The sequence below is a fragment of the Delphinapterus leucas genome, chromosome X (genome assembly GCF_059928025.1).
Source record: "Delphinapterus leucas isolate spDelLeu-1000000601 "Yukka" chromosome X, BTC_Dleu_Yukka2, whole genome shotgun sequence".
Classification (NCBI taxonomy): Eukaryota; Metazoa; Chordata; class Mammalia; order Artiodactyla; family Monodontidae; genus Delphinapterus; species Delphinapterus leucas.
The window spans coordinates 52,927,332-52,999,420 of NC_143150.1; positions in this window are offsets into that span (position 1 = coordinate 52,927,332).

The following is a 72,089-nucleotide window of genomic DNA, read 5'->3' on the forward strand; positions in this document are numbered from 1 at the left end:
CCAATAACTACAGTTTATTCTTTTTGACTGCTGGAAAATATTGCATCTTATGAATAATCTCAGTTTATTTTTTCCCTATATGTTGTAATTTGAGTTGTTCCAGCTTCTTTTGCTATTATTGATATTGGTGTTTTTATGTCTCATGGTATACATTTGCAAAAATATATTTTGTATATATAACTATTTTAATGCAAAATTATTTTCCAAAGATGTTTTATCAAGAAAATGTTCTCCCACCAGGAATATATAAGATAGCCAATTGATCCACAATATCTCTAAAACTTGGCATTGTCATGATTTATTTTTACTTTTTATTTTATTTTATTTTTGCCAATTGAATGAGTATAATGTTTTCTCATTGAAGTTTTACTTTGTATTTTCCTGATCATTAATGTGATGGAGGATCTCTTTATGTTGGTTGTAAATGTTTCCTTTCCTTGAAATGCCTCTTTTTTTTGCTGATTTTTCTATGAGAATATTTTTTTTATTGATTTACATGACTTATTTGTATATTTTCAATTCCTATCCTTTCTTGGTTATATGTGTTGTGAATACATTTTTTCCTCCCAATCTGTGGTTTGTGTTTTCTTTGCTTTTCTTTCATTTTTTCTTTTCTTTTTTTGAGTGTGTATATGTCTTGTGTTTTCAATTTCCTAAAAGCATTGCTTTAAGGACAGTTCTTAGTTTTAATATAGTCAACTGTCATCTCTTAAAAAATAATGTTTCGTGTCTTAAGAGGTCCTTCTCCACCCCAAATTCAGGAACATACTCACCTATATTTCCCATTAAACATTATACCATTTTATTTTTTATATTATAATATTATATATTATTATATGTTTTATATTTATTATCTAAAGTTAATTTATACCATTATCTAAAGTTAATTTTTGAATGGTGCAGAGATACAATTTCAGTTTTTCCCTATAAATGACCATCTTTCCACCTGCTTGTATTGAATAGTCCTTTCTTTCCCTATTTATCTACAATGCTATATTGGACTTATATCAAAGTTTTATACATGTGTGGGTGTGGGGAAATAAAACTTTCCAGATTTCTCAGTTCTTCTGTTAAAAAGCCCTAGCCTTCCAAGATATAAAAATATAAAGATAGAAAATATTTGTCTTAATTTCTCCTAGGAAGATTTTCCTCCTCACGTACTATGAGAATGATATTGTAGCCATTTGTCTGGTAATTGCTTTGATCCAAAAGAATAATAAAATGTTTCATCTCTTCCAGAGAGGGTCAAATAGTCACAGTCCTGACAAGGTCCCTAGGTTAAGTCCCAAGGTTCCAGGAAGACTAGAACTCTATTTCCTTTGGTATTTACATGCCAAAGGGATGAAGCCCAGAACTTGGCAACATCTCTGTATTAAAAGCCAGAGACAACTGGTGTTTATTTAGCCCTTGGAAATATATATTTATATTCCAATGGGTGACGGTAAGAACCCAGGATCCTTTCTATTATATCTCAAACAAGCAAAAGGGTATTTTTCCCCCATTTTTTTCCCTGAGGGGGTGGGTAGGAAAGAGGATGGTTATCTATCTCTTGTATATAAATGAAAAAAATTCATTGTTAGTCATCCCTTGTCTGTGGCAGGTAACCTGCCACCCCAGTAGGAAGAGTGCATAAGTTTTTGCATCACCTGTGGGTCTAAGTGTAGGGACTGATGGCTGCAGTGTTATTCTGGTTGTATCAATAAGGAACTCTTTTTATCTGATCTAAGTGCCTTATGTTTTATATATATATAGCATATATAGTATAAATGTATCTATAGCATATATATGGTATACAATTATGCACCATATAATATATACTATAATTATATTATGCAATATTGTATAATTATAAAATATTTTATTAATTGTATTATATATTAATAAATATGTATATATATATAATTATTTTGCAAGTAGGATTGCTCCTAGTGAATTTAAGATTCTTTCTTTGTCATGAAGGGATTTGGAGACAAAGCAGAGAGGTTAAGAAAGTAAAGTGAGAGTTTATTTATGCAAGGATACACTCTCAGAGGGATAGTGGGCAGACAGGTGAGGAGCTTCTGCCCTGGGTTTTTCTGGCAAGCTGGTTATGAGTGGTATACAAAAGAAGGGGCAGAATATTCACCGGAGAAGTAGGAGTTTGGGAGTCATATTCCTTGATTTTCATCCCACCTTCATCTTCCCAAGGGAGGAGGGATTATTGTACTTATTTAGCTTAGATCAGAATTGCCATGGCATCAGCGCATGATGGGTACTTCTTATTTGTAAGGCTAACTTTATCGTAATGAGAGCATAATGAGCAACAGGTTATATTCAGATGTAGGAGATCCCCGTCTTTCCCCACCTTTCTTTGTGTACTTCCATGACTTTTATCACCCAAAATGTGTGATTTCCTGTCAGTGTGGAGGTTCCTGCTTTTCTTTGTCTGCCTATGCACCCCCTATGTTTACAAGATGTGTGATTTCCTGCCACCTGGCCCCTGTCCCCATTTCTCTGCTCATACCTAGCTATCTGCCTGCCTGTAACAGGTAACTTATCAAACACTTCACAGCTTTTTAAAAACATTGGGTCCCTTTCTGAACTCTCTATTCTATTCATAATAATCCCAGGTAGCTGTAAAGCAAGTCTGCTGTGGTTTTCAGAAGTATCGTGGCTAAACTTGGAATTTAATTTTTCCATAAAATTGTATGACTAGCTTATCAACCTGAACGAAAAACTGTTGAAATTGTAATGGAATTGCACTAAATGTATATATTAAGGAAAATTGCTACCATTATGATACTCTCTTCTATCCTGAACAGGTGTCTCTCTCCTATTTAAGTTTTCCTTAATACAGCAATATAATTTTATTATTTTCCCTGTAGAGATCTTCAATATCTTTGATTAGATATATATTTAAGGAATCGTCATTTTTGATGCTATTGTGATTTTTAGTGATTCTAGTTGTAGTTTATGAAAATGCATTTGACTTTTGAATATTGCTTTCTAGCTACCTAATAAAATCCTTCTATTAATTTTAATATTTTGTCTGTAGATTCCATTGGAATCTCTATGTCGCTGAGTATTTCATCTGCAAATAATGGCACTTTACCTCCTTATTTTTTCTTTTCCAGGTGTGCTGGCTAGATCTCCATTATAATGTAGAATAAAATTGGTGATAGTGGCAATCTTTATATTGTGTCTGATTTAAAGTTTCTCAGTTCCCTCATTTTGATATATAATGCTTTATTATCATTTAGTTTTAAGTATTTTTAAAGTTTTATTATGATTTTTCCTTTGACCTATAAATTAGAATTAAAATATTTTTCTAATTATATTAGATATTTAAATTGTCTTATCATTATCAACTTCTACCTTATTTTTGTTAGGGGTCAAAATATAGTTTTTATATTATCTGTTTTTTCAAATTTTTTGTCTCAAATGTGTCTTTACAGACTCATCCTAGGTAACCACAATAAGTCACACTCTTGTATAATCAATTCCACTTAAATATGGATGGTGCCTGTGACCTCTAAGCAACACTATATGGCCAGGGTGATAGGCTATTGTTGCCTGATTCATTTATCTTATAAGGCAAAGATGAAGAGATTTTGAAGATGTAATTAAAGTCCCCAATTACCTGACTTTAAGTTAATCAAAGGGAGATTATCCTGGGTGGGTCTCACCTAATAAGTTGAGCCTTTAAAGAAGATCTAGAGGTTAGAGACTTGAAGCTGCAGAGAAACTCTCTCCTTGTTGGTTTTGAAGATGAAAGCTCTCATAATTTGTACAGCTATAAGGAAATGAATCTGCCAATTTTCAGAAGAGGTTTAGAAGTGACTTCTTCCCTACTTAAGCCACTAGATGAGAATGTAGCTAAACCAACACCTTGACTTGTTATGAAACATTGAAAATTAATATATTTTGTGACCTAGTACATGTTCTATTTTTGAAAATGTCCCATATGTGCTTGAGAAGAATATATATTCTTTAATCGTTGGTTGAAAATTTCTGTATGTAACCAAGAGATAAAATTTATTGTTCTTCACAACCTTCCTCATCCCCTCTCCAGTTCAAAATAGCTTTTTGTGTCTCCAGAATTTTTTTTCCAGTTTCCTTATATTTCCTATATTCTAGGATATTCATCTATGAAACTCCTCCATGGTTGAACTTAGTGGATAATGAAGTTTGAGTGATAGATATCTAGTATCTTGTGGAAAACTACCATCTTGGCAAGACAAAAATAACCTCTTTTCCACTCAACTGCCAGAATAATCATTTAAAACTGTAGATTTTAGCAGGTAAACTCTGTTTTAACATGTCAATGGATTCCCATGGCTCTAAAAATTAAAATCAAAAGCTTCAATAAATGCTACAAGGCCTGGTTTGGTCTGGCCCCTGCTGATCTTTACAACTGTCTCATACTATTTCTCCCCTCACTCTCACATTTCTGCAAATTGCTGGAATTGGTTTTTCAAGTTCTCAATTGTGCCATATTCTGTCCTATAACAGGACTTTTACACATGCTATTTCCTCTGTCTGAAATATTTTTCCCTCCCCTCTTCACCGAGTTAAATTCCGTTCATCTTTGAAATTTCAGCTTGAGACTCCTGATGGAATCCTTCTGTTAAGTTTTGGACCAGGTCAAATGCTCCTCTTCTCAGAGCATGCTGTACTATTCTTTCATAGCACTTGTCAAAGTTGCAGTTTTACATTTGAGTATTTGGTAAATGTCCGCCTACTCCTCTATATTATAAAGTCCATGAGGTCAAGGATGTTGTGTATCTTTGTAGAGGATTGTAGTTCTATTGCCAGGCACTGTGTCTGTCATATAGTACTTTCTTGATCAATGTTGAAATGAGGCAGAATCATATAGTGGCAAATACCAGGATTTTCAATTTCTGGTTCAAATCTAGTTCAACCAGTTACTGTGAGACCAAATTACTCAACATCCCTGTGCCTAAGTTTCTGCATCTGTAAAATGGGGATAATAATGGTATCTACCTTATAGGATTATGTAGAGAATTAGATGAGTTATTACATGTAAAGCACATTAAATGGTACCTGGCTCATAATAAATATTATAGTTCACTATTATTAAGTGAAATGAAATATACTTTCAGGTTCACAGGCTTATAACCTTATAATCTAAAATATAAACAAGTAAATATATATATATATATATTTATCATATAGAGCTGAGTGACCAAAATATAGAAAACTCTGTTGTTCCAGGAGGATTCTAGGTCACTATTAATTTGATCATCCTTTTACCCTGGCAGACTTAGCTGATTGATGACTATGATGATGGTGCCAAAATATCTCACTTTGGAAGCCTCCTTGTAGGTTTATAAGTATGTTCATCATCTGATTCTCATAACAACCTGGTCAAGGGGGTCTTTTTGTCATCTATATTTTTTCAGATGGAGAAAATAAGGATCATAGAGTTTATTCTTTCTTGGAGTAATAAAAAATGAAATTAGTATTTTCAATATTCATGTTAACATGTTACAAAGGAAAGGTTCTACCCTGTGCTATGTGGAGCACTGTGAAAAGGGAGCTTATAAGTAAAAGTATAGAAAATATGCACATCAACAAAAGACATTTCATTGGGCAGCTTCTAAGGCAATTATTAATCTCTTACAAGTCCTTAGATTTATCTATTCTCTTTATTTTGTCTTGTCATTTACAGAGGCTAAAAGCTGGATGAACCTCTAGAATTGAATGCAGTCTTTAAATCTGACGTACGTCTGCCTGAAAAATATTTTGTCTGGGCTTCCCTGGTGGCGCAGTGGTTGAGAGTCTGCCTGCCGATGCAGGGAATGTGGGTTCGTGCCCCTGTCCGGGAAGATCCCACATGCCGCGGAGCGGCTGGGCCCGTGAGCCATGGCTGCTGAGCCTGCACGCCCGGAGCCTGTGCTCTGCAACGGGAGAGGCCACAACAGTGAGAGGCCCGTGTAATGCAAAATATATATATATATATATATATATATATATTTTTTTTTTTGCCCATGATTTGCTATAGTTATCGTTACCTAATATTTTATTAAGTTCAAAACTCTTTTTAAGATGTTTAGTTAAAATAAGATGAGCTTGTGCTTGTATTTTGTTTTTTAAAAATACATTTCTTACTTGATTAATATTATTTAAATATACTTTCCCATTTATTTTCGTTACCTATTTCCATCTATTTTTTCTCATATTCTGTTCTCACTTAAGGTTAGTCCATGATGAAATATCCAACTATTTTTAACTTCTATATTTCCTTATTATTGCATAATTTATATACTCAAAATATGTTTTTCTTGCAAAATATGAAGCAGTTGGCTTCAGTTGGTAATTAGTTGCATTTCTTCTTTTCTAATCTGGTAGCAATTTTTCACTATCATCTGTGATTTCTCCCTAGTGTATGCCAAGAATGAAGAAGGTTAAAACACTGTTATCCTCATTAACTTGCTTAGGTCAGGCTCATGGGTGGGGAGCTGTTTATTTATTTTTTTTAATACCACCCGAGTGGTTCATAATTATAATTTCCCAGAAATTAAAGTGAAATACAAATGGGATAATGGCAGAAACCCGTTCATCACTCTAAATTATAGTAATTTTCTAATCCAATGACCTCTACCACACACTGGCCACCACCCAAAACATTTGTCACTGGTTTGCTTTTGGCTTGTTATTTTATTGTTGTTATGAATAGTTTATTAGTAGAGGACAAATGGTCATTTATTTTCACAATAATATAAATAGAGTCATACTGAATATTATAAGAAGCCAGAGAATGACTCTCCTTTTTATTACCTTCTACCATTCACCCTTTTGGAAAGATTATTATATTGTTCAATTTCCATCTACACTGATTGTGTAGAAGTCATTTCCCACCCCCCCACGGGATTGCATGATGGTTTATTGCAGTTATAGGAAGGACTTTCAAAAAATATTTTTCCTCAATGCTTTCCCCTGTATTGCTTCCCCTCCTACCCTTGCTGATTTTGTCTGTCACCTCTTTTCCCACTATCAAGGAATGAATTACAAGGAAATCATGGTGGATGTTGTTACACAATCAGTAGAACATTGGAGTAGACCTAAACATTACAAAATACTTTTAGAGTCTGAAAGTGAGATGCTGTGGAGAAATGAGCAAAGATGGGCAATTTATTTTAACAGTGATAGCAAAGTAAAAAGTAGGAGTCAACAATAAACAGAAGGTATAGAAAGACTGGCAATAAAACAACAAAGCAATAGTTTCATAGGCATTAAGAACAGAGGAAAAAAGAAATAGGAATTCACATAAATCCTTCTCTACCAAAAGGACCCAGGAGTTAGGAATACATTGAAATAAAAATTGAGACTGCACATGAACTTGAGCTAAAATAATTGCTTCACTAATTGCATGGGATGTAGGTGGGGGTAGTGAGTAACTAATTTTAACTTAATAAACATTTATTAAATACCTCTTACATGCAAAGCACTGACCTAAATTGCTGCGGGGAAACAAATGAAATTAGAGACTTCCTATGCAATTCTAGGTGAGAAAGGTTTCAAGTATCAATCCCCAAAGTGTAATAAATGCTTATGCCTTCCCTATGGGTAACATCGGAGAGTTCAGAAATTCAGTCTATACTTTTACAAAGTTCCAAGTATCTCTCTCTTCTCAGTCTGTTATCTAGGGATATCTAAGTTTTTGTGAATATCTTTTTGTGAGATTGAGGGTAGGAAGAGTTGTTTTTATTGACCCTCCTTTTTATACTGTGCTGATTACAATCTAAGGGCTTTGGCTGCTGATAAATCAAGTGAAACAGGAAAGCTGAGTGACATCACCTGCTTTCTTGGAGATTCTTCAAAGGGAGATGCTCACTTCCAGGTGTTATTATAATCAGTGAAAGGGCTCCCCAACAAACTGGTGAGGGATCTTTGAAATAAAGTTATTTTTTTTCATCCAGTCATGTATGACAGTCTGTCCTAGGATGACAGGATAGGATAAGCTCTGGTGTCAGCTGCCTCATAGACATAAGGTAGTAGCAATATAGGATGCTTTACTCATTCTCAGAATGATCATACACAATCTATTATCAAGGGAGGTGTGGAACATTGCTAAAGGCAACAACAGCTCAGGACACTGTGAATAGATGTGCAGTTATGCACCCACAACTCTAAAGGGCATAGTTCAAATCATAAACTTTGTAAATGTTGCCCCCTATGTAATCTTATATGGTGACCCTGGCAAAGCTACTTGTGAAAGTCTGGACTGAATTATGAAGTAGATTAGAGACTGAGTCTTTTCCACAGGATGTTGCCATGGGTTCAGTGGCATAGACTTTTTATTTCTCTCTCTCTCTCTCTTTTTTAACATCTTTATCGGAGTATAATTGCTTTACAATGTTGTGTTAGTTTCTGCTGAATCAGCTATATGTATACATATATCCCCATATCCCCTCCCTCTTGCATCTCCCTCCCATCCTCCCTATCCCAGCCTTCTAGGTGGTCAAAAAGCACTGAGCTGATCTCCCCTTGCAATGCAATTGCTTACCACTAGCTATCTATTTTACATTTGGCAGTGTATATATGTCAATGCTACTCTCTCACTTCGTCCCAACTTACCTTTCCCTCTCCCTGTGTCCTCAAGTCCATTCTCTACAACTGCATCTTTATTCCTGTCCTGCCCCTAGGCTCTTCAGAACCATTTTTCTTTTTTCTTGGTTCCATATATATGTGTTAGCCTACGGTATTTATTTTTCTCTTTCTGACTTACTTCACTCTTTATGACAGACTCTAAGTCCATCCACCTCACTACAAATAACTCAATTTCATTTCTTTTTATGGCTGAGTAATATTCCATTGTATATATGTACCACATCTTCTTTATCCATTCATCTGTCGATGGACACTTAGGTTGCTTCCATGTCCTGGCTATTGTAAATAGTGCTGTAATGAACATTGTGGTACATGACTCTTTTTGAACTATGGTTTTCTCAGGGTATACGCCCAGTAGTGGGATTGCTGGGTCATATTGCAGTTCTATTTTTAGTTTTTTAAGGAACCTCCATACTGTTCTCCATAGTGGCTGTATCAATTTATATTCCCACTGACAGTGCAAGAGGGTTCCCTTTTCTCCACACCCTCTCCAGCATTTATTGTTTGTGGATTTTTTGATGATGGCCATTCTGACTGGTGTGAGGTGATATCTCATCATAGTTTTGATTTGCATTTCTCTAATGATTAGTGATGTTGAGCATCCTTTCATGTGTTTGTTGGCAATCTGTATATCTTTGGAGAAATGTCTATTTAGTTCTTCTGCCCATTTGTGGATTGGGTTGTTTGTTTGTTTTGTTTTGTTTTTTTCGATATTGAGCTGCATAAGCTGCTTGTATATTTTGGAGATTAATCCTTTGTCAGTTGCTTCATTTGCAAATATTTTCTCCCATTCTGAGGGTTGTCTTTTTGTCTTGTTTATGTTTTCCTTTGCCGTGCAAAAGCTTTTAAGTTTCATTAGGTCCCAATTGTTTATTTTTGTTTTTATTTCCATTTCTCTAGGGTGTGGATCAAAAGGGATCTTGCTATGATTTATGTCATGGAGTGTTCTGCCTATGTTTTCCACTAAGAGTTTTATAGTGACTGGCCTTACATTTAGGTATTTAATCCATTTAGAGTTTATTTTTGTGTATGGTTCTAGGAAGTGTTCTAATTTTATTATTTTACATGTAGCTGTCCAGTTTTCCCAGCACTACTTATTGAAGAGGCTGTCTTTTCTCTATTTTATATTCTTGACTCCTTTATCATAGATTAGGTGACCATAGGTGCATGGGTTTATCTCTGGAATTTCTAACCTCTTCCATTGATCTATATTCCTGTTTTTGTGCCAATACCATACTGTCTTGATTACTGTAGCTTTGTAGTATAGTCTTAAGTCAGGAAACATCACAGTCTTGCATAGAGCTGGGACAAGAATCCTTGAGTCAGAGGCTGCAGTTAGTTCAAAGGCCTTGGAGCAGAAATGAGCTTGCTGTGCTCTAAGAACGATAAAGGAGCTAGTATAGTTAGTGGGAATTGAGGAGGTAGGGGAGTGGTGCACCCTGAGGTAGGCAGAGCCCATATCATGCTGGGCACAGCAGGCCATGTTAAGGGGATTTTCCTTCATTAAATGAGTGGGGAATACTAATTAAAGCCCATAGAACAGAACCTGGCACAGGGGAATTGCTGAATAAGTGTTAGTGATCAAGATGGTGTATGTGATGGGAAACTGCTTGAGATTCTAGATCAGGGCACTGATTGATTTGTATTTTAAAGATATCACTCTGGCTGCTGGGTGTGTAGAGAATGGATTTCAAAACAGGGGTTAAGTGTGTGTGGCAAAAGTGGAAGCAGCCAAACCCATTAGTGGCTATTGCAGTGTTTTACGTGAGAAGCGTGTTGTTTTAAGAGTTTGGACACTCTTCTGGTTTCAGTAGGGAGCCGCCAAAACTTTCTGATCAGGGAAGTGACATGATCAAACAGTATCTTCCCAATTATTAAATGAAATGCCCTTTTAATCATGTTTTAACTAATACTTTTCTAAAGAAAATTCCAAAGTGGCTCCAGACTTTGCTACTTTGTTTGTCTTTATGAATTCCATATGTAGTTTCCTTTGGGTGGACTTAAAGTGCAGTTCATTTATGAAACAAATTTATTCACTCCCCTCCTCCTACCCCCTATGCTTACAAGGTTATAGAGATACCATATAAATTGTACACTAGTGTTTTGCTTGATCAATTATAAACACAGGCTTTTTAGGACAATGTTCTACATGGAAGCAGATAATCATGATAGTCATGATTAAACTCTATACTTGTGGAGAAATCTGGTATGAATAACACAAGATGGCAATAGTCTGCTTATTCCTTGATACAAAGTTACCACACTTTTTGAGAAATTTCAACCCATTTTATTATCTTACCATTATTTAATTTTATAAGCTTGCATTCAAAATATCCACATTAAAAAACTGATGCTTAAATTGAAAGTCAACTCAGATAACCATCATTCCTTAAGCACATTCACCTCAAAAATATGTTAGTGAAATATTTTTTAAGTAACTATCTTCATGGAAATCATTTAAGGAAGGTTTTTATTTAGCCAATTCCTAACTAAATATATATCATTTTATAACATCTTTCCAAGAGTAAATGAATCAATGAATTAAATTAGTACATTTATGGGGTTTTGCTTAAGAGATTTATATATGAGATAGTTCTCTAGATTGTGAAACCTCAGCAACAGTATGTTACCATAGTAATCATCACTTCCTTAGTAATTGTCTGATCATGTGTTATACTTGATAACAACAAGTAGTTAAGATAATATGATGGTTTGAAAACTAAGTACATTAAAGGAAACTTTGAAACTCTAAGAGGCAAAGACATTAATTTTCTCATTTTTAGCTGATTTCACCTCCAGTCTAGGAAATTCTCCAGATTTTATATAATTGCAGGATTTAAGCACTCATTATTATTAAGTTTCTACAATGGCCAATAATAAAAACCTCTATTTTCTGACAAGAAAAAAAGCTGCCATTTTATTTTACAACCCAGAAGACAGTTGCTAGGGTATGATCAAATGTATGACATATTAACAAGTCACCATCTGGTGTGATAGCAGAGCTTTGCTCTTGTGTGACTCAACTAGCTGCAAATTGGACTTAAGTTAATCATTGCCTAGGTTCACTTCAACAAAGGGCCAAAAACATCATCTGCCTTAAAGTGCTAGCTGGCTAAAGAACACTTGTCACAATGACCTTTAAGCAAACCTCTTTAAAAGGCTCTGAAAGTTGTTGAATATCTTGGTGTTCTAGTTGTTGGTTGCATCAGCCTTTGCTATTCCCGTATTAAATAAACTGGATTACTCACAGGTAAATTTTCACTAGAGATGCAATATCAAACAGAAGGCCAGAGACTGCCAGTGGCATATAAGACTATCACCTTCATATTTTTTTGAGGCAGAACAGTGGGCTTGCTGTCAGTTTTTTCTTTAACTTTAGTTGATCTGCTCCTTCAACAAACTTTGCAAATGCTTTCTTCTGGTATTATTGAGTTAATATGTGCTTGCTTTTGTAATGACACTTGAGCTGCTTATTACAAAGGGAAAAAAACAACCACCAGGAAGGAAAACTTGGTGCACATCAGAGTTCACATTAAAATGATAAACTTCAATGGAGGAAGTATAGTCTATACTTTTTTTAGTGTTAGATTGGGTTCCCATTGTTTATCTATCTGCTTAGACTGACAGTTCTGAAAATTAATGGTTTTGCTTCAGTTATGATGGATATCCTTCACAGACATATTGGAGTGTGATAGAAAAATATCTTTTTTGGAGACTTGCCATATAGTTTCCCTCCCCACCTCAAAAAATTGCATGTGCATCAGAGACAGATATTTCTATCAATATGTGGTTGGGATACTGAGGCTCATGAGACAGATTTTAAAACAAAATACTTTGCTCTATTCTTATCTCTTCTCTACAGATAATGCAAGAGAAGACTGCTTCATGTGCAGAGAATCAGACAACCTGCTATAAAATCAGAGAGCAGAAACACATTCAGCTTAAAATTCCACTTATCCCTGTCAAGTGTTTTCTTCTACCATTTATCAATTTATTTCTTCTAAACTACCATAGATACTCTGTGCATTGAAACCATTTTTATATAGTACAGTGATGTATCACGGATGGATTCCACTTATAACATTGACTCATTCAATAACCATTTGTAAGATAATGACTTTTTAAAATCTTGTCTTATTGTTATATTTTTTCTTAATATTTGAAGGAACAAAATTTTATTTACCTGTTTTGAAAGGGAAGCTTAATGCTATGTGATGCCTATATATGTTGATTATTGCATTTTGATTATCTTGAGAGTTTATTATTGTTAGTTTCCTTCTGCATGTGTGTTTCCTACATTTCTGCTCAATCTTCTCTACACATTTTGAGAAAAAAAATGAAGAATATGTTTTCTTATGTAATCCCCATCACCTCAACCCTACTTTTCACATTATATTAGTATAAAACAATAATCACTACTGCCAGCGGTAACAAAGAGCTAAATTAGCATAGGAACTGGCTTGGTGGTTCCCTTCTCTGAGCTACTATTGCAATTATAGTGAGTAGCGTGGAGTTTTTGTTCTTGCATATTAGTTCTATCTCTCCACCTACTTAAATTTGCTTAATTCAGATAATAAAATTTATTTGGGGATGGATAATGGGGAACTAGAAACTAAGAACTAGAAAATGGTACTCACTGCTACACTGGCTGACGTATTTCTCTCCCATAGCCTTCCTGCTACCCCAGCCCTAGTTCTTCCTCTTTTCTACATCTGCACTTTGCCTTACCTGCTAAAAAGAAACATTACTGTCAACTCTCCAATGCAATTTCATTTTTTTCTAGATGAGACATTAGCAGGAATTGAATGCTAGAGCTAAATCATCTAGATTCGTCTATATCCCAAAGCTAAAGCTAATAAGGAAAGTGTGAAATAAAAACATGCATGTCATATTTTTTCACTATGTTATCTCTTATAAATGCAACAGTATTACTGTTTAATAAAGTCATATTTTATGTGAAGTATTAAGGACAGATAGAATGGATTATAATATGTAGAATCACCAGAGATAAATATGCCTTATTAAGAAAAAAAGTCTTATAAAAGGGGTTACTTGTATTTGCACATTGTGGATACCTGAGTGTTGAATTTAATAGTCAGGTATAATACAATGGTCCAGTTATCAAAATATGAGTACCTCGAGTGGTTGTTTAAGTATAGAATTTAAGAAGATAAAAGAACTTGTTGCCTAAGTTACATAGTACATATGGTTTCACTATACGTATATATAACTATAAAATTTATTTCATGGACCCTGATATTAATCTCTAGCTCACCTTACTAAGGAACTTGTAATAATCTTTGACCAGTGTGACCAAGGGAATAGCTTCTGGACAGTTCAATCTGTTCCCATGTGCCATGTTTCATATAATTTTAGTTTCACATGGTCTGATCTTATTGAGATACTGGCTTTGCGATTATTTACTGATTCTTGGTCATTTATGCACGAGCTCAAAGAACAGCCATTAATTAAGTGCCAAATCTGCAATCACTGATGTTTACAGAGGGTTTTCCTTCCCTTTAATGTGCTCAACTGAATGTCATGGGTGTGCTTTTCTACCTTTCCATTCTGAGAACCTATGTTCTCTATGGCATCTGTGTGCTACTTCCGTGGTAAAGGATCACTGTTATTATTGCCAAGTTTAAAACCTATTCACTGTGAATACTCATTTTTCTGCTTAGAGTTTTGACTTTAAATAGATATTTTACTGTGTGGAAAAGCAGACTCCAAGTCATTTCTTCAGCTCAACAATTAAAGACCTCTCCTCCTATCGACCACTGTTTCCCCTTAGCCATGAGCAGTAGTCACTCAGAATTTGCTCAGGGGAGTCACAGTTTACTCACTTCATGCTTACTAATACTTACAGAAGTGTTAGATTTTGATTCCAGTTTTGTCTTTGACTCTACACATTTATTATGGAAGTAACAACTGGTGGTACATGCATTTCATGATGAAAGGACTTCACATTCAGCTGGGCTAAGAGGTACACAGAATACCTGAGAAAGTTTAACACATCCTTCATGGCAGGTTTGAGCAATATATTCCAAACTACAGTCTACCAAGAGGCATATATTTGGAAGTGGCTTTCCCTGTTCTATTACTTTTATCCCTGATCTTTGTGTCTTGAATTGGATTCTTTATTAAAGACATTCAGATCATGTCTTCTGATTGCATTCATTCTGTGTCTGTCTTTACTCTCTCAGTTGTAACTCCTCCTCACCCTTCAGTTTTGTTGAACTCTTCTTTTCACACCAAGGTCCAGCCTCTTCTCCTTTCAGCATCCGACAGGGCTTGTTACTAGTTTTATCTGTTTCATCTACTTTTATTGGTGGATACCTGGATAGAGTCCCTTACCATGGTCTGATGCCAGCTTGAAATATCTCAAAATCATTTATTTTTCTTAAGAAGATTAACTTCTTGCCAGAATACCTCCCGTGTTTTATTGTATTAAAATGTCTCTTTTCCTAGACTTCATTTATTAAGTACTTATTATTACCATTATTATATTCCAGACATTGTGCTAAGTGGTTTACCAGTACAATATCATGAAATTCTCACAGTAGCTTTGTGAAATAGGTAGCTGGCGGTACTTATATCTCCATTCCATAGATGAGAAAACTGAGACAATCATGTTAAATAAATTGCCCACACAACTAGTTAGTTGTAGGTTTTTATCATAGCAATTTCATATGACATTCTTCAGTTTTATTTTCCATGCACTACAAGACTTGAGATTTGCTTCTATTTTTAATATAGGCTCCAGTATTTCCAGTATTATTTAGGCTTCTGCTAGATTCCAATGAGGGCAGGAGCATTAGGGACATAGCGAGGGAAGGAATGTCTTCTGCCTCACACAAACATTTTGCTCTCACTGGCTGCAAAATTTTTTAGGAGTCAATATTCTTTAGTAAATGGAGGTGTACTTCATATTTATATTAAAAATAACTAACAAAATGCAGAATGATTTAACAAGTGATTATGCTAAATATTTTTCAACTGGCAAATATTTGAAATAGACTGGAAAGAATCGCTTTTAGAAATATAACAATATAAGTGCAACTCATTTGGACTTGTTCACCATAGACACTAAATTATACCAATTAACATTATAAACTTTACTCAAGAAACAATTTAAATTATGGTGGGATCGCTAAATATTCTTTACCACTCCTCGCAACACCCAACACAATGTAGTGTTTAAATAATACAGTGCTCTCAGATTGTTTCATGAGTGTTACGTTTGATTACCCAACTAGATTTTTCTCTCTGGATAACAATTCTTGTTTTACATCATTCTTTTATTGCAGCACAGAATGTAATAGATAATAACAAATTGTAACTTTTCTCTCAAATAGTGGAGTTTCGTTTCCTAGGGCTGCCATAACAAAGTACCACAAACTGCGTAGGTAAAATAACAGAAATTTATTCTCCCACAGTTTTGGAGGTTAGCTATCCAAAATCAAGGTGTCGGCAGTGCCAGGCTTCCTCCAAAGCCTCTGGAGGAAGATCCTTCCTTTCCTCTTACAGTTTCTGGCAGCCCTAGGTATTCAGTGGCTTGTGGCAGCATAACTCAAATCTTTGACTCTGTCTTCATATAGCATTCTCCCCTGTGTGTATGCCTGTGTCTCTTCCCCTATCCTTATTAGGACACCATTCATATTGGATTATGGCTGACCCTAATGACCTCATCTTAACTTGATTATACCTGCAAAGACTCTATTTCCCAAAGATTCTATTTCCAAAGAAGGTCACACTCACAGGTGCCAGGAATTAGGACTTCAACATATCTTTTTGAGGGAAACAAAGCAACCTGTAGCATGGTGTTTTGGGAAAAGACAAGGTTTTTGTAATTCATTTGTCACTTAAATTCTGCTCTAGACTGGGTGCAAAACCTACTCTTTAATTCCATTCCAATTTCCCTCTTATCTTAGACCGGAGGTTGGCTAACTACAGCCCATGGGCCAAATCTCACCCACCACCTGTTTTTGTACAGCCATAAGCCAAGAATGAATTTACATTAAAAAAATTGTGGTAGAGATAACATAAAACAAAATCTACCATCTGTACCATTTTTAAATGTACAGTACAGTAGAAATAACTGCATGTACACTGTTGTACAATAGATCTCTAGAACTTTTTTATCTTGAAAAACTGAAACTCTATACCCATTAAACAAAAACTCCCCATTTCCCCCTCCCCTCCAGCCCCAGGTAACCACATTCTACTTTCTGATTCTGTGAGTTTGATTAATTTAGATACCTCATATAACTGGAATCATGCAGTATTTGTCTTTTGGGGACAGACTTCAAACTTATTTCACTTAGCATAGTGTCCTCAGGGTTCATCCATGTTGTAGTGTATGACAGTATTTCCTTCTTTTTTAATGCTGAATAATATTTCAGTGTGTATATATACCATATTTTCTTTCTCCATTTATCCGTCAGTGGATTTTAGATTGCTTCTACCTCTTGGCTATTGTTAATAATACTGCAGTAAACATGGGTGTGCAAATATCTCTTTGAGATCTTGTTTTTATTTCATTTGGATATATATCAGGAAGTGAAATTGCTAGACTGATGGTAATTTTAAATTTTTGAGAAACCTTCATACTGTATCCCATAGTGGCTGCACCATTAAAATTCCTACCAACAGTGCACAAGGTTCCAATTTCTCCACATGCCCTTGAGTATTTGTAGTCTGTTTTAGTGATTGTGGCCATCCTAATGGTGTAAGTTGATATCTCATTGAGGTTTTGATTTGCATTTCTGTCATTCGTGATGTTGAGCATCTTTTCATATGTTTGTTGGCCATTTTTGTATCTTCTTTGGAGAAATGTCTTTTCAAGTCCTTTGCCCATTTTTTAATTGGGTCATTTGTCTTTTTGTTGTTAAGTTGTAGGAGTTTAATATATGCTGGATATTAACCATTTATCTAACATGTGGCTTACAAATATCTTCTTCCATTCTGTAGGTTGGCTCTTCACTCTGTTTATAGTATGCTTTGCTTTGCAGAAGTATTTGAGTTTGATGTAGAACACTTTATCTATTTTTGCTTTTGTTGCCTCTGCTTTTTATGTCATATCCAAGAAATCATTGCCAAATTCAATGTCCTGAAATTTTTTCTTGTTTTATTCTAGAAGTTCTATAGTTTTAGGTCTTTAATCCATTTTAAGTTAATTTTTGTATACTGTGTAAGGTAATGGTACAACTTTATTATTTTGCATGTGAATATTCAGTTTTCCCAGAACCATTTGTTGAAGAGACTGTCCTTTCCCAGTGTGTACTCTTGGCACCTTTGTTGAAGATCACCTGGCCACGTATACAAGGGTCTATCTGGGCTCTCTTTTCTGTTCCACTGGTCTACATATCTTTATGCTAGTACCACACCATCTTGATTATTGTTGCTTCATAGTATATTTTAAAATTGTGAAGTATGAAGCTTCCAACTTCTTTTTAAAGTTTGTTTGGTTTTGGCTATTCAGAATCCCTTGAGATTCCATATGAATTTTTGAATTTTTTTTTCTATATCTGTGTAAGATGCTATTGGGTTTTTGATAGGGAATGCATTGAATCTGTAAATTGCTTTGGATAGTATGGACCATTTAACAATATAGAACTTCTAATCCATGCACATGGGATGCTTTTCAATTATTTGTATCTTTCATTTCTTTTAGCAATATTTTTTAGTTTTCAGTGTACAAATCTTTTGCCTCCTTGGTTAAGTTTCTTCCTAAGTGTTTCTTTCTGATTCTACTATAAATAGGATTGCTTTTTAAATTTCCTTTCAGATTGGTTATTGTTAGTGTATAGAAATGCAACTGAACTTAGAGTGTTGATTTTGTATCTAGCAACTTTGCTGAAATTAATTTTTAACAGTTTTTTTTGTGTGTGAAATCTTTAGGGTTTTGTACATATAAGGTCATTTCATCTGTGTACAGTGATAATTTTACTTCTTTCTTTCCAATTTGGATGCCTTTTATTTCTTTTTCTTGTCTAAGTGCTCTAGTTAAAACTTCAAGTACTATGTTGAATAGTAGTGGTGAGTGGTCATCCTTCTTTTGTTCCTGATCTAAAGGAAAAACTTTTAGTCTTTCACTGTTAAAGATGATGTTAGCTGTAGACTATTCATATAGGGCTTTATCATGTTGAGGTAGTATCCTTCTGTTCCTAGTTTGTTGAATTTTTGTTGAATTGTTTAGTTTTGAAAGTGTTGAATTGTGTCAATTTTTTTTATCAGTTGAAATGAGTATGTGGTTTTTGTTCTTTATTCTGTTAATGTGGTATTTATATTGATTGTTTTTAATATGTTGAACCAACCTCCTTGCATCCCTGTATAAATCCCAGTTGGTCATAGTACAATATTTTTTTCTATACTGTTGAATTCAGCTTCCTAATATTCTATTGAGGATATTTGAACCAATATTCATCAAGGATTTTGGTCTCTAGTTTTATTTTCTGGTTGTGTCTTTGTCTGGTTTTGGTATCAGGGTGTTGCTCTCTCCTTGAATTCTTTGGAAGGTTTTGAGGAGGATTGGTGTTTGTTCTTCTTTAAATGTTTGGTATAATAATCCAGTGAAACCATGTAGTTCTGGGCTGCTCTTTGTTGGGAGGTTTTTGACTACTACTTCAGTTTCCTCACTAGATATAGTTCTGTTCAGAGTTTTACTTTTCATGATTCAATCTTGGTGGGTTGTATGTTTCTAGGAATTTATCCATTTCTTTTAGGTTAGCAAATTCATTGGTCTATACTTATTCATAGTAGTCTTTCATAATTTTTTTAAATTATTTGGTAACCATCCTAATGCCCCCTCCTTCATTTCTAATTTTAGTTCTTTGAGTTTTCTTTTTTCTTAGTCTAGCTGAGAATTTGCAACTTTGCTGATCTTAAAAAAAAAAAACAACTCGATTTCAGTGATTATTTTCTATTGTTTTCCTGCTCTCCATTTTGCATCTCTGCTCTAATATTTTAAACTTCCTTCCTTCTGCTAACTTTTGGGTTAGTTTGTCTTTTTCTAGTTCCTTGAAGTGTAAAGTTAAGTTGTTGACTTGAGATTTTATTTAATGTGTTTATCACTATGTATTGTATTATCAATATTTCCCTCTTAGAAGTGCTTTTGCTGCATCCATAAGATTTGGTGTGTTGTCTTTTCATTTTAATTTGTCTCCAATATTTTCTAAAATCCCATGTGACTTCTTTGACTCATTGGTTGTTTGAGTGAGTTGTTTAATTTCCACAAATTATGTATTTTCCTGTTTCCTCTCTGGTATTGATTTCTAATCTCATTCTACTGCAGTTGAAGAAGATACTTGGTATTATTTTAATCTCCTTAAATTTGTTAATATATGTATATATTTTTGTGTCCCAATATGTGGTTTGTCTTGGAGAATGTTTCATATGCCCTTAAGAATAATGTGTATTCCGTTGATGTTGGGTAGAGTTTTGCATATGTCTGTTAGGTCCAGTTGGTCTGTAGTGTTGCTCAATTCTTCTATTCCCTTATCAATCTTCTGTCTGGTTGGTCCATTCATCACTGAAATTTGGGTATTAAAGTCTACTGACATTATTTTCTCTTTCTCTCTTCAGTTCTATCAATGTTTGCTTTATATATTTGTGAGTTCTGTTAGGTGTATATACATTTATAATTGTTCTATCTTCCTGCTGAATTTGTTTTCTTATCATTATACGTCTTTCTTTATCTCTTGTGATTGCTTTTGTCTTCAAGTCTATTTTGTCTGATATAAGTATGGCCACTCCTGCTCTCTTTAGGTTTCCATTTTTATAGACTACCCTTTTCTATCCTTTCAGTTTTGGTCTATGTGTGTCCTGAATTTAAAGTAAATCTGTTATACACAGCATTTTGTTGGATGCTGCTTTTTTTTTTTTCTTTTTAATTAATTCAACCAGTAACAACATTGGGTGAATTTTCCACTCTTCTCTTCGCTTCTCGAGAGAGAAGTCAGAAGTTTGGAGTTTTCTCCAAATCTTGCAGTTCTGTGCTAGGAGGAGGGGCTCTGGTCAGTGACTTCCACAAATGTGCCTACCATGTTTTGATGCAGTTAGCTTATCTGTCACCTAGGATGCAGAAACCTCTTAACTAGTCTGGATTTCTTACAAAGGTAATTGGTCCATGTATTGCTGTTAAGTCAGTGTCTCCATGGAAGAAGAAGGGTTGGGGGCTTCCTATTATGCCATTTTGCTAACATCATTCCTTTGGATTTTACATTTCTAAATGGTTGAAAGAATTTAAAAGAAGAATAATATTTTGTGGCATGTGAAACTTATATGAAATTCAAATTTCAGTGTTTATAATTAAAGTTTTATTGGAACACATCCACACTCATTCATTTACATGTTATCAGTGACAGCTTTTGTACTACATTGACAGAGGTGAGCAGTTCCACAGAGAACTGCAAGGGAGTTGAGCAACTTCCACAAAGCCTGAAATATTTACTATCTGGCCCTTTGCAGAAAATATTTGCTGACACCTTGTCTAGATTCCTGAAGACCTTTTCCTGATGACCCACATAGGACTAAGAAATGTAAACCCAGGCCAAATTTAGTAAACAGTACTTCATGGTGTGCTCTAGCATGGAAATAATAATACTTGCTAATATTTTTGAGCACTTACAGTGGTCCAGGTACTTTGTAAGGGCTTTATATATTTTTTCACAATCCTCATTATAACCCTAAGAAATTTGTATATTATTAGCTCCAATTCAGAGATGAGTAATGGGAGTTTCATCGAAGTAAATTAACTTGTTCAATAATATATATATAGGATGTCAGAGGGACTTCTCAGATCTTTTGACTCCAAAGTCATTGCACTTTCTACTACTATATGGCATTTAAGGACCCCAAACCCTGTCATTACAAGTAAGACTAGAAGCAAGGTTGTAGATAACTATTCTGATAAGTGATAATTATAGTTGCTCTTTTTTCCTCTGACTAGATCCCAAAGAAAGTGAGTTAGCTACTGTTATGGGTTAAGTTTTATACCCCCCAAAATATGTTGAAGTCTTACTCCCTGGCACCTGTGAATGTAATCTTACTTGTTAATGGAGTCTTTACAGATGTAATCAGGTTAAGATGAAGTCATACTCAATTAAGGTAGGTCCTAATGTAATGTGACTGGTACACAGGGAAGTGAATGCCATATGACGACATGGAATCATTCTGAGAACAAAAAAGAATGTCATGTGGCAACAGAGGCAGAGACTGGAGTGATGCAACTACAAGCCAAAGAATGCCAAGATTGATGGCCACCACCAGAAACTAGAGAGAGACAAGGAAGAATTCTACCCAGAGTCTCAGGGGGGATCATGGTCCCATTGACATCTTGACTTTAGACTTCTAGCCTCCAGAATGTGAAAGAATACATTTCTACTTTCAGTCACCCAGTTTGTGGTAGTTTGTTTTAAAGAACCTAGAAAAATAAAGTGGCTACCTAGAATCTCTTTGTTCTTAAGAAGTGCATGATGCCATTTTTTGATATAAGTTTTTTGGCTTTTTAATTTTATGTAGTTCAGTTGTATGTTGTATGGTTTTCTTGGGTTGTTTTTCCTCACATTCAGCTGTCATACATGTTTAATTAAACTCTTAACCATGCTAAAGTTGTTCATACAGAATATGAGACACCAGATGAATATAGCTCAAATTAATTTTAATATTTAAGTTTATAAAACCATTTTTATTCCCTAACAACTTCTGGAAAGTTATGAAAACATTTAGGCATAACTTTTTTCTTTAAGTCAATTCCATGTATTGCATCTATATTTTTTTCTTTATGGAAAATCAAATGGTTCTGTCTAGATTAACATTAAATTATAGGTTAAATGCCAGCAAATTGAGTGTATTAATATATGATGACTGAGGTACCACTAAATAGCTGGAACCAATTATTTGATGGCAATTCAGCCTATGCCATTTCTTGGTAGAACCAATTAAAACCTTAATTTGTTTGAGAGGAACTTTAACCTGTTTTTAGGATACTGCTGCTTCCAGAAGGATTATTTTTCCTCCTCAGGCCCATAACACTCCCCAATATAACGAAGAAGAAGAGTGAAGAGGAAGGTGGAATTCTCTACTGATTCAAGAGAAAGGAGGCCTTTTGCCTAGGAAGAGCCTCTAATGCACCTATCCCTGTCTACTGTTCAGTGTGTTCCTTTTCTAAACTACGTAAAGATTTTCTCTTGAGGCCTTTTTCTTGATTTCATATTAAACAAGTAAATGTAATGAAATAAAGGGTACTTTATGTGTTTGGATGACTCAATTTAAAGTTAACTATCAATGCTGCAATTTGTATCAAAGTTTAGTGTAGGCACTCAAAAAGAGCAAATTATTTGCTTCAAAAGGAATACCTCTTTTCAGCAAATGGTCCTGGGAAAACTGGATATCAACCTGCAAAAGAATGACATTAGACCCTTACACTACATCATATATAAAAATTAACTCAAAATGGATCAAAGACTTAAATATAAGGGCTAAAACTATGAAACTCTTAGGAGAAAACATGGGGGAAATCATCATGACATTGGATCTGGTGCTGATTTATTAAGTATGTAACCCAAAACACAGGCAACAAAAGTAGACTTCATTCATATTTAAAACTTTTGTGCATCAAAAAAACACTATGAACAGAGTGAAAAGGCAACCCACCAAATGGGAGAAAATATTTAAAAATTATATATCCAGTAATGGATTAATATCCAGAACATATAAAGAACTGCTATAACTCAACAACAACAAAAACAAACAACCCAATTTAAAAATGGTCAAAGGACTTGAATAGACATTTCTCTGAAGAAAATACACAAATGACCAATAAGAACATGAGAAGATAATCAAAATCAATAATCACTAGGGAAATGCAAGTCAAAATCACAATGAGATACCACTACACACTCATTAGGATGGCTATTATAACAAATAAACAAACAGAAAAAAATAACAAGTGTTATAAGAATGGGGAGAAATTGGAAACCTTGTACATTGCTGGTGCAAATGTAAAATGGTACAGTCAGTACGGTACAGTGGTTTCTCAAAAAATTAAACATAAAATTACCACATGATCCAACAATTCCACCTCAAGGTATATACCCAAAAGAACTGAAACCTAGGCCTTAAACAGATATTTGTGCACCATTGTTCATAGCAGCATTATTCATAATATCCAAACAGTAGAAACAACACAAATGTCCTTTTACAGATGAATGGATAAACAAAATGTGTTATATACATACAATAAAATATTGTATAATTGACATATAACTTCATATAAGTTTCAGGTATACAATATAGTGATTCAATATTTGTATATATTGTGAAATGATCACCACAATAAATCTAGTTAATAGCCACCACCATACATAGTTACAATTTATTTTTCCTATGAGAAGTTTTAAGGTCTACTCTCTTAGCAACTTTCAAATATGCGATGCCATAATATTAACTATAGATACCATGCTGTACATTGCATCCCCATAACGAATTTATTTTAAAACTGAAAATTTGTACCTTTGACCCCCTTCACCCATTTCACCCATCCCCACCTCTGGCAACCACACAACCACCAATCTGCTCTGTTTCTATGAGCTTGGGTTTTATTTTTTTAATATAGCATATAAGTGAGATATGGTATTTGTCTTTCTCTGTCTGACTTATGTGACCAAGAATGCCATAAAAGAAATTCATGTTGTCACAAATGGTAAGACCTCATTTCCCCCCAGTTTTTGTGCGATATAATTGACATACAGCACTGCATGAGTTTAAGATGTACAGCATACTGATTTGACTTACATACATCATAAAATGATTACCACAGTAAATTTAGTGAATATCCATCATCTCATATGATACAAAATGAAAGAAAAAGAAACAGTATTTTCCCCTGTGATGATAATTCTTGAGATTTATTCTCTTAAGAACTTCCATATGTACCATACAGCAATGTTATATTAATGATTATATTAATCATGTTGTACATTACATCCCTAGTACTTGATTATCTTATAACTGGAAGCTTGTATCTTTTGATCATCTTCATCCAGTTGTCCCTCGTTGATTCCCCCACATCTGGTAATCACAAATGTGATCCCTTTTTCTATGAGTTTTTGTTTGCTCGTTGAAGTATAATTGACCTAAGCCATTATATTAGTTCCTGATGCACAATATGGTGATTTGATATTTCTATACATTACAAAATGATCAACATGATAAGTCTAGTTACCATCTGTCACCATACAAAGATATTACATTATTTTTGACTATATTCCCCACACTTACATTTCATGCCCATGACTCATTTGTTTTGTATTTGTAAGTTTGTACTTCTTAATCTCCCTCACCATATTGCCAACTGTTTGTTCTCTGAATATGTGACTCTGTTTCTGTTTTGTTATGTTTGTTCAATTTTTTTTTTAAGATACCACATATAAGTGAAATCATACAGTATGTCTTTTGCTGTCTGACATGTTTCACTTAGCATAATACACTGTAGGTTCATCCATGGTGTTGCAAGTAGCAAGATTTCATTCTTTTTTATGGATGTGTAATATTCAGTTGTATATACATACCACAGCTTCTTTATCCATTCATTTATCGATGGACACTTAGGTTGCTTCCATATCTTAGCTATTGTAAATAATGCAGCAATGAACATAGGGTACATATATCTTTCTGGATTAGTGTTTTTTATTTTTTTTTTGTTGTTGTTGTTGAGATACCCAGAAGTAGAATTGCTGGGTCATTTGGTATTTCTATTTTTAGTTTTTTGAGGAATCTCCATACTGTTTTCCATAGTGGTTCTACCAATTTATATTTCCACTAACAGTGCAGGAGGGTTCCATTTTTTTTCACACCCTCACCAACATTTGTTTTTTATTCATTTTGTATAATAGCCATTCTAACAGTTTTGAGGTGATATCTCATTGTGGCTTTGATTTGTATGTCTCTGATGATTAGTGATGCTGAATATATTTCAGGTACCTATTGGATATCTGTATGTGTTCTTTGGAAAAATCCCTATTTAGCTCCTCTGCCCATTTTTGTTTTACAAATTTATTGGAGTATAATTGCTTTACAATGGTGTGTTAGTTTCTGCTTTATAACAAAATGAATCAGTTATACATATACACATGTTCCCATATCTCTTCCCTCTTGTGTCTCCCTCCCTCCCATCCTCCCTATCCCACCCCTCTAGGTGGTCACAAAGCACCGAGCTGATCTCCCTGTGCTATGCGGCTGCTTCCCACTAGCTATCTATTTTACGTTTAGTACTGTATATATGTCCATGCCACTCTCTCACTTTGTCACAGCTTACCCTTCCCCCTCCCCATATCCTCAAGTCCATTCTCTAGTAGGTCTGTGTCTTTATTCCTGTCTTACCCCTAGGTTCTTCATAACATTTTGTTTTCTTAAATTCCATATATATGTGTTAGCATACAGTATTTGTCTTTCTCTTTCTGACTTACTTCACTCTGTATGACAGACTCTAGGTCCATCCACCTCATTACAAATAGGTCAATTTTGTTTCTTTTTATGGCTGAGTAATATTCAATTGTATATATGTGCCACATCTTCTTTATCCTTTAATCCGATGATGGATACTAGGTTGATTCCATTTCCTGGCTATTGTAAATAGAGCTGCAATGAACATTTTGGTACATGACTCTTTTTGCATTATGGTTTTCTCAGGGTATATGCAGAGTAGTGGGATTGCTGTGTCATATGGTAGTTCTATTTGTAGATTTAAGGAACTTCCATACTGTACTCCATAGTGGCTGTACCAATTCACATTCCCACCAGCAGTGCAAGAGTGTTCCCTTTTCTCCACATCTTCTCCAGTATTGATTGTTTCTAGATTTTTTGATGATAGCCATTCAGACTGGTGTGAGATGACATTTCATTGTAGTTTTGACTTACATTTCTCTAATGATTAATGATGTTGAGCATTCTTTCATGAGTTTGTTGGCAGTCTGTATATCTTCTTTGGAGAAATATCTGTTTAGTTCTTCAGCCCATTTTTGGATTGGGTTGTTTGTTTTTTTGTTATTGAGCTGCATGAGCTGCTTGTAAATTTTGGAGATTAATCCTTTGTCAGTTGCTTCATTTGCAAATATTTTCTCCCATTCTGAGGGTTGTCTTTTGGTCTTGTTTATGGTTTCCTGTGCTATGCAAAAGCTTTGAAGTTTCATTAGGTCCCATTTGTTTATTTATGTTTTTATTTCCAGTTCTCTCTCTCAAAAAGGATCTTGCTGTGATTTATGTCATAGAGTGTTCTGCCTATGTTTTCCTCTAAGAGCTTTATAGTGACTGGCCTTACATTTAGGTCTTTAATCCATTTTGAGCTTATTTTTGTGTATGGTGTTAGGGAGTGATCGAAACTCATACTTTTACATTTACCTGTCAACTTTTTCCAGCACCACTTATTGAAGAGGCTGTCCTTCCTCCACTGTACATTCCTGCCTCCTTTATCAAAGATAAGGTGACCATATATGCATGTGTTTATCTCTGGGCTTTCTATCCTGTTCCATTGATCTATTTTTCTGTTTTTGGGCCAGTACAATGCTATCTTGATTACTGTAGCTTTGTAGTATAGTCTGAAGTCAGGGAACCTGTTCCCTCAAGCTCCGTTTTACTTTCTCAAGTTTGCTTTGGCTACTCAGGGTCTTTAGCATTTCCATACAAACTGTAAAATTTTTGTACTAGTTCTCTGAAAAATGCCAGTGGTAGTTTGATTGGGATTGCATTGAATCTGTAGGTTGCTTTGGGTAGTAGAGTCATTTTCACAACGTTGATACTACCAATCCAAGAACATGGTATATCTCTCCATCTATTTGTATCATCTTTAAATTCTTTCATCAGTGTCATAATTTTCTGCATACAGGTCTTTTGTCTCCTTAGGTAGGTTTATTCCAGATATTTTAATTTTTTTGTTGCAATGGTAAATGGGAGTGATTTCTTGATGTCAGTTTTAGATTTTGCATCATTAGTGTATAGGAATGCCAGAGATTTCTTTGCATTAATTTTGTATCCTGCTACTTTACCAAATTCATTTATTAACTCTAGTAGTTTTCTGGTAGCATCTTTAGGATTCTCTATGTATAGTATCATGTCATCTGCAAACAGTGACAGCTTTACTTTTTCTTTTCTGATTTGGATTCCTTTTATTTCTTTTTCTTCTCTGACTGCTGTGGCTAAAACTTCCAAAACTATATTGAATAAGAGTGGTGAGAGAGGGCAGCCTTGTCTTGTTCCTGATCTTAGTGGAAATGTTTTTAGTTTTTCACCATTGAGGACGATGTTGGTTGTGGGTTTGTCATATATGGCCTTTATTATGTTGAGGAAAGTTCCCTCTGTGCATACTTTCTGCAGGGTTTTTACCATAAATGGGTGTTGAATATTGTCAAAAGCTTTCTCTGAATCTATTGAGATGAGCATATGGTTTTGCTCCTTCAATTTTTTAATATGGTGTATCACATTGATTGATTTGAGTATATTGAAGCATCCTTGCATTCCTGGAATAAACCCCACCTGATCATGGTGTATGATCCTTTTAATGTGCTGTTGGATTCTGTTTGCTAGTATTTTGTTGAGGATTTTTACATCTATGTTAATCAGTGATATTGATCTGTAGTTTCTTTGTGACGTCCTTGTCTGGTTTTAGTATCAGGGTGATGGTGGCCTCATAGAGTGAGTTAGGGAGTGTTCCTCCCTCTGCTCTATTTTGGAAGAGTTTGAGAAGGATAAGTGTTAGCTCTTCTCTAAATGTTTGAAAGAATTCACCCGTGAAGTCATCTGGTCCTGGGCTTTTGTTTGTTGGAAATTTTTAATCAGTTTCAATTTCAGTGCTTGTGATTGGTCTTTTCATATTTTCTATATCTTCCTGATTAAGTCTTGGCAGGTTGTGCGTTTCTACGAATGTGTCCATTTCTTCCAAGTTGTCCATTTTATTGGCATAGAGCTGCTTGTAGTAACCTCTCATAATCTTTTGTATTTCTGCAGTGTCAGCTGGTACTTCTCCTTTTTCATTTCTAATTCTATTGAATTGAGTCTTCTCCCTTTCTTTCTTAATGAGTCTGGCTAACGGTTTATCAATTTTGTTTATCTTCTCAAAGAACCAGCTTTTAGATTTATTGATCTTTTCTATTGTTTCCTTCATTTCTTTTTCATGTATTTCTGAGCTGTTTTTTATATTTTCTTTCTTTCTGCTATCTTTGGGGTTATTTTGTTCTTCTTTCTCTAATTGCTTTAGGTTCAAGGTTAGGTCGTTTATTCGAGATATTTCCTGTTTCTTAAGGTGGGATTGTATTGCTATAACTTCCCTCTTAAAACTGCTTTTGCTACATCCCATAGGTTTTGGGTCGTCTTGTCTCCATTGTCATTTGTTTCTAGGTATTTTTTTATTTCCTCTTTGATTTCTTAAGTGATCACTTCACTTTAAGTAATGTACTGTTTTGCCTCCGTGTGTTTGTATTTTTTTACAGATCTTTTCCTGTAATTGATATCTAGTCTCATAGTGCTGTGGTCGGAAAAGATACTTGATACAATTTCAGTTTTCTTAAATTTACCAAGGCTTGAGTTGTGACCCAAGATATGATCTATCTTGGAGAATGTTCCGTGAGCACTTGAGAAAAATCTGTACTTTGTTGTTTTTGGAATGGAATGTCCTAGAAATATCAATTAAGTCCATCTTGTTTAATGTATCGTTTAAAGATTGTTTTTCCTTATTTATTTTCATTTTGGATGATCTGTCCATTGGTGAAAGTGGGGTGTTAAAGTCCCCTAGTATAAATGTGTTACTGTCGATTTCCCCTTTTATGGCTGTTAGTATTTGCCTTATGTATTGAGGTGCTCCTATGTTGGATGCATAAATATTTACAATTGTTATATCTTTTTCTTCGTTTGATACCTTGATCATTATGTAGTGTCCTGCTTTCTCTCTTCTAATAGTCTTTATTTTAAAGACTATTTTGTCTGATATGAGAATTGCTACTCCAACTTTCCTTTGGTTCCATTTGCATGGAATATCTTTTTCCATCCCCTTACTTTCAGTCTGTATGTGTCTCTAGGTCTGTAGTGGGTCTCTTGTAGACAGCATATCTATGTGTCTTGTTTTTGCATCCATTCAGCCAGTCTGTGTCTTTTGGTGGGAGCATTTAATCCATTTACACTTAAGGTAATTATCGATATGTATGTTCCTATTCCCATTTTCTTAATTGTTTTGGGTTTGTTATTGTAGGTCTTTTCCTTCTCTTGTGTTTCTTGCCTAGAGAAGATCCTTTAGCATTTGATGTAAAGCTGGCTTGGTGGTGTTGAACTCTCTCAGCTTTTGCTTGTCTGTAAAGGTTTAATTTCTCCATCAAATCTGAATGAGATCCTTACTGTGTAGAGTATTCTTGGCTGTAGGTTTTTCTCCTTCATCACTGTAAATATGTCCTGCCAGTCCCTTCTGGCTTGTATTTTTTCTGTTGAAATATCAGCTGTTAACCTTATGGGGATTCAATTGTGTGTTATTTGTTGTTTTCCCTTGCTGCTTTAATTGTTCTGTTTGTATTTAATTTTTGACAGTCTGATTAATATGTTTATTGCAGTGTTTATCCTTGGATATATCTTGTATTGGACTCTCTGTGCTTCCTGGACTTGATTAACTATTTCATTTCCCATATTAGGGAAGTTTTCAACTATAACCTCTTCAAATATTTTCTCAGTGCCTTTCTTTTTCTCTTCTTCTAGAACCCCTATAATTCGAATGTTGTTGCCTTTAATGTTGTCCCAGAGGTCTCTGAGACTGTCCTCAGTTCTTTTCATTCTTTTTTCTTTATTCTGCTCTGCAGTAGTTATTTCCACTACTTTATCTTCCAGGTCACTTATCCATTCTTTTGCCTCAGTTATTCTGCTATTGATCCCTTCTAGAGTATTTGTAATTTCATTTATTGTGTTGTTCATAGTTGCTTGTTTCAGCTTTAATTCTTCTAGGTCCTTGTTCAATGTTTCTTGTATTTTCTCTATTCTATTTCCAAGATTTTGGATCATCTTTACTATCATTATTCTGAATTATTTTTTCAGGTAGACTGCCTATTTCCTCTTCATTTGTTAGGTCTGGTGGGTTTTTATCTTGCTCCTTCATCTGCTGTGTGTTTTTCTGTCTTCTCATTTTGCTTATCTTACTGTGTTTGGGGTCTCCTTTTTGCAGGCTGCAGGTTTCATAGTTTCCCTTGTTTTTGGTGTCTGTCCCCAGTGGCTAAAGTTGGTTCAGTGTGTTGTGTAGGCTTCCTGGTGGTGGGGACTAGTGCCTGTGTTCTGGTGGATGAGACTGGATCTTGTCTTTCTTGTGGGCAGGTCCACATCTCGTTGTGTGTTTTGGGGTGTCTGTGGACTTATTATGATTTTAGGCAGCGTCTCTGCTAATGGGTGGTGTTGTGTTCCTGTCTTGCTAGTTGTTTGGCATAGGGTGTCCAGCACTGTAACTTGCTGGTCGTTGATTGAAGCTGGGTGTTGGTGTTGAGTTGGAGATCTCTGGGAGATTTTCACCATTTGATATTACATGGATCTGGGAGGTCTCTTGTGGACCAGTGTCCTGAAGTTGGCTCTCCCACCTCAGAGGCACAGCACTGACTCCTGGCTGTAGCACCAAGAGCCTTTCATCCACATGGCTCAGAATAAAAGGGAGAAAAAGTAGAAAGAAGGAAAGTAAGAAAGATAAAAGAAAATTAAATAAAGTAAGGTAAAATATAATAAAGTTATTAAAATAAAAAAAATTATTAAGAATTCTTTAAAAAATTTTAAAAAACAAAAACAAAAACAGATGGATAGAACCCTAGGACAAATGGTGAAAGCAAATCTATACAGACAAAATGTCACACAGCAGCATACACATACACACTCACAAAAAGCGGAAAAGGGGAAAAAATAATAAATCTTTCTCTCAAAGTCCACCTCCTCATTTTGGGATGATTTCGTGTCTATTCAGGTATTCCACCAATGCAGGGTACATCGAGTTGATTGTGGAGATTTAATCCATTGCTCCTGAGGTTGCTGTGAGAGATTTCCCTTTCTCTTCTTTATTCGCACAGTTCATGGGTTTCAGCTTTGGAATTGTCCCCACCTCTGCGTGTAGGTCGCTGCAGGGCATCTGTTCTTCGCTCAAAGAGGATGGGGTTAAAGGAGCCACTGATTCAGGGGCTCTGTCTCACTCAGGCTGGGGTAGAGGGAGGGGTACGGAGTGCGGGGTGAGCCTGTGGCGGCAGAGGCCAGTGTGACATTGCACCAGCCTGAGGTGTGCCGTGAGTTATCCCGGGGAATTGTCCCTGGATTCTGGGACCCTGGCAGTGGCGGGCTGCACAGGCTCCCTGGAATGGTGGTGTGGATAGTGACCTGTGCTCGCACACAGGCTTCTTGGTGGTGGCAGCAGCAGCCTTAGAGTCTCATGCCCTTCTCTGTGGTCTGCGCTGTCAGCTGTGGCTCGCACCCATCTCTGGAACTCCTTTAAGCAGTGCTCTTAATCCCCTCTCCTAGAGCACCAGGAAACAAAGAGGGAAGAAAAAGTCTCTTGCCTCTTCAGCAGGTCCAGACTTTTCCCTGGACTCCCTCCCGGCTAGCTGTGGTGCACTAACCACTTCAGGCTGTGTTCATTCTGCCAGTCCTCTCCCTGCGCTCTGACCGAAGCCTGAGCCTCAGCTCCCAGCCCCACCTGCCCTGGCAGGTGAGCAGACAAGCTTCTCGGGCTGGTGAGTGCTGGTCGTCACCGATCCTCTGTGCGGGAATCTCTCCACTTTGCCCTCTGCACCCCTGTTGCTGCACTCTCCTCCACAACTCCAAAGCTACCCGCCTCCACCATCCGCAGTCTCCGCCCATGAAGGGGTTTCCTAGTGTGTGGAAACCTTTCCTCCTTCATTGCTCCCTCCCACTGGTGCAGGTCCCATCGCTATTCTTTTGTCTGTTTTTTCCTTTTGCCCTACCCAGGTACGTGGGGAGTTTCTTGCCTTTTAGGAGGTCTGAGGTCTTCTGCCAGCATTCTGTATGTGTTCTGTAGGTGTTGTTCCACGTGTAGTTGTATTTTTGATGTATCTGTGGGGAGGAAGGTGATCTCCGCGTCTTGCTGTTTCACCATCTTCCCCCTCTCCCCTCATCTTCCCATTTTTTAATTGGGTCTTATGCTTGTTTGTGTTTTTGATGTTGAGTTGTATAAGTTCTTTATGTTTTGTATATTAACCCCTTATCAGATATATCATTTGCAAAAAATCTCTCTTTCAGTAGATAGCCTTTCATTTTGTTGGTAGTTTCATTTGCTATGCAAAAGCATTTTAGTTTGATGGAGTCACATTTCTTTGATTTTGTTTTTGTTTCCCTTGCCTGAGGAAACATATTGAAAAAAATATTCCTAAGACTGATGTCAAAGACCTTACTGCGTGTTTTCTTCTAGGACTTTCATGGTTTCATATCTTCTACTTCAGTGTTTAATTCATTTTGAATTTTTTTTGTATATTCTGAGAAAGTAGCCTAGTTTGATTCTTTTGCATATAGCTGTCTAGTTTTGCCAACAACATTTATTGAAGAGGCTGTGTTATCCCCATTGTATATTCTTGCATGCTTCATCATAGATTAATTGACCATAAAGTGTGGTTTCATTTATGGGGTTTCTATTCTATTCCATTGATCTATGTGTCTGTTTTTGTGTCAGTATCATACTCTTTTGATAACTGTAGATTTGTAGTATAGTTTCAAATTAGGGAGCATGATAACTCCGACCTTGTTCTTTCTCAATATTTTTTTGTCTATTCAAAGTCTCTGTATTTTCATACAAATTTTAGAATTCTTTATTCTAGTTCTGTGAAAAATGCCATTGATATTTTGATAGGGATTACATTGAATCTGGATATTGCCTTGGGTCTTATGGTCATTTTAACAATATTAATTCTTCCAGTCCATGAGTATTGTATACCTTTCCATTTGTTTCTGTCATCTTACATTTCTTTCATCAATGTCTTATATTTTTCTGAGAACAGAATATATTTTAGTTAGCTTTATTCCTAGTTATTTTTTTCTTTCTTTTTGATGAGATTGCAAATGGAACTGTTTTCTTTTTTTCTCTTTTTGCTAGTTTGTTGTTAGTGTATAAAAATACAACAGATTGCTGTATATTAATCTCATATCCTGAAAATTTGCTGAGTTCATTGATTAGTTCTAATAGTTTTTTGGTGGCATCTTTAGGATTTTCCACATATAGTATCATGTCATCTTCAAACAGGGGCTGTTTCACTTCTTCCTTTCCAATTTGGGGTCACTTTATTTATTTTTCTTGTCTGATTGTTGTGGCTAGCACTTCCAATACTACATTCAATAAAAGTGGCAAGAGTGGGCATCCTTGTCTTGTTCCTGATCTTAGATAAAATGCTTTCAGGTTTTCAAAGTTGAAAATGATGTTGGCTGTAGATTTGTTGTATATGGCCCTTATTATGTTGATGTATTTTCCCTTTATACCCATTTTTTGGAGAGTTTTTATCATAAAAGGATGCTGAATTTTATCAAAATCTTTTTCTGTATCTTTCAAAATGATCCTATGGTTTTTATTCTTCAATTTGTTAATCTGGTATATCACATTGACTGACTAGCTGGTGTTCAAACTTCCTTACATCCCTGGGATAAATCGCACTTAATCATAGTGTATGATTATTTTAATGTATTGTTGAATTCAGTTTGCTAATATTTTGTAGAGGATCTTTGCATCTATGTTCATCAGTGATATTGGCCTGTAGTTTTCTTTTTTTGTAGTGTCTTTGTCTGGTTTTGTTTTCAGTGTGATGCTGGTATCATAGGATCAGTTCAGAAGCATTCTTCTTTAATTTTTTGAAGTAGTTTGAGAAGGGTAGGTGTTAACTCCTTTTAAAATGTTTTATAGAATTAAGCTGTGAAGCTGCCTGGTCCTGGATTTTTGTTTGTTGGGAGATTTATCTTTTATTACTGATTCAATTTCATTACTGGTAATTAATCTCTCATATTTTGTATTTCTTTCTGATTCAGTCTGGGGAGACTGTATGTTTCTGGGAATTTACCCATATCTTCTAGGTTGTCTATTTTGGAGGGCATGTAATTGTATTAGTCTCTTATGGTCCTTTATTTCTTCTGATTTTATTTGAATCCTCTCCTTTTTTCTTGATGCATCTGGCTAGAGGTGTATCAATTTTCTTTATCTTTTCAAAGAACAAGCTCTTATTTTCATTGATCTTTTCTATTTTCTAGTCTTTGTTTCATTTATTTCTGCTGTGATCTTTATCATTTCTTTCTTTCTACTAACTTTGGGTTTTGTTTGTTCTTCTTTTCCTAATTCCTTTAGGTGTGAAGTTAGGTTGTTTATTTGAGACATTTTTTTGTTTCCTGAGGTAGGCTTGTATCATTATACACTTCCCTATTAGGACAGGTTTTTCTGTATGCCATAGATTTTTTTTTAAACATCTTTATTGGAGTATAATTGCTTTACAATGGTGTGTTAGTTTCTGCTTTATAACAAAGTGAATCAGTTATATGTATACATATATCCCCATGTCCCCTCCCTCTTGTGTCTCCCTCTCACCCTCCCTATCCCACCCCTCTAGTTGGTCACAAAGTACTAAGCTGATCTCCCTGTGTGGTGCAGCTGCTTCCCACTAGCTATCTATTTTACATTTGGTAGTGTATATATGTCAATGCTACGCTCTCACTTTGTCCCAGCTTGCCCTTTCCCCTCCCCATGTCTTCAAGTCCATTCTCTACATCTGGTCTTTATCCTTGTCCTGCCCCTAGGTTAGTCAGAACCTTTTTTTTTTTCTTTTTTTTAGATTCCATATATATGTGTTAGCAAATGGTATTTGTTTTTCTCTTTCTGACTTACTTCACTCTGTATGACAGACTCTAGGTCCATTCACCTCACTACAACTAAATCAATTTCATTTCCTTTTATGGCTGAATAATATTGTATTGTATATATGTGCCACATCTTCTTTATCCATTCATCTGTTGATGGACACTTAGGTTGCTTCCGTGTCCTGGCTATTGTAAATAGTGCTGCAATGAACATTGTGGTACGACTCTTTTTGAATTATGGTTTGCTCAGGGTATATGCCCAGTAGTGGGATTGCTGGGTCAGAAGGTAATTCTATTTTTAGTTTTTTTATCCCATAGATTTTTTTTTTTTTGCAGTATGCGGGCCTCTCACTGTTGTACCCTCTCGCATTGTGGAGCACAGGCTCCAGACACGTAGGCACAATGGCCATGGCTCACGGGCCAAGCCACTTCGTGGCATGTGGGATCATTCTGGACTGGGGCATGAACCTGTGTCCCCTGCATCGACAGGCGGACTCTCAACCACTGCGTCACCAGGGAAGCCCATATCCCATAGATTTTTGAGCATTGTGTTTATGTTTTCATTTGTCTCCATGTATTTTTTTATTTCATCATTGATTTCTTCCATTACCCACTGGCTGTTTAGTAGCATATTGTTTAGCCTCCATGTGCTTGTGTTTTTTGTGCAGTTTTTTCATATCGTTGATTTCTAGTCTCATAGTGTTATCATCAGAAAAGATGCCTGATATTATTTCATTCTTCTTTAATTTACTGAGACTTTTTTACTTGGCCTAGCATGTGATCTATCCTGGAGAATATTCCATGCAAACTTCAAAAAGAATGTGTGTTTTGCTGCTTTTGGATGGAATGTTTTATATATATATATATATATATATATATATATATATATATATATACTATCTGTTCTAATATGTGTATCTATATATAAATACAATATATATGTATATATACCATCTGATCTAATATGTCATTAAGGGCAGTGTTTCCGTATTGAGTTTCTGTCTGGATGATCTGTCCATTGATGTAGGCAGGATGTTAATGTCCCCTACTTTTCTTGTATCACTGTCAATATCTTTTTTATGTTTGTTAGTATTTGCTTTATGTATTTAGGTGCTCCTATATTGTTTGCATATATGCTTATAATTATTATATCTTCTTGTTGGATCAACCCTTTTATCATTATGTAATGTCTTTCTTTGTCTCTTGTTAGTCTTTGTTTTAAAGTCTATTTGTTTTTCTGATGTATGTATTACTACTCCAGGTTTCTTTTCATTTTTATTTTATTGGAATACCTTTTCCCATTCTCTTAGTTTGTCTGTGTCTTTAGATCTGAAGTGAGCCTCTTGTAGAAGCATATATGTGGGTCTTGTTTTGATGTCCATTTGGCCATGCTTTGTCTTTGGATTGCAGCATTTAGACCATTTACATTTAAAGTAATTCTTTATAGGCATGTACTTAATTCCATTTTGTTACTGCTTTAGGGTCATTTCTGCTGTTCTTTTTTTGTTCCTTTCTTTTTCTTTTTCTCTTTTCCCTTATGATTTGATGGCTATATTTAGTGATATGTTTGAGGGTTTTTTTTCCCTTTTTTGTTTGTATGTCTATTACAGATTTCTCTTTCTTTCTTTTTCCTGGCTGTGTGGTCTGCTTATATTTTCTTTTTTTTTTAATATCTTTATTGGAGTATAATTGCTTTACAGTGTTGTGTTAGTTTCTGTTGTACAACAAAGTGAACCAGCTATATGGTTAGTGGGAAGCTGCTGCGTAGCACAGGGAGATCAGCTTGATGCTTTGCAGCTCAAGAGGGCAGGGATATGGGGATATATATTACAGATTTTTCATTTGTGGTTACCATGAGGTTATGTATAGTAACCTATATTTTTACATAATTATTTTAAGTTGATGGTGTCTTAATTTCAAATGCATCCTAAATGCATATTTACTCCCCCTCCCACATGTTTAATTTTTTTACATCATATTTTATATCTTTCCAATGAGATTTTTTCTTTCATAATCTTCATATTTCTAGTTGTGGATTTTTATCCACTTAGAGAAGTACCTTAACATTTCTTATAAAGTTTGTTTAGTGGTACTGAACTCTTTTAGCTTTTGCTTGTATATGAAACTCTATTTCTCCTTCAAATCTGAATGATAGCCTTGCTGGGTAGAGCATTCTTGGTTGCAGGTTTTTATTCCTTTAATCACTTTAAATATATTGTGCAACTTCATTATGGCCTACAACATTTCTGCTGTAAAGTCAGTTGACAGTCTTATAGGAGTTCATTTGTGTTTAACTTCTTGCTTTTCTCTTGGTGTTTTTTTTTTTGTTTTTTAACAACTTTATTGGAGTATAATTGCTTTACAATGGTGTGTTTGTTTCTGCTTTATAACAAAGTGAATCAGTTATACATATACACATGTTCCCATAACTCTTCCCTCTTGTGTCTCCCTCCCTCCCACCCTCCCTATCCCACCGTTCTAGGTGGTCACAAAGCACCAAGATGATCTCACTGTGCTATGTGGCTGCTTCCCTCTAGCTATCCACTTTATGCTTGGTAGTGTATAAATGTCCATGCCACTCTCTCACCTCATCACAGCCTACCCCTTGCCCTCCCCATGTCCTCAAGTCCATTCTCTAGTAGGTCTGTGTCTTTATTCCTGTTTTAACCCTAGGTCCTTCATGACCTTTTTTTTTCTTAGATTCCGTATGTATGTGTTAGCATATGGTATTTGTTTTTCTCTTTCTGACTTACTTCACTCTGTATGACAGACTCTGGGTCGATCCACCTCACCACAAATAACTCAATTTCGTTTCTTTCTATGGCTGAGTAATATTCCATTGTATATATGTAACACATCTTCTTTATCCATTCACTGTCGATGGACACATAGGTTGCTTCTATGTCTTGGCTATTGTAAATAGAGCTGCAATGAATATTTTGGTACATGACTGTTTTTGAATTATGGTTTTCTCAGGGTGTATGCCCAGTAGTGGGGCTGCTGGGTCTTATGGTAGTTCTATTTGTAGTTTTTTAAGGAACCTCCATACTGTTCTCCATAGTGGCTGCATCAATTTACATCCCCACCTACAGTGCAAGAGTGTTGTCTTTTCTCCACACTCTCGCCAGCATTTATCATTTCTAGATTTTTTGATGATGGCCATTCTGACTGGTATGAGATGATACCTCATTGTAGTTTTGATTTGCATTTCTCTAATGATTAATGATGTTGAGCATTCTTTCATGTGTTTGTTGGCAATCTGTATATCTTCTTTGGAGAAATGTCTAATTAGGTCTTCTGCCCATTTTTGGATTGGGTTGTTTGTTTTTTTTGTAATTGAACAGCATGAGCTGCTTGTAAATTTTGGAGATTAATCCTTTGTCAGCTGCTTCATTTGCAAATATTTTCTCCCATTCTGAAGGCTGTCTTTTGGTCTTGTTTATGGTTTCCTTCGTTGTGTAAAAGCTTTGAAGTTTCATTAGGTCCCATTTGTTTATTTTTGTTTTTATTTCCATTTCTCTAGGAGGTGGGTCAAAAAGGATCTTGCTGTGATTTATGTCATAGAGTGTTCTGCCTATGTTTTCCTCTAAGAGTTTGATAGTTTCTGGCCTTACATTTAGGTCTTTAATCCATTTTGAATTTATTTGTATGTATGGTGTTAGGGAGTGTTCTAATTTCATACTTGTACCTGTACCTGTCCAGTTTTCCCAGTACCACTTATTGAAGAGGCAGTCTTTTCTCCACTGTATATTCTTGCCTCCTTTATCAAAGATTAGGCTACCATATCTGCATGGGTTTATCTCTGGGCTTTCTATCCTGTTTCATTGATCTGTATTTCTGTTTTTGGGCCAGTACCATACTGTTTTGATTACTGTAGCTTTGTAGTATAGTCTGAAGTCAGGGAGCTTGATTCCTCCAGCTCTGTTTTTCTTTCTCAAGATTGCTTTGGCTATTCGGGGTCTTTGGTGTGTCCATACAAATTGTGAAATTCTTTGTTCTAGTTCTGTGAAAAATTCCAGTGGTAGTTTGATAGGGATTGCATTGAATCTGTAGATTGTTTTGGGTAGTAGATTCATTTTCACAATGTTGATTCTTCCAATCCAAGAACATTGTATATCTCTCCATCTATTTGTATCACCTTTAATTTCTTTCATCAGTGTCTTATAATTTTCTGCATAGAGATCTTTTGTCTCCTTTAGTAGGTTTATTCTTAAATATTTTGTTCTTTTTGTTGCAATGGTAAATGGGAGTATTTTCTTAATTTCACTTTCAGATTTTTCATCAATAGTGTATAAGAATGCCAGAGATTTCTGTGCATTAATTTTGTATCCTGCTACTTTACCAAATTCATTGATTAGCTCTACTAGTTTTCTGTTAGCATCTTTAGGATTCTCTTTGTATAGTACCATGAAATCTGCAAACAGTGACAGCTTTATTTTTCTTTTCTGATTTGGATTCCTTTTATTTCTTTTTCTTCTCTAATTTCCGTGGCTAGAACTTCCAAAGCTATGTTGAATAAAAGTGGTGAGAGTGGGCAACCTTGTCTATTTCCTGATCTTAGTGGAAATGATTTCAGTTTCTCACCATTGAGGACGATGTTGGCTGTGGGTTTGTCATATATGACCTTTATTATGTTGAGGAATGTTTCCTCTATGCATACTTTCTGCAGGGTTTTTACCATAAATCGGTGTTGCATTTTATCAAAAGCTTTCTGTTCATCTATTGAGATGGTCATATGGTTTTTCTCCTTCAATATGTTAATATGGTGTATCACGTTGATTGATTTGAGTATATTGAAGCATCCTTGCATTCCTGGAATAAACCCCACTTGATCATGGTGTACGATCCTTTAATGTGCTATTGGATTCTGCTTGCTAGTATTTTGTTGAGGATTTTTGCATCTATTTTCATCAGTGATATTGGCCTGTAGTTTTCTTTCTTTGTGACATCTTTGTCTGTTTTTGGTATCAGAGTGATGGTGGCCTCGTAGAATGAGTTTGGGGGTGTTCCTCCCTCCACTATATTTTGGAAGAGTTTGAGAAGGATAGGTGTTAGCTCTTTTCTAAAGGTTTGATAGAATTCGCCTGTGAAGCCGTCTGGTCCTGGGCTTTTGTTTATTGGAAGGTTTTTTTTTTTGTGCCGTACGTGGGCCTCTCACTGTGGTGGCCTCTCTCATTGTGGAGTACAGGCTCTGGACGTGTAAGCTCAGTGGCCATGGCTCACGGGCCTAGCCGCTCTGCAGCATGTGGTATCTTCCCAGACCAGGGCACAAACCTGCGTCCTCTGCATCAACAGGCGGACTCTAAACCACTGTGCCACCAGGGAAGACATGTTGGAGGATTTTTAATCACAGTTTCAATTTCAGTGCTTGTGATTGTTCTGTTCATATTTTCTATTTCTTCCTGGTTCAGTCTCGGCAGGTTGCTCATTTCCAAGAATTTGTCCTTTTCTTCCAGGTTGTCCATTTTATTGACATAGTGTTGCTTGTAGTAACCTCTCATGATCTTTTGTATTTCTGCAGTGTCAGTTAGCACTTCTCCTTTTTCATTTCTAAATCTATTTATTGGAGGCTTCTCCCTTTTTTCTTGATGAGTCTGGCTAATGATTTTTCAATTTTGTTTATCTTCTCAAAGAACCAGCTTTTAGTTTTATTGATCTTTGCTATCATTTCCTTCATTTCTTTTTCATTTATTTCTGATCTGATCTTTATGATTTCTTCCCTTCTGTTAACTTTGGGTTTTTTTTGTTCTTCTTTCTCTAATTGCTTTAGGTGCAAGGTTAGGTCGTTTATTTGAGATATTTCCTGTTTCTTAAGGTAGGATTCTATTGCTATAAACTTCCCTCTTAGAACTGCTTTTGCTGCATCCCATAGCTTTGGGTTGTCCTGTCTCCATTGCCATTTGTTTCAAGGTTTTTCTTTGGTTTCCTCTTTGATTGCTCCAGTGATCACTTCGTTATTAAGTGGTATATTGTTTAGCCTCCATGTGTTTTGATTTTTTATAGATCTTTTCCTGTGATTGATATTTAGTCTCATAGAGTTCTGGGCAGAAAAGATACTTGATACAATTTCAATTTTCTTAAACTTACCAAGGCTAGATTTTTGACACAAGATATGAACTTTCCTGGAGAATGTTCCATGAGCACTTGGTAAAATGTGTATTCTGTTGTTTTTCGATGGAATGTCCTATAAATATCAATTAACTCCATCTTATTTAATGTATCATTTAAAGCTTGTGTATCCTTATTTATTTTCATTTTGGATGATCTGTCCATTGGTGAAAGTGGGGTGTTAAAGTTCCCTACTCTGATTGTGTTACTGTTGATTTCCCCTTTTATGGCTGTTAGTATTTGCCTTATGTATTGAGGTGATCCTATGTTGGGTGCATAAATATTTACAGTTGTTATATCCTGTTCTTGGATCGATCCCTTGATCATTTTGTAGTGTCCTTCTTTGTCTCTTGTAATCGTCTTTATTTTAACGCCTATTTTTTTCTGATATGAGAATTGCTACACCACCTTTCTTCTGATTTCCATTTGCATGGAATATCTTCTTCCATCCCCTCATTTTGTCTGTATGTGTCCCTAGGTCTGAAGTGGGTCTCTTGTAGACAGCATATATATGGGTCTTGTTTTTGTATCCATTCAGCCAGTGTGTGTCTTTTGGTGGGAGCATTTAATCCATTTACATTTAAGGTTATTATTGATATGTATGTTCCTATTCCCATTTTCTTAATTGTTTTGGGTTTGTTATTGTAGGTCTTTTCCTTCTCCTGTGTTTCTTGCCTAGGGAGTTCCTTTAGCATTTGTTGTAAAGCTGGTTTGGTGGTGCTGAACTCTCTCAGCTTTTGCTTGTCTGTAAAGGTTTTAATTTCTCCATCAAATCTGAATGAGATCCTTGCTGTGTAGACTAATCTTGGTTGTAGGTTTTTCTTCTTCATCACTTTAAATATGTCCTGCCACTCCCATCTGGCTTGCAGAGCTTCTGCTGAAAGATCAGCTGTTATCCTTATGGGGATTCCCTTGTGTGTTATTTTTTGTTTTCCCTTGCTGTTTTTAATGTTTTCTTTGTATTTAATTTTTGATAGTTTTATTAATATGTTTCTTGGCATGTTTCTCCTTGGATATTTCCTGTATGGGTCTCTCTGTGCTTCCTGGACTTGATTAACTATTTCCTTTCCCATATTAGGGAAGTTTTCAACTATAATCTCTTTAAATATTTTCTCAGTCCCTTTCTTCTTCTCTTCTTCTTCTGGGGCCCCTATAATTCGAATGTTAGTGTGTTTTATGTTGTCCCAGAGGTCTCTGAGACTGTCCTCAGTTCTTTTCATTCTTTTTTCTTTATTCTACTCTGCAGTAGTTATTTCCACTATTTTATCTTCCACGTCCCTTATCCGTTCTGCTGCCTCAGTTATTCTGCTATTGATCCCTTCTAGAGTATTTTTAATTTTCTTTTACTGTGTTGTTCATCTTTGCTTGTTTCCTCTTTAGTTCTTCTAGGTCCTTGTTAAATGTTTCTTGCATTATCTCTATTCTATTTCCAAGATTTTGGATCATCTTCAATATCATTATTCTGAATTCTTTTTCAGGTAGACTGCCTATTTCCTCTTAATTTGTTAGGTCTGGTGGGTTTTTACTTTGCTCCTTCATCTGCTGTGTGTTTTTCTGTCTTCTCATTTTGCTTATCTTACTGTGTTTGGGTTCTCCTTTTCACTGGCTGCAGGATCATAGTTCCTGTTATTTTTGGTGTCTGTCCCCATTGGCTAAGGTTGGTTCCATGGGTTGTGTAGGTTTCCTGGTGGAAGGCACTAGTGCCTGTGTTCTGTTGGATGAGGCTTGATCTTGTCTTTCTGGTGGGCAGTTCCACATTTGGTGGTGTGTTTTGGGGTGTCTGTGACCTTATTATGATTTTAGGCAGCCTCTCTGCTAATGAGTGGGCTTGTGTTCCTGTCTTGCTAGTTGTTTGGCATAGGGTGTGCAGCTCTGTAGCTTGCTGGTCATTGAGTGAAGCCAGGTGTTGGTGTTGAGATGGAGATCTCTGGGTGATTTTCGCCATTTGATATTATGTGTAGCTGGGAGGTCTCTTGTGGACCAGTGTCCTGAAATTGGCTCTCCCACTTCAGAGGTACAGCCCTGATGCCTGGCTGGATCACCAAGAGCCTGTCCTCCACACGGCTCAGAATAAAAGGGAGAAAAAAATAGAAAGAAAGAAAGAAAGAGGACAAAATAAAATAAAGTAAGATAAAATAAAATAATGTTATTAAAATAAAAAATAAAATATAACTATTAAGAAAAAAAATTAAAAAGTAAAAAAAAATAGAAAACGGACGGACAGAACCCTAGGACAAATGGTGAAAGCAAAGCTATACAGACAAAATCTCACACAGAATCATACACATACACACTCACAAAAAGAGGAAAAGGGGAAAAAATATTATGTCTTGCTCCCAAAGTGCACCTCCTCAATTTGGGATGATTTGTTGTCTATTCAAGTATTCCACAGATGCAGGGTACATCAAGTTGATTGTGGAGCTTTAATCCACTGCTTCTGAGGCTGCTGGGAGAAATTTCACTTTCTTTCTTTATTCGCACAGGTCCTGGGGTTCAGCTTTGGATGTGGCCCTGCATCTGCGTGTAGGTCGTCTGAGGACGTCTGTTCTTCGCTCAGACCGGATGGGTTTAAAGGAGCAGCTTATTCAGGGGCTGTGCCTCACTCACGCCGAGGGAAGGAAGAAGTACGTATGCAGGGTGAGCTTGTGGTGGAAGAGGCCAGAGTGACGTTGCACCAGCCTGAGGCGTGCCATGCATTCTCCCAGGGAAGTTGTCCCTGGATCACAGGACCCTGGCAGTGGTGGACCGCACAGGCTCCCGGGAGGGGAGGTGTGCACAGTGACGTGTGCTTGCACACAGGTTTCTTGGTGGCAGCAGCAGCAGCCTTAGTGTCTCATGCCCATCTCTGTGGTCCGCGCTGATAGCCATGGCTAGCGCCCATCTCTGGAGCTCCTTTAAGCAGTGCTCTTAATCCCCTCTCCTCTTGCACCAGGAAACAAAGAGGCAAGTAAAAGTCTCTTGTTTCTTTGGCAGCTCCAGACATTTCCCGGACTCCCTCTCAGCTAGCTGTTTTGCACTAACCCCTTCAGGCTGTGTTCACACTGCCAGTACTCTCCCGGCATCCGACCGAAGTCCAAGCCTTAGTTCCCACCCCCTCCTGGGCCCGCAGGTGAGGAGACAAGCCTCTCGGGCTGGTGAGTGCTGGTCAGCACCAATCTTCTGTGTGGGAATCTCTCCACTTTGCCCTCCACACCCCTGTTGCTGTGCTCTCCTCCACGGCTCCAAAGCTTCCCCCTCTGCCACCTGCAATCTCCGCCTACGAAGGGGCTTCCTAGTGTGTGGAAACCTTTCCTCCTTCACAGCTCCCTCCTACTGTAGGGAGGATCCTACAGTATCCTGTAGGACGGATCCTGTCCCTATTCTTTTGTCTTTGTTTTTTTTTTCTTTTTCTTTTGCCCTACCCAGGTACGTGGAGAGTTTCTTGCCTTCTGGAGGTCCGAGGTCTTCTGCCAGCATTCAGTAGGTGTTTTGTAGGAGTTTTTCCACGTGTAAGTGCACTTCTGGTGTATCTGTGGGGAGGAAGGTGACCTCCACTTCTTACTCTTCCGCCATCTTCTCCCTAAACTGTCCCCCTTGTTGCTTTTAATATTCTCTATCTTTTTTTTGCCATTTTAATTACAATGTGTCTTGTCATGGACATCTTTGTGTTGTTGTTTAAGACTCTTCTTCCTGGACCTGGATGTCTGTTTCCTTCCGTGTTGGGGACATTTGCCAGCTATTGTAGTTTCAAATAAGTTGTCTGCCCCTTTCTCTGTTCTCTTTCTGGGATCCCTGCAATGTGAATGTTAGTGTACTTGATATTATCCAGAGATCTCTTAAATATGTCCTCATATTTTTAAATTATTCTTTCTTTTTTTCTGTTGAACTTGCATGATTTCTACTACTGTCTTCCAGTTCACTGATCTGTTTCTGTGTATCATATAAGCTACTGTTGATTCCTACTTGTGTATTTTTTATTTCAGTTATTTTAGCTCTGTTTGGTTCCTCTTTATATTTTCTATCTCTTGGTTAAACTTCTCACTATGCTTCTCCATTCTTCTCCTGAGTTCATTGAGCATCTTTAAAATTATTACCTTGAGCTGTTTATTGGGTAGATCACTTATCTCCACGTCACACAGTTTTCTTTTCAGTGTTTTATCTTATTCATTCATTTGGAACATATTCCTTTGTTGCCTCGTTTTGCCTAATTCTCTGTTTATTTGTATTATTAGGTAGGTCAGTTCTATTTCCCAATCTTGGAGAAGTGGCCTTATTTAGGAGATATCCTATGGCCCAGCAGCATACTCCCTTCTGCTCACCAGAGCTATATGGTCTAGGGGTGCCCATTCTGTGGGCTGAGTGGGCCTTTCTTTTGTGGTGAGACTGTATATTGTGAGTAACTGGTTGATATGGCTGGTCCCCAGCCTGGTTGGCTATCAATATTTGCCTCATGTAGAGACTGCTGACCACTGGTGGGTGATGCTGTGCCCTGGCATGGCTGCTTGTATGGCCTGATGAATCCTGCATTGGGTGCCAGTCTGCTGGTGGTTAGGGCCAGGTCCCAGGGCAGCTGGTTGTGGGGCCTGGAGCTGCTGCTGGCCTGCTGGTGGGTGAGACCAGATCCTAGCATGGCTGGCTGTGGGTTATGCAGTATCCAAAGTAGTTGGCTTTGGTGCCTGGGGGTCCTGGAAATGTCACCATCACTCTGGTGGGCAGGGCTTGGTCCCATAGTGGGTGGCTGAAGGTGCTGGGGTTCCTGGGGCTAGTACTGGCCCAGTAGTTGGAAGGACTAAAGTCTTGAAATTTGGGGAATGCACTGGCCTGCTGGTAGATAAGGCTGGGTCCACGTACTGCTGGTGACATGGCCCAGGGAGTACCCAGGCTGGTCCTGGCTTGCTGGTGGACAGTACTGGGTCCCTGCGCAGCTTCCTGGAAGGCTTGGGGAAGCCTGGGGCTAGTTTCAGTCCACTGGAGTGTGGGGCTGGGTTCTCACACACCTGATTGCTAGGCCTGGGGCGTTCCAGGACTGGCTTTTGGGTGGGGCTGTGTCCCAGTGCTAATAGTCTAGAGGGAGGACTCCAAAATGTTACTTGCCAGCACCAGCATCCTTGTGTTTGAACAACCTCCCCAAAATGGCTACCACCAGCATCTGTGTCCCCAGGGGGAGTCCCAGCGACTTCCTGCCTCCCTGGAAGACCCTGAAATTCAGCAAGTGGGTCTGATGCAGGCTTCTTTCAAATTACTGCTTCTGCACTGTGTCTTGGAGCATGCAAGATTTTGCATGTGCCCTTTAAGTGCAGAGTCAACATTTCTTACAGCCTTACAACTCTCCCATATGCAAGTCCTGCTGGCCTTCAAAGCCAGACATTCTGGGAGCTCTTCTTCCTGGTGCAGGAACCCCAGGCTGGGGAGCCGAATATGGGGCTCAGACACCTCAAACTTTGGGGAGAACCTCTGCAATTGTGGTTATTCTCCCATTTGTGGGTCCCCTACCCAGGTGTGTATCTCTACTCTGTGTCTCTGCCCCTAGTACCCATTTCATTGTGGTTCTTTCTTTATATTTTTAGTTGTGGAAAATATTTTCTGCTAGTATTTAGGTTGTTTTCATGGATGCTTGTTTTGTAAATAGTTGTAATTTTGGTGTGTGCCTATGGGAGGAGGTGAGCTCATGCTCTTCCTACACTGCCATCATGGTCACTCCTCCGATTTCATTCTTTTTTATGATTGAATAATATTCCATTGTGTATATATACCACATCTTCTTTATCCATTCATCTGTTGGTGGACACTTGGATTGTTTTCATGTCTTGCTTATTATAAATAAGGCTTCAATGAATATGGGGGTATGTATAATTCTTTGAATTAGTCTTTCCATTTTCTTTGGATAAATATCCAGAAGTAGAATGTCTGGATCCTAAATTATTTCTATTTTTAAATTTTTGAGGAAAGTTTTTAGTGTTTTTATGTAGTGGCCACACTAATTTACATTCCCACCAAAAGTGCACATGGGTTCCTTTTTCTCCACATCATGGTCAACACTTGTTATTTGTTGTATTTTTGATAATAGTCATTCTAACAGGTGTGAGGTGATATCTCATTGTGGTTTTGATTTGCATTGCCCTGATGATTAGTGATATTGAGCATCTTTTTATGTACCTGTTTGCCATCTGTATGTCATCTCTGTAAAAATATATATTCAGATTCTCTACCAATTTTTTAATTGGCTTATTTGGGTTTTTATTTTTTTGGTTGTTTGTTGCAATTGAGTTGTATAAATTTTTATATACTTTGTATATTAACACCTTTTCAGCTATATGATTTACAAATCTTTTCTACCATTTAGTAGGTTGCCTTTTCATTTTGTTGATGGTTTCCTTCTAAGTGCAAAAGCTTTTTGGTTTGATGTAATCCCAATTGTTTACTTTTGTTGCCTTTGCTTTTGGTGTCAAATCCAAAAATATCATTGCTGAGACTGATGTCTAGGAGCTTAACATCTATGTATTCTTTTAGGAGTTTTAAGGTTTCAGGTCTTATATTCAAGCTTTTAATCCATTTGGGGAGTAATTTTTGTGTATGGAGTAAGATAGTGGTCCAGTTTCATTTTTTGCATGTGGTTGTTCAGTTTTCCCTACATCATTTATTGAAGAGGCTGTCCTTTCCACATTGTATATTTTTGACTCACTTGTAAATTAATTGACCATATATATGTGGGTTTATTTCTTGCCTCTCTATTCTGTTCCAGTGATCTATGCATCTTTTCATGCCAGTAACATACTGTTTGGATTACTATAGTTTTGTAATATAGTTTGAAGTCAGGGAGCATGATGCCAACAACTTTGTCTTTCATGCTTCCATACAAATTTTAGGATTTTTTGTTATATTTCTGTGGAAAATGCCATTAGAATTTTGAGAATTGCATCAAACCTGTAGATTGCTTTGAGTAGTAAAGACATTTTAATAATCTTAATTCTTCCAATATTGTACATATTGTACTTGACAATATTGTTTTTTCACCAATTTCTTGGATTAATGTCTTATAGTTTTCAGTATATAGGTCTTTCACTTTTTTGGTTAAACGTATTCCTAGGTATATTTTTCTATTAGATAAAATATAAATTGGATTGTTTTCTTAATTTCTCTTTCTGATAGTTTATTATTAGCATATAGAAATGCAACAGTTTATGTATATTGATTTCTTTGTCTTGTATTACTGAAGTTTGTTGATTAGTTTTAAAAGATTTTGGTGGAGTCTTTAGGGTTTTCTATATGTAATATCATGTCATATGAAATAGTGACAGTTTTATTTCTTCCTTTCCAATTTAAATGACTTATTTTTTTTTATGCCTAATTTTCTTGCCTAATTGCTCTGGCTAGGACTTCTAATACTATGTTGAAAATAAAAAAGTGGTGAGAGTAGGCATCCTTGTCTTGTTCCTAATCTTAGAAGAAAATTTTCAGCTTTTCATCATAATGGAAAAGTATTTAAAAAGGAATTTAAAAAAAGGAATAAAATTCACAAATATGGTACATAATGGATGAACCTTGCAGATGTTATGGTCAGTAAAATAAGCTAGGTACAAAAGGATAAATATATAATTTTATTTTTATGACTTTCCCAGAATAGTCAACTTGTAGGGACAGAAAGTATCAGTAGAGTGTTGGCTACTGGGGACTGGAGAGATGGGAAAATGGAGAGTTATTGTTTAATGAATAAAGACTTTGGGTTTGAAATGATGCAAAAGTTCTGGAGATAGATAATGGTAATGTTTGCACAACAGTATGAATGGACATAATAACATTGAACTATACTCTTAAAAATGCTTAAAATCATATATATATATATATATTGCCCCAATAAAAAAAGAAAGAAAGTTATACCTTCCATTATTCCTTATAATTTCTGGTCTCTAGTTCATACAGAAAGATGTTTTTGTACATTTGTTTAAATAATTTAAAGGCCCCATAATTTGACACTATTTGTAACAGCTGATTTCATTTAGGAATTAAAAATAAGACATTAAATTAGGTCAGCAACTGCATAATTCTTTCATCTGAAAAATCTTTCACCTATATTATCTAATTCATCCTGGTATCATCATAATACTGACAGAATTAGATATTAATATCTCCATTTTATGGGTTAACTTCTTCAGTTATTAAATCCTTACTATGCTTACTATATGCAAAGCACTGGATTTGTTTCTGAAGCCACAGATATGGCCCTTAAGCTTCTTAAGGTATAACAGAATCATACCACTAAAGATATAGGAGGGGCCCTAGAGACCACCTGTTTTACTATTCTCATTTTATAGGTTCAGAGAAGTTAAGTTACTTACCTGTGGTCACATAGTTGGTTACTGTGAATCTGGACAAGAATCTCCTTTATTTTCAAATGAGAAGAGTGATATTTTGATTTCACCAAGCTACCAGTGAAATAGGATATATAAAGAGACAATGATGGGTTATAAAAAGTCATATGAAAGGTTCAAATCATGGAATAACTGCTCTTTTATAAGAGGATAAAGTGAAGAATCCATCCTGGAAGAGATGATTCTTAAAGCATGGTAGAACTTAAGTATACATGATTGAGAGAGAGAAAGAGTGAAAAGGAATATGAAGCAGAAGGATTAATGTGAATAAAAACATAGACTTTAGAAAACATGGGTTGTATGCTAGGAATAACAAGTTTTTCTATTTAGCTAAGTGTGTGAAGAGAAGTAGTAGGAGATAGGGCTGAACAGTTTGTTTGGAGTCAGGTCATGAATACTGGATTTGATTAGTTGGGCAAATTCAAGGTGAATGAAGTGTCTTTTATGGTCGAATGGGGAAAAATTCCAAGGCAACTGTCAAAAGTTGTACAGTAATCTCTTGGTAGAACCAAATCAAAGATTTAGGTCAAAAGGCTCCAAGTAATCCAATGTATTTCCTGGTATGCTCCATTGTTTTTAAGTTTGGATATTATCATCTATATTTGTATGTCCTGGCATAATTTTAATGTCTTTCTATAATGTCTTTTCCCAATCTTGAAAGCTAATATGATGTCCTAGTGTATTAAAGAAAGAGTCCACTATTGAAGTCTCTAGTGGTAATTTTAATGCTGACCAGAACTTATATGTTCTGTATTACTCTTACCAAAATATTTTGCCTTAAATTTCATTAATTGTCTTTGAAAATGAACTGTTTCCCTTGAGTGACATTTTTATGTTAAAATTATATTGTATTTGATTTCAAAAGCAATCTAATTAAGGTAGACATCCTGTATGAGATTTAAGTCTCACATCCCAATGGAATCATGAAACAGTTAGAAAAATAATGAATTACATCTTTTATAATCTTTATTGCTACTTTTAAAATGAATAATATATTCAGTGTGGGTTTTAATAACATATCCCCAAGGAGCAATTTGTTTTCACAAATTAGATTGGTTCCTCATATACAAGATTATTAAGCATGAAGGAGGAAGTTATTGGGCATTGTATGCCTTGAAGGAATAATTCTTTTTTCCAGAACTGAGCTCAATTCACTGATTGAAGACAAAGATATTTAATAATGAAAAAAAAAGACAATGTTACTCTTTTTCTTAACAACTTCTTGTTCTTTTTACCTCCTTTCCCTATTTGTTGGCTATAAGTCAGGTGAAACTTAAAACTTGACCCAGTTTCCTTCAGGGTTTCTTACAATTGCTCAGATTAGTGGCATGCTATATGGTTATCTTTAGCAGAAAATCATTTACAGGCATGGTCACACCTATGACTAATATAGTATGTATAAAATGTTTTCATTTTTGTTTTGTTTGTTTTGAGATGCAGAAGGTAAAAGTGCTACCTTTACATCTTTTATCTTCCATCATGAAAGAAAGTCTTCAAAATACCAGAGTGCTTATCTACCAAAATTTGGACTAAGTAAAGTTAATAGAATGTTATTTACTTGTTAAGAAATTTGAAATCATTTAATTGGCTAATTTAAACAAGGCAATTTTAAATGGATCTAATTTTTTTTCTTTTATCTTTATAATACCTAAGACAAATGAATAGAAATGACAGAATGTTCAAGCAGGAAATAACATACAGATATGGATAAATAAACTCCTCAAAATTTTCTCTGCAGATCTAGGGAACTCGTTTCTCAGAAGTTCCCAGCAAACTTCGTCTTATATATTACTAGTTGGTTTCTCATATGTTCTAGCTTGGGGCAGTTCCAGTTTATGCCTCATACTTTGGTATAATTATTAGCAGCATCCTCTTTTCTCTCTTAAATGTATCCTATTGAATTACTTAGATTCTAATATATATAGTATGCTTACGTACTTATTGCACTGAATTGGACATATTCTTACCCCTAAAAATAACTTACCCCTAAAAATAACTGTTGGCAATAAATGGTGTTATGCTAATTATCTTAGGCCTAATTCACATGATCTATCCTAGAGGCCAGAGATGGAGCTGCCTTCTTCCAAAGCACAAGGGCTGATGGGAGAGGTATGAATAGCTGAATAAAAGTCAGGATATTTACCAAGATCAGTATTAGATGGTTGATAGTGAGATAATCACAAAATCTTTAATATCTGTCCTTGCTCTCTTTCTAAATGTCCTAATATCTGTTTAATCTTTTTCATTCTAATTCCAAAGCACAGCATATTTTTATCTTTCGATACTGTTTGTCTCCCTGCTTGAAAGCAGTTATTGCAGAAATAAACACTTTAATTGGTGATAGGTGGAAATATTTGGAAAGTTCAGTTAGAGAAAAATAATTTTGCATATCTCTAATGACAAAGATAGAATTTCTAATAAAAGTATCTTTTATTATAAAGAGGAGATACGGTTTTAACCAGATAGGTTTCTAAATGTATCAGAGTATTTATGCTAGAGACCAAACTTAGAATACCGACACCCACCTCCCAATCTAGCAAGTCAGAAACTTATTTCACTGATTGTTTTCCTTAGAATTATAAATTATCTTTTAGCCACTAAGTTTATTAATAATCCTCTGAGAAGAAAGTGTTAAAATTTAAGGAAGCCAATTTAAAAAGGGGAGATAGTAGCCCTACTATCTGGAAAACATAATGAAATAAGATTCTTTGTATTTTAAGAGTTATAAAGGAAAATCTGCCTGATTGATTTCTGGTGTGTATCTACTAGCCTGGAAATAGGGATACTAGATGAACGTTCTCAAAGGTTAAGAACCTTAACACATCTAGACAAGGTGATTCTATCAGTAGCCGTAGTTTTAGAGGGGAATGGATTGGAGAAGATGAAAGATTAAGGGTCTAGAAACTGTAACCCTGGAAAACCAATGAGAGATATCTTGGGACATTTTTAGGACAGTGAAAATTGTACCCTTAGAATCACCTAAACTTGAAGGACAATACTGGCTTGTACTGGAGAGCTGAGACCAGTGAGACATTCCTTCAATGTAAACCTGCAACAGAGGTCAGTTATGGAAGATCATTGTTGAATAGTTATTCTATGTAGTAGGAAGAAACAAAGGCAGTGATAGTAACAGAAGCATTGGACACCAGAGCTCTCTCTAAGTGTGGAAATTAAATAAACTTCCTCATTCAAACTGTAAACCTTGGAGTTCTTGGCCAATACAAGGAAAATAAGAGCTCCAAATAAAAGATTTTGGACTTTCTGCTAATTTACAAATGTGTTCTCAAGCCAGTTTTAATTTAATTTAGAGAAATAAGCATATCAGCATTCAAAAATTAATGAATGATGCATACTAGCTACATTAAAAGAAAATGGAACAGTTGGAGTGTCTCAGGGATGAAATAATCCTTAAAGATGTCCCTCTACCATTTCATCTAATATTCATTTTGCCTTTCTCATATCCTACTGAGTGGACCCTTAACCTAAGACTGAGGTAAACTCATCATCTCTTTATAGAGCTCTGATTATTCAAGAGGCCTTCCTCAAATTGACCTGAAATATATTTCTAGGGTAACATAAACTTGTTAGTCTTAATTTTGTCTCATTGTGTCCTGCAGACAAATTCTAAATCCTTTTTTTTTTTTTTTAACAAAATGGCCTTCTAAATATTTCAGGTCAGCTATTGATAACTGCTGTGAATATTCTCCTTCTTTCCCTTTCCTTCCTTTGTCCCCTTCTTTCTTCCTTCTTTTTTCACATTCAGACTAACATTTTGTTTCCTCAAAAATTCCTCAAGTTAAATAACTTTGACTCCTTTCACCATTTTTTTAAAGTTATTATAAAATATTGGCTATGACTTTTCAAAATGGTTCTTTTGCCCTTCTCCTTCCGGGAAGCAGGAAGGATTTTCTCCAATATTTACTGTAGAATCCTTGCCAAATTCCTGGAGGTAAATCTCACAATATTGTAAGGAACCTGCTCTAATACTGAATCAGGACTGGTTCTTCCTGGAGTTTTTAACTCTCAGAGTTGTCTACATTGAGCCTTCAGCAATTCATCAATTACAGTTCCAGTTTCCCTACCCCAGCACTGATTCCTGTGCCAGTTTCCCTCTTGAATCTCCACTAAGATGGGATCAAGATGGTGGAGTAGGTGGACATGGAACTACCCCCACAAACACATCAAAAATACATCTGAATGCAGAACAATTCTCACTGAAAACTAACTGGAGACTGCAGAAAGACTCCTGTACAACAAAAGCTGTAAGAAAGATCCACACGGAATTGAGTAGGAAGGGAAGTGAAGCGATCAGGTCAGGACTTGTGCCTCTAGGAGGGATAAGAAGACGAGGGCAATTACATGGGTGAAGATCATCCTTGTAGAGTGAGTGGTTTGAGACACATATTGGATGCCCCAGTCTTGGAGTCTGACACCAAGAAGATGAGTCCCCTTAGCTAGTTGGAGGGCCAGTGGGACTAACAAGAGGGCTGTGGGAAACCTGAAATTCATTTATGAGGAACGTGCACACACTTGTTTACTCCTGAAACAGAGCCGAGAGGAAGGATTGAAACTACATAGGATGGTGGTCAGTTTCCCATGACCATTCTGGCATGTGCCCCAGCCTGAGATGAGTGCCTGTTCCAGCCCCACTTGCTTCATGACCTCCACACTGGAGCAAGGACTGCCATAGCCTAGAGGAGACATCAACTGTGAGGGACAAAAGCAGCTCAGACCTCGATCTGAGCAGGGTAGGGACAGCCATTACTGGCACTTATGCAGGCAGTACAGCAGAAGAAGTCTGGGTCTCTGAATGTGACCAGAGCCACCACAACCTATGCCTAGACCCATGCCAAGAACCCACAGCAGACCCTTTTGCTCAAGCACTGCTCCCCTCTGGGGTGAGCGTGCTGGTGCTGGGAGGTGGAGAGTACACACTTAAAAGTAGCAGAGCTGGTTCAGACTTGATATCCAGGGCTTTTTTTCCAGTAACTTGGGACCCACCCCTGCAATCAATAGTCTGGTGCTGGCTACTGAGGAGAGGAGAAGCTCCAAATCACACCTGGCTCTGGCCCTAACCCCTCCATCTCCAGCCCCACTTCCTACAAAAGTGATAGCTGCCAGCATACACTGGAAAGATGTGACTCATGCACATGTCAAATCTAGCATTCTCACCAAATCCACTGGGCACATGCAGACTCTATAGTGAGGCTCCCACATAAGGACACCCCTTCAAGAGCACAATAAGTAACTGTTTCACTTAATTTCATAAAGACAGAGAAAGCTAAGCAAAAGGAGAAGACAGAGGAATTTATTTCAATTGATATTACAAGAGAAAACTCCTGAAAAAACAATTAATGAAACAGAAAAATATAATTTACCAGATAAAGTGTTCAAAGCATTAACAATAAGAATGCTAACTGAATTAGGGAAAAGAATAGATGAGCACAGTGAAAATTTTAACAAGAAACTAGAAAATGTAAAAAATAATCAGTCAGAACTGAAGAATATGATAAATGAAAAAGGAATCAATTAACAGCACACTAAGTGATACAGAAGAATGCATAAGTGATCTGGAAGATAGAAAAATGGAAATCACCCAATCAGAACAACAAAAAGAAAATCAAATTTAAAAAATGACGATGGTTAAAGAGACTTTTGGAACAACATCAAGCATACCAACATTTGCATTATGGGGGTCCCAGAAGGAGAAGAGAAGGAGAAAGGATGTTGAAAATGTATTTGATGAAATTATGGCTGAAGATTTCCCAAACCTGAAGAAGGAAACTGATGTTCAGGTACAGGAAGAACAGAGAGTCACAGACAAAAGGAGTACAAACAGACCCACACCAAGACACATTATAATTAAAATGCAAAAGTTAAAGGTAAAAGGAGTATTCTAAAGGCAATATGAGAAAAAAAGTCATATAAAAGGGAACTGCCATAAGGCCATTAGTTGATTTTTCTGCAGAAATTTTGCAGGCCAAAGGAAATGACATGGCATATTCAAAATGCCAAAATGGAAAAACCTGCAACCTAGGATACTCCACCAGCAAGATTATCACTTAGAATTGAAGGAAAGATAAAGAACTTCTCAAGCAAAAACTAAAAGAATTGATCCATGCTAAATCTACCCTAAAATAAATATTAAAGTGTCTTCTCTAAGTCGAAAAGTAAAGGATATAACAAGAAATAAATATCTGTAGGAAAAGAAAAATCCTACTAGTAGAGGCAAAATATACATATAGTAAAGGCTGAAGATCAACCACTTCAATCAGCTAGTACAAAGAGTAAAAGAGAATAATTGTAAAATCAACTATGATTACAATAAACAGTAAAGGGATAAACATGAAGATGTAAAATATGACATCAAAAACACAAAATGTGTGCAAGGGGAGTAAAAACAATGTAGATCATTTAGACTGTGTTTAAAGAAGAAGAACAGAGAAGAAACACAAATAAGTAACAAGATGTCAATAAGTACATACCTATCAATAATCACTTTAACTATCAATGGACTGAATATTCTGATCAAAAGACATAGGGTGGCTGATTGGTTAAAAACCAGGACCCATCTATATCTTGTTTAGAAGAGACTCCGTTCATAGCTAAAGACACAAGCAGACTGAAAAGGAGGAGATGGAAAAAGATATTCCATGCAAATGGAAGTGAAAAGAAAGTGGGGATAGCAATGCTTATATCATACAAAATAGACTTTAAAACAAAGACCTTAAAAAGAGACAAAGAAGGGCAATGTATAATGATAAAAGGATCAATACAAGAAGAGGATGTAATGCTTATTAACATATATGCACCTAATATAGGAGCACCTAAATATATAAAGCACATTAAAGGATATAAAGGGAGAAATTGACAATAGTACAATAAAAGCAGCTTCTTTAACACCCCACTTACACCAAAGGACAGATCATCCAGACACAAAATCAATAAGGAGACAATTCTCTTAAATGACACATTAGACCAGTTGGACTTACAGATATCTATAGGACATTTCATCCAAAAACAATAGAATACACATTATTTTCAAGTGCACATGGAACATTCTCAGGAAAAATCACATGCTAGACCCAAAACATGTCTCAACAAACTTAACACATTGTTGACTGGGGGACTTTTGCAGAAAGTAATGCCTGTGGCTGGCAATTTGTTATGTAAGTGAATATTGAAACCCTCATGTTTGAGTAAATATCAACAACTTCTTTTGCACTTAATGTATTTATTTGAAACTTTGTACATGTCTTACTAAAGCATTCTAATATTTCGTTAAGAGTGTGGTAGGCAATATGGCAGGCACCTCTGTGCAGGAGAACAGAACATCTATTACAAACATACCAGGTTTCACTGCACTTTCTCCGGGAAGAGCAGACTATGCTTTCTGGTGGCATTGATTTTTTAGTCCTGTGGGTATTATTTCCCCTAGAATATGTTCTTTTCTTTAACCTTATAGTCAACAAGGTGGATTTTTTGGGGGGGCTCTTTTAGAAATGATACAAGAAGGACCACGTGTGGGACTACCACTGCATTCACCAAAATGGTCAGTTATCCATTCTCTAGCTACTGCTAACAAAAATTGCTTGTAAGTCATTTTATTCTGTGTATTAAGCTTACAATAAATTTTAAGTGTATTGAATAAACTGCAATTACCCAAATATCAACAGAAACCCACTTTCTTATACCATTTTCGAGTTTTCTGGAGGATATTGAAGTTTTCCAGATATTGATTGGATCAATCAACTCTTTTTGTATATTTATTATACTCTAATACACAAGTGGGCTTAGTTATCTGATGGCTAGTCCTCCTGTCTTCCTTTCCTGTAGATATTATGGAGGCGTCATGAATAATTGTCACCATGCGGATTAGCTTCTTGTCTTTCCATATACAAATGTCATTTCTCCCCTCTCTATATTTTTAGATTTCTCCTCTAATTGGTTTGGTAGAACATGATTCTCTCAGAGTCCCACAAACTCTGGTTTTAGTTTTCAACAATATTTCAGATATGGACACTGTTTTTGTCTTAATTGTCTTGGTAAATATGGTGCCATGAACCAAGATAAGGCTGTAGGACTGATAATACTGTTTCTTGCAGTTTCTTTCCTTCACCCATGTAAATCTCAATGTTGCATATATATCCAGTTTCATTTTCGCTAACCATTCTGACCAAAATTCCATATTTTGTAAGTTTTCTGGGATTATAGGATTTTAATCTAAGTCATCCTCTCCTCTTTATCATTGCCTCACCAAGGGATAGCTCTTGTTTGGGTATACAGATTGATTGAACTTTTGGTAGAAAATAATCCAAAAGAAGTTTAACTTTTGAAATTCTGTCTTCAGTCAGTGGAGTTTCCTAGTTATCATTAAAGTGAAGAAATGTCATTATTTGTTCAAACCTTCTTCTGGTCACAATATTTGGAAAGATAGATGTTTCAAGTAAGGGATCAGTCAACCAATATTCTTTCCAGTGTGACTTTCTTATTTGTCCCATCAAAATTGTTAATCCAAGAAACTTCTTCATGTCACTATTGGTTACATCAGTCCATTTTAAAGCCTTATCATACTTTTTATATGATTTTTCATTCTGTTGGTAATACAAGTTTGTTTGAGAAGTGACAAACTTGAAAAACTCATTACCAAAAATTAATTCTATTTCAATAACATTTTGTGGGTTATTACATTCAATACTTACACCTGACACACCTGTAAAGTCTTCTAATTTTTGTGTCTTCAATCCACTCTTCTGTAGAAGCAAAGGAGCATTCTCCAGCACTATGGGTTTCATTTTCACTTTCTGCATCGGAATCAATCACTAAGTTTTTTGTCTTTTTGTTGGTCTAATATTCACATCATCTGAATCAGAATTCTATCCTGAAGAATTATCATCTTCTGAGGCACTACTGTATATGTCGCTCAGAAAATCAGAGAAAGTATCTGCATAAAATTCACCGTAAAATTCTTCTTCACATAAATTTCATGATGTGTCATTTTTGCAAAGTTTACAGGAGTAACCTTATGTGTGTAACATACACAAAGTTGGAACAAAAACCTAATGGAGCAAAATGTGAAAGATAACAACAATCATAAGTTGTATAATGAACCTTGATCAAGTTTAAGCTCTAACAACTTCACACAGTGATGTTAATTGTATCACTCTCTAAAAGTGTATTGATACGTCTCTGGTCAATAATGTTCAGGTAACAAAAGACGTACTAATACATCTCTGGTCAATAATGTGTTAAGAGGATAGAAATTATATCAAGCATGTTTTTTCAACCACAGTGGTATAAAACTAGAAATCAATTACAGGAAGAAAAATGGAAAAAATACAGACATATGGAGACTAAACAACATGCTATTAAAATACTAATGAGTCAATGAAGAAATCAAAGAAGAAATCAGAAAATACCTTGAGACAAATGAAAATGGAAGCAAAACTTTCCAAAATCTATGAGATCAGCAAAAGTAGTTCTAAGAGGGAAGTTTATAGTGAGGCAGGCCTACCTCAAGAAACAAGAGAAATCTCAAATAAACAGCCTAACCTACCATCTAAAGGAATTAGAAAAAGAATAAACAAAACCCAGTGTCATAAGAAAGGAAATAATAAAGATCAGAGAGAAAGTAAATAAAATAAAGACCAAAAAAAAAAAAGACCAATGAAACCAAGCACTGTTTTTTTTTTGAAAAAAAATTGATAAACCTTTAGCCAAGCTCATAAAGAAGAAATGAGAAAGGACCCAAATAAACAAAATAAGAAATGAAAGAGGAGAAATAACAACTGGTATCACAGAGATACAAAATATCATAAGAGAATATTATGAATGGTTATATGCCAACAAATTGGACAACCTAGAAAAAAATGGACAAATTTTTAGAAACATACAACCTTCCAGTACTGAATCAAGAAGAAATAGATAATTTGAATAGACTAAACACTAATAGTGAAATTGAATTTGTAAAAAAAAAAAAAAAAAAAAACTCCCAGCAAATAACAATCCAGGACTGGATGACTTCAAAGGGGAATTCTATCAATATAAAGAAGAGCTAATAACTATATGCTCAAACTATTCCAATATATTGAAGAGGATGGAACAAACACACCCAACTTCATTCTATGAGGTCACAATTACCCTGATACCAAAACCAAACAAAAAGACACTAGAAGAAAATAAAATTACAGGTCAATATCTCTGATGAATATAGATGCAAAAATTCTCAACAAAGTTCAGCAAGCCAAGTTCAACAATAAAGAAAAAGGATCATGCACCATGATTAAATGGTATCTATTCTAGTGATGCCAAGATGGCTCATTACCTGCAAATTGATCAATGTGATACTCCACATTAACAAAAGGAAGGATAAAAATCACATGATCTGTTCAATAGATGCAGAAAACGAATTTGACAAAATTCAACATCCATTTCTTGATACAAACTCTCATCAAAGTTGGTATAGAGGGAACATATCTCAACATAATAAAGCCCATTTATGACAAACCCACAACTAACATCATACTCAACTGCAAAAAACTGAAAGCCTTTACTCTAAAATCAGGAACAAAGCAAGGATGCCCAATTTCACCTCTTCTACTTAACACTGGAAGTCCTAGCCACAGCAATCAGACAAGAAAATAAACAAAAGTCATCCAGTTTGGAAGGGAAGGAGTAAAACTATTACTATTTTCAGATGACATAATACAATATACAGAAAACCCTAAACTGTCCAGTATTATTAGAATAAATGAATTCCACAAAGTCGCAGGATACAAGATTAGCATACAGAAATTTGTTAGTTTTCTACACACTAACAATGAACTATCAGAAGGAGAAAGCAAGTAAACCATCCCTTTTATAATTGCATCAAAAAGCATAAAACACCTGGCAGTAAACTGAAACAAGGAGTTGAAAGACCTATATTCTGAAAACTATAAAATATTGATGAAGGAAACTGAAGATGATACAAAGAAATGGAAACATATATCATGTTCATGGATTAAAAGAATTAATATTGTCAAAATGTCCATACCACACAAAATATAGCCATTAGTTTCCAGTAAATTTAAATGGAATATAATCTATATAAATATTGAAACACTGTGTTGTACACCTGAAACCAGTATAACATTTAAATCAACTATAATTAAAAATATTGGCTATATTCCCTGTGCTGTACATCACATTCTTGTATCTTATTTTACACCTAGTAGTTTGTACCTCTTTATCCCCTTCCCCTATCTAGCCCCCCCCCAACTCTCCCCACTGGTAAGAACTAGTTTTTTGTCTGTATCTCTGAGTTTGTTTCTCTTTTGTTTTGTTCATTTACTTTACTTTTTAGATTCCACATATAAGTGAAAACATACAATATTTGTCTTTCTCTGAGTTATTTCACTAAGCATAATATCCTCCAGGTCCATCCACATTGTTGCAAATGGCAAAATTTCATTCTTTTTTATAGTTATGTATATATATATATATCACAGCATCTTTATCCATTTATATGTTGATGGACACTTAGGGTTCTTCCATATCTTGGTTATTGTAAATTATGCTGCTGTGAATATTGGGGTGCCTCTATCTTTTGAATCAATGCTTTTATTTTTTTCAGATATATACTGAGAAGTGGAATTGCTGGCTCATATGGTAGTTCCATTTTTAACTTTTTGAGGAACTTCCATACTGTTTTTCATAGTGACTGTACCAATCTACATTACCACCAACAGTGTGCTAGTGTTCCCTTTACTCCACATCCTCACAGGCATTTATTATTTGTTGTCTTTTTGATGATAGCCATTCTGACAAGTGTGAGGTGATATCTCATCATGGTTTTGATTTGCATTTTTCTGATGATTAGTGGTGTTGAGCATCTTTTCATGTGCCTGTTGGCCATCTGCTTGTCTTCTTTGGTAAAATATCTATTCAGATCTTCTGCCCATTTTTAATTGTGTTGTTTGATCTTTTTATTGAGTTATATGACCTCTCTATATATTTTGGATATTAAGCCCCTATCAGCAATATCTTTTGCAAATATCTTCTTCCATTCAGTAGGTTGTCTTTTCATTTTATTGAGTTTCCTTCACTGTGCAAAAGTTTTTTAAAGTTTAATTAGGTCCCATTTGTTTATTTTTGCTTTTGTTTCCCTTGTCTGAAGAAACAGATCCAAAACAATATTGCTAAGACTTTGTCAAAGAGTGTACTGCTTATGTTTTCTTCTGGGATTTTTATGGTTTCTGGTCTTACATTTAGGTCTTTAATTTATTTTGTCTTTATTTTTGTATATGGTGTGAGAAAATATTTTAATTTCATTCTTTTACATGTAGCTTTCCAGTTTTCACAAGACCACTCATGGAAAAGACTGTCTTTTCCCTATTGTATATTTTTGCCTTTTATTGTACATTAATTGATCACATGTGCATGGGTTTATTTCTGGGCTCTCTATTCTGTTCCATTGATCTATGTGTCTGTTTTTTTTGTGCCATTACCATATTGTTTTTATTACTGTAGCTTTGTAAAATAGTCTGAAATCAGGGAGCACGATTCCTCCAACTTTTTTTTCCCTCAGTATTGCTGTGGTTCCTCTGATATCACAGAAAAACAGAAAGCACATGCAATTGGAAGAGCTTTAATAAAAACTCATATTGTAAAAAAGTGTCCCTGTGCTTTTCAGTGTTTATCTTCTGTTTGTCATCATTCTTGTTAATAACGTATTTTGGGGTAACAGAACAATTCTTTGGCAATGACCCAGGGTATTCTGTAAAGATGTCATAGTTAATTTAGATAAATATTAGATTTTCTACATCTTCTGGCAGCAGGGCTTGTTGTTCAGTGTCACTGCTTCTATCAGTACTAAATATTCTCTGCAGGTGTGTGTTGGCCAGCAGATAACCTGGGTAAAATATAGCTCATCTAGTTAAGGCTAGCAAGAGAGTGATAGCTTTCCCAAGTCACTTTTTCAAAGTGTCTTCTTTTTTCTGTCTTTGACTTTTTCAGGTATTTTTCTCTTTTCATTTCAAACACTGTTGGCTGTGGAAGTGGAAGAGAATGGCACTTTTTAAAATCCTAAGTTCAAAATATGGATAGTCTTTTTCTTTTCTACTGATTTCTCTCTAAATGTCTGCATTCATTTCCTTAGATAATTTTTAGCCTCTGTTTGATTTCATGTTCAGTTTGTATACACTTTTCTCTTCTGCTGAATGTTCATTACTCTTTCATTGTGTTACACTATACCTTTCTATGTGTTTTCCAATTTCTCATCTCTACATTGTTAGCCATTAATTTTTAAATAATGTTTAGTTTTTGTTTTAATCTTTTTCTCTATGGGTATTTATTAGTTTGATTCATTTGCTTATTATTTCAACAAATTACAATAGAGTAAGTGTATTGCTAAAATAGAGGTATATGCTGTTGATAAAAAAGGACATTGGTGACATAGAGGATGGAACACCTTATTGCATGGGCTGTCAGGAAAGGCTTTTCAGAGGAGGTAGCATTTGTGCCCAGACTACAGGGATGAATAGGATTTTACAAGTATAAATAAATGGAGGGGATGGGAGTCAGAGGATATGCTATATGTAGGGGCATGTAGGCATGAGGCTGGATGGTATGTGTGGGGAAATCTTAACAGTTCAGGATGACTAGTGTAAAGTAGGAAGGGGAAGGTTGCTGGAAATGTGGATAGATGAACATACAGAATCTATATCATGAAAAGCCTTATACTTCAGTGAATGATGTGGAACACCAACTAAACTTTGAGAAGAGAATGAAATGACTAATGTTGTGTGTTAAAATTATGATTCTGCTGTTGGTTTGGAGGATATATTGAAGAGTGTTAAAACTGTAGGCAAGAAAGGAATTATTGAAATAATTCAAGTGAGAGAGGATGAGGGCTTGCCCTAAGGCAGTGGCAGTGGAGATGGAGAGAATAGGGTAGGTACAAGAGAAATTCAGAACTTGATGATTGATTATGTGCCAGGGGATATTTGAGAAAGAATAATATAGGATCATTCCCTAGTTTCTGGCTTAGGTGACAGGATGGATAATGACGCCACTCAGCAGAATGGGGGACATATAAAAAGAGGACAGAATGGAGAGAGATGAAGAATTCAGATTTAGAGATGTTTGTTATGAGACGGCATTGGGACAAGCAAAGGGGAGATATTAAGTAGAATTTAAGCTTAGGAGAGAAAACTGGGAGTTTTAGATGGAGATGTAGAAATCCTTATTATAAACCTGGTAGTTGAAGCTGAAGGGTGTATTTGAGATTGCTCAGGCTGAGTGTGTGAAATAAAAACAAAACAAAACAACAACAACAAAAAAACAAACAAGGTATGAGGATAGTATCCTGGAGAATTTCCCAAAGTACACAGTAGAATTATTCTTCATCCTGTATAAATTCTTGATTATTTCAATGGGTCCCTAATTATCTATCACTGCAGCAAAATTTCATTAAAAAGTTAAAAATTAAATGACTGTGTATCAGTGTTCTGTGGGTTTTGCTCATATTTAAAAATTCTTCACCTTCAAAAATTGTTTAACTTATTCTAATGTTAGCAACCTGGGTACATCTTTGTTCTTCAGCTTTATGGTATAACACTTACCTAACACTTAAAATGGTTTAGGTCTTGGGACTTCCCTGGTGGTCCAGTGGGTAAGACTCCGCACTCCCAATGACAGGGGCCTGGGTTTGATTCCTGGTCAGGGAACTAGGTCCCTCATGCAGGCCACAACTAAGAAGCCCACATTCCTCAACGAAGATCCCACATGCCGCAGCTAGGACCCAGCACAGCAAAAATAAATTAATTAAATAAATGAATAAATAATTTAAAAAATGGTTTAGGTCTTCATCTAAAAATAATGGGATACTCAGCATTCCCCAATAGCTAAGGATTCTCAAGAGATTTGTTTATTTTAATCACTTCTTGTCCTCTCTGCTTCTGAATTTTCAATATATTCCTTTCTTTCCTCTTATATCTCTTTCCTTTTCTCTAAGCTCTGTGTACATAAACATAGTATATTGTCCTTTTCTCCTGGTTTCTCCAAAGTCTTTCACATATATTGGTTGTGTATGGTACACATTTACTCAAGTTTCAGGAGGATATTGATAGGTGTTTTCTGTGGCAAAACTACACAGCAGAGAAGTAAAACTGAATAGTGGAGATCTTTGTTCTTGAAAATTATTTGGCTCTATCAGCCACAGGGAATATTCATCCTCAAAACTCCTGGTCTCTTTCCAGATTTTTTGGCTCAGTCCATAGCCAGATTTATTCATTAAGATACTTGAATTCTGGCTTTATCATTTACCTGTTGTCTGATTTTGGGAAAATTATCTAATTTCTCTGTGGCTCCCTTATCTCATTAGTAAAATGGAGATATTACTTTCCTCATAGGATTGTACTGATGATTAAATGAGCTAATATATGTAAAGTGTTTAGAATGATTACTGGCAAATTCCCAATATGTTAGCTGTTATTATTTTTATTGTTATCATTATTACTTTACTCCTTACCTCTGATTCCTATCTGTGTTTCCTTCAAAGCCTTCTCCCCATCTAAAATTCCAAATCTCTACAAGTTTTTATGAAAAACAACTCTGTTCCCTGTTTGTTTTCTAAAAATCCTTAAAGTAACAATAACTGGGCCAAAACACATATTAGACATAAAAAAAATTAAAGATATTAATAAAGTTCTTACACACTCCTCCCAGTAGGGAAACATAAATATTTTATACTTTATAAATTGTTTTGTTATTACCAAAAATATGGCTAAAGGATATTTGGTCTAAGAGAAATCAGTTTTTATCTGAAAATAAAGAATTATCTCTTAAATAACAGAGAATGGGAAAACTAAGGAGAAAAAAATATTCTCTTTACACGAAGTAGGTTCACAACTGAAAAATGAAGTTGTTACCACTTTTTTCACCTGAGGAAACTTATATCTCTTCTGTATTCTACAGTGTCTAACCTGAGTTTCCCTTAGTACAAGGGATGCTGCTGCTTGTTTAGGCATAGTATGAAAGTAGAAGTGTCCAGGGAGATCCGTCTCTATGCTGGCATTTACTAAGATTTTCTAAAGTGTTCACATTATGTGACAAATATGTTTTACTCAAACTGGCAGACAAATCACATCTCAGAGATTTTTTGATTTTTGTTTAAAGGAAACTTCCAGAAAGAATAGGAATAGTGTGATAAGAATAAAACTTTTCCTTAACATATCTCTCTAGCATAACCCATTATAGTTCAGATATATGTCTTACATTTTAGCAGTTGAAGATGGTATTATTCAACAATAAAGTGCTGTTTTATACTTTGTTTGTGGTGAATGAGTAACTTAAAATTCTATTAAACTGCTATTAAAAGAGAAAGTGACATAGAGAAAAATGCCCAGCTTTGTAGTCAAACAGACTTGCATTTGTAGTTAAGCTCTACCACTCATTAGTTGCGTATTCTTAGGCAAGCTAGTTGATTATTCTAGGCCTCAGATTCTCAGCTGTGAAGTGGAGATAATAATATTACATACTATAAAGGTTTTGATAAGGATTACCGTAATGCCTATGAAGTACCTAGCATAATTTCTGGCTCATACCAGTTGCTGAAAAAGCACTAGCTGTGAGTATTATAATGAATAATTATTTGTTTGAAAGTATTTATTTAACACCTCCCATATACTGAGTACTGAGTTAACTATTAGATGTATAGTGATGAACAAATTAGACATGGCCCCTACCTTCATAGAAAGTCATCATCAGTATTATTGCTCTTATTCTTTACTCCCATATTTAGATTATCAATTTTTATATATTAGGAACAAAAGAAATAAGCACAACAATAATATTTATAATGACCATAGCTTTTTTGCTTTTTTTCTTTTTTTTTTTTTTTTTTTGGTACGTGGGCCTCTCACTGTGTGGCCTCTCCCATTGCAGAGCACAGGCCTCGGACGTGCAGGCTCAGCGGACATGGCTCAGGGGCCTAGCCGCTCCATGGCACGTGGAATCTTCCTGGACCAGGGCACGAACCCGTGTCCCCTGCATCGGCAGGTGGACTCTACCACTGTGTCACCAGGGAAGAACAATAGCTTATTTTTTATTCTAAGTCAATACATTTTTTGAAATGTCTTAGGACTCTTGTTTCAACTATCAATTCTTCTATTTGATGTTTACAGAAATTTGGAAGTTATAGGAGCTTGGAATGATTCTGTATCAATTTTAAGGCATATCCTAGAAGTGTATTTGTTAAATAACTTTTGGCTGATATGTTTCTTTGTTTCAGAATATAGAATGAAGCATTTCCAGGATATTTTAACTTTCTGATATTATAGATTCTAGATAAATTGAGGTATAGCAATATTTTAAAGAAAATTATGTACACATATGAGATTAACAATTATTACCTTCCAAAGAACATTAATTTTTAAAATAATTTTATTTTGTTTGAAAATTATTTGTGCTTCTCAAACCTATCCCTGAATATATATATATATATATATACACACACACATACACACACATACATACACATATATATAGTAACTAAACATTTTAAAATATGCTTAAGGATCTCTGAGAAATGGAAGTTTTTCTAAGTTTGAGATATCAAGTGATACTATGCTTTTTAAGTAAAATAAAATAGCTAAAATTTTGAGTACTCACTATTTTTAATTATTATATTCAATACTTTACATGGATTTAAGTCTTTCAAAGTTCACAACAACCTATCAAATAGTACTATTAATGTCCCAATCCTATACTTGTTTTCCAAACATGTTCTATACATAAAAGGCACTGTAATGGGTATTTATACTAAGAGATGTCTTGACAATCACATGGGAAAAATAATTTATAGATATGCATATATGCAAATCTATCAATGTGATAAACCATATTAACAAATTGAAGGAGAAAAACCATGTGATCATCTCAATAGATGCAGAGAAAGCTTTTGACAAAATTCAACACCATTTATGATAAAAACCCTGCAGGACGTAGGCATAGAAGGGACTTTCCTCAACATAATAAAGGTGATATATGACAAGCCCACAGCCAACATCATCCTCAATGGTGAAAAACTGAAAGCATTTCCACTAAGATCAGGAACAAGACAAGGTTGCCCACTTTCACCACGCTTATTCAACATAGTTTTGGAAGTTTTAGCCACAGCAATCAGAGAAGAAAAGGAAATAAAAGGAATCCAAATCAGAAAAGAAGAAGTAAAGCTGTCACTGTTTGCAGATGACATGATACTATAAATAGAGAATCCTAAAGATGCTACCAGAAAACTACTAGAGCTAATCAATGAATTTGGAAAAGTAGCAGGATAAAAAATTAATGCACAGAAATCTCTGGCATTCCTATACACTAATGATGAAAAATCTGAAAATGAAATCAAGAAAACACTCCCATTTACCACTGCAACAAAAAGAATAAAATATCTAGGAATAAACCTACCTAAGGAGACAGAAGACCTGTATGCAGAAAATTATAAGACACTGATGAAAGAAATTAAAGATGATACAAATAGATGGAGAGATATACCATGTTCTTGGATTGGAAGAATCAACATTGTGAAAATGACTATACTACACAAAGCAATCTACAGATTCAATGCAATCCCAATCAAACTACCACTGGCATTTTTCACAGAACTAGAACAAAAAATTTCACAATTTGTATGGAAATACAAAAGACCCCGTATAGCCAAAGCAATCTTGAGAATGAAAAATGGAACTGGAGGAATCAGGCTCCCTGACTTCAGACTATACTACAAAGCTACAGTAATCAAAACAGTGTGGTACTGGCACAAAAACAGAAAGATAGATCAATGGAACAGGATAGAAAGCCCAGAGATAAACCCATGCACATATGGTCACCTTATCTTTGATAAAGGAGGCAGGAATGTACAGCGGAGAAAGGACAGCCTCTTCAATAAGTGGTGCTGAGAAAACTGGGCAGGTACATGTACAAGTATGAGATTAGATCACTCCCTAATACCATACACAAAAATAAGCTCAAAATGGATTAAAGACCTAAATATAAGGCCAGAAACTATCAAACTCTTAGAGGAAAACATAGGCAGAACACTCTATGACATATATCACAGCAAGATCCTTTTTGACCCACCTCCTAGAGAAATGGAAATAAAAACAAAAGTAAACAAATGGGACCTAATGAAACTTCAAAGCTTTTACACAGCAAAGGAAACCATAAACAAGACCAAAAGACAACCCTCAGAATGGGAGAAAATATTTGCAAATGAAGCAACTGACAAAAGATTAATCTCCAAAATTTACAAGCAGCTCATGCAGCTCAATAATGAAAAAACAAACAACCCAATCCAAAAATGGGCAGAAGACTTAAATAGACATTTCTCCAAAGAAGATATACAGACTGCCAACAAACACATGAAAGAATGCTCAACATCATTAATCATTAGAGAAATGGAAATCAAAAGTACAATGAGATATCATCTCACACCATTCATAATGGCCATCATCAAAAAATCTAGAAAAAATAAATGCTGGAGAGGGTGTGGAGAAAAGGGAACACTCTTGCACTGCTGGTGGGAATGTGAACTGGTTCAGCCACTATGGAGAACAGTATGGAGGTTCCTTAAAAAAATACATATAGAACTACCATATGACCCAGCAATCCCACTACTGGGCATATACCCTGAGAAAACCATAATTCAAAAAGAGGCATGTACCAAAATGTTCATTGCAGCTCTATTTCCAATAGCCCGGAGATGGAAACAACCTAAGTGCCCATCATCAGATGAATGGATAAAGATGTGGCACATATATACAATGGAATATTACTCAGCCTTAAAAAGAAATGAAATTGAGGTATTTGTAGTGAGGTGGATAAACCTAGAGTCTGTCATACAGAGTGAAGTAAGTCAGAAATAGAAAGACAAATACCGTATGCTAAGACATATATATGGAATTTAAGAAAAAAAAATGTCATGAAGAGCCTAGGGGTAAGATAGGAATAAAGACACAAACCTACTGGAGAACGGACTTGAGGATATGGAGAGGGGGAAGGGTGAGCTGTGAGAAAGCGAGAGAGAGGCATGGACATATATACACTACCAAACGTAAGGTAGATAGCTAGTGGGAAGCAGCCGCATAGCACAGGGATATCAGCTTGGTGCTTTGTGACCACCTCGAGGGGTGGGATAGGGAAGGTGGGAGGGAGGGAGACGCAAGAGGGAAGAGATATGGGAACATATGTATATGTATAACTGTTTCACTTTGTTATAAAGCAGAAGCTAACACACCATTGTAAAGCAATTATACCCTAATAAAGATGTTAAGAAAACATAATTTGTAAAATAAGTTCTAGGTAAGTAGTTAAAAGGTAGAATTCACCTTCCTGGAGGGTAAGATTCATAAACTTTACATTGTGGGACAGGAATGTGATCTGATCCTTGAAGGACAGATTTGGCTTTACTAGATAATGAAAATGAGGGCAGGGTGTTCAGGCAGAGAAGTGTCATGAACAAACCAGCTTGACTGACATAGTGTAGTGTTTGTATTTTAGAGTAATGGGAGCTTATGTTGGACTAGAACATAGAAGACCCCGTACACTAGACAAAGGACTTTTGCTTTAGCCAGAGGATATATTTATTTTTTTATTTAAAGAAGGGGATAGCGTAATAAAAACAAAGTTTGAGGAAATGCAGATTCACAAAGATTAACAGATGAATTGATTCAAAGATCCATGTTAATTGGCTACTTCAATAGTTAATCTTAAAGAAATTAAGGCCTAAACTAAGGAGGTGAACATGAAAATGGATAGAAAAGAGAGACAAATCTTATGGTAAGAAAAGTAGGGAGAGCTTCTTAGCTGAATAGGAGTAGAGAGCAAATCCACGGTGGTACCAGCATTTGGTTTCCTAGTGGCTGAATGAAGTCCATAACCAAAATAAGAAATTAAAGTACAGTAGATTAATTGAATGTGGGAGGAAGAAAAAGAGTTATTTTTACACCTGCTGAGTTGGAGGTGACAATCCAGAAATGTCCAATAAGTATGTGAAACATAAAAATGGAGCTCAGACAAGAGGGCAAGGATGAATGAAAATAATGGTTGAAGGAGGGTTCTCTTAGAGATAACAGAGTATAGGAAGACTCACTATGAGAAATCACAAGGAAAATAGAGTCAAGGTTAAGACTTTGATAGAATGCCTAGTTGGCCTACTTGAGATAGAAGACAGTATTAAAAATCATTATATACTGAGGGTCTAAGATCAAGGAGCCCTTACCTAAATCATGACTCTGCCTCTTACCAGCTATGTGAGGAGGAAAGTTACTTAACTTCTTTGAGACTTTGTTTCCTCATCTATAAAATAAAGATCCTAATATGATAATAGAGGTTTGTTGCACTGATTAAATGAAATAATGCATGTAATCAGCACAATGCTTTAAACATTGCATGAGTTCAAAAACTTGCATAGTAATAGTAGTATCCTTAAGATTCAATATCCTTTAAGATTAAAAAAGATATTGTCCCCACTACTTAGCTACAACCATCCTTGTAAAGGTTGTAGACAACGTCTACTTTGCCAAGTCCAGTGGTCAATTCTCAGTCCTCATCTTGGCTTCTTAACAATATTTAACAGAGTTGATCATTCCCTCCTTTTGTAATTTTCTTTTTCATTTGGTTTCAGAGACACATGTTCTGCATCCTACATTACCAACTGCTGCTTTGCAGTCTCTTCTTATGGTTCCTTCCTCTCTGTACACCTCTAAATATTAGAGTATCCTAAGACTCAGTTCTCAGAGCTCTGTCGTACGTACTCCCATGGCTTTTAATATCTTTTATATGCTCGACTTCTGAATTTATATCTCCAGCCCAACCTCTCCTTTGAGTTACAGACCCATCTATTCATACATCTACATGAACTTTCCACTGTTATCTAGTAAGCATCTCAAACATAAAATGTCCCAAACCATACTCTTGATTCCCATCCCCCAACCTATTCCTCCCATGCTTTACTCCTTCTCAGTAAATGACAATCATCTAATTATTTAAGTTTAAAACTCAGGAATCTTAACCCCTTGCTTTCTCTCACACCCTGTACTTAAACCATCAACAAATACTTTCAGCTCCATTTTAGAAATATATCCCATTTGACTACTTCTCACCACCTGCACCATTATTATCTTAGTCCAAGCCACCATTATT